This window comes from Polyodon spathula, chromosome 13 (assembly GCF_017654505.1).
Source record: "Polyodon spathula isolate WHYD16114869_AA chromosome 13, ASM1765450v1, whole genome shotgun sequence".
NCBI lineage: Eukaryota > Metazoa > Chordata > Actinopteri > Acipenseriformes > Polyodontidae > Polyodon > Polyodon spathula.
In genome coordinates, this window is record NC_054546.1 from 33292143 (window position 1) to 33354531 (window position 62389).

At 40.1% G+C, this 62389-nt stretch overlaps 3 protein-coding genes across 7 annotated transcripts in view; 1 reads left to right on the forward strand and 2 right to left on the reverse strand.

Annotated features, from left to right (window-relative positions):
• The window catches only part of LOC121326184 (RNA-binding Raly-like protein), a 52227-nt gene extending 52209 nt beyond the window's left edge, over positions 1-18 (reverse strand). For 2 of the 4 annotated variants that reach the window (XM_041269380.1, XM_041269382.1), the window contains exon 1: positions 1-17. This exon is cut by the window's left edge. The gene's annotated coding sequence lies outside the window, so the exon portion shown is untranslated. The other 2 variants (XR_005951432.1, XM_041269379.1) reach the window with 2 other exon arrangements.
• Positions 19-33140: 33122 nt separating this feature from the next.
• il17a/f2 (interleukin 17a/f2) lies at positions 33141-35381 on the forward strand. Its single transcript, XM_041267893.1, has 3 exons — positions 33141-33208; positions 34204-34367; positions 34804-35381. Exons 1-3 carry the CDS (start codon positions 33188-33190, stop codon positions 35051-35053), a joined length of 435 nt encoding a protein of 144 aa, XP_041123827.1. The 5' UTR covers positions 33141-33187; the 3' UTR covers positions 35054-35381.
• Positions 35382-43064: 7683 nt separating this feature from the next.
• On the reverse strand, positions 43065-60404 carry LOC121325125 (C-type lectin domain family 18 member C-like). Of its 2 annotated transcripts, XM_041267414.1 has the most exons (12): positions 60205-60403; positions 59372-59463; positions 51737-51967; positions 51404-51501; positions 49074-49195; positions 48445-48552; positions 48086-48178; positions 46650-46756; positions 45722-45851; positions 45367-45463; positions 44518-44609; positions 43065-44084 (listed from the first exon to the last, which is right to left on the reverse strand). In XM_041267414.1, the coding sequence occupies exons 1-12, from the start codon at positions 60320-60322 to the stop codon at positions 44050-44052; spliced, it is 1323 nt and encodes a 440-aa protein (XP_041123348.1). In that variant the 5' UTR covers positions 60323-60403; the 3' UTR covers positions 43065-44049. The 2 variants fall into 2 exon arrangements, with proteins under 2 accessions (XP_041123348.1, XP_041123350.1); XM_041267416.1 differs by lacking the exon at positions 48086-48178 and having other exon boundaries at positions 60205-60404.
• Positions 60405-62389: the final 1985 nt, after the last annotated feature.

A 62389-nucleotide genomic window follows, 5' to 3' on the forward strand; every position in this document is an offset into this window, starting at 1 on the left:
AATGACAACACTCTAAGAACTGTTCCAGCAGGGCGTACTATTTTTCGCACTGCAGCAGGGGGGACTGGGCCATTCCATTACAAAGACGTAACAAAAAATAAAAAGTGGGGGGAGGTGTTTTGTTCTGCTCTTCAGTATTTAAAGCACTAGCAGGATATTACACAGCTTCCAAATCTGATATAGTTAAAGCTCAGTATACCAGTGGATATCAGAGCCAGGAAAATGCAGACAATTGACAGCTTTTGGAAAGACACATTGAATAGACAGCTAGAGGATTTAGAACTAGTGAGGTAATAAGGCTGAGTGGTTATGGCCAAAGCAGGAGCTGTGACAGGCTATGAATTACAGATGGATGGGCCATAAATCAGGAGCATGGTAATGAAATACCAAAATTTAAAGTTATAACTTTCAAGAACGATACTCTTAACCAAAAGTAAACTAATTTAGTTTGCATTACAATGTTCTTTCGGTCAGTCAGTGATTTATTATACATTTATAAACAGACCCTGATATTTTTTGTGTATCAGATGGAAATCACATCACATTAAAATTAGCTATACAGTTTAATTATTCTTATTTAATTATATGAAACACAGAGTAGGTTGATCTGTAAGATACTACAGACTGATTTTCACGGTCAGAGGGTCATCTTATATTCAAACACAACAACATTGGACACTTTTTGTAATGTCAATAAATATTTCAATGCATAAAATAATTAAGAAAAGATCAATACCTTTTATACTGTATTTAACCATGCATGTTGACTATATCTTCCTATTAAAAAATGCATTTAACATATACAATGCAATATATGTATAGTTCAGTGGGTATATATACACAGTGGGAAAAAAATCATTTTTCAGAAGTAAGTTTTTATAGTATGACATCTAAATGCTCTAATAAACCTAAAGCAGGCCATCTCAGTTTTCGATATATACTCACTGAATGGTCTTTACTTATGACCAAGACTTCTTAATATAAACATCATTATTCATCTTTATTTTTGACTAAATGATACAAATATGTATGTATTGCCATTGAAAGTCAATTTATTATTATTTTCCAACAGCTACATGACAGATTGAGTAGCTGAATCCACACTCTCAATAATATAGACATCACTCAAAGTTTAATGTATTGTCATATACAGTATTTAATATACATGAATCACTGGTTTTGAAAGAACACAACCAGAAACCAAAACTGCAGCAACACATACAAACATGTTCATGTCTGCTATCCTGGCGCATAGCCATCTGCCAACTATAAGGATCTCCCTTCAATCTTCTGGTTCACTGGTCAAAGGGACTACAATATTCAATAGGCATGCATAGAGGGTACTGCATGTCATGAAAAACCATGACTTTGTTATCCTTCCACTGATTACCGCCCATGATATTAAAATCATATGTCATGATTTCTCTTGACATATCTTGTTTATGCTATGCATGTTTACATTTTGCTATAAATAAGATATTAGTAAGAATACAGTACCTATCATAACTCATTCAAATGTACTGTATGGCAATATATTACTTCTCATACAATGAAGTACAGAGCAGGCACGAGAATATCAGCATTTTCTAAACAGAGTTTGTTTTAAACGATATGCAGTGTGCTAAACAGTAGAATATGTTTGCGTTGCAGTTTGTCACAATGAAAAAAAGATGTGGTCACTAATGTTTCATAATAATTAAATAATTGTTTTTCTAGAGGAGTGACAGCAATATATAGGATTTGTTACAACTAGAAACAACTATAATTACTACAGTTTAAAAATTAGTGTAAATTCTTGAAATATCATAATCTTCTTTTTTACTTTTTTTTTTATAAACACCTGTAAACCACAGGGTAGATATGGCTCATAATTAAACCAACACATGTCAATTAGCACAGCATTACAAAGCCCTACTTCATACTTTCAAATGTTTTCCCTTCCTGTAATTAGCTTGTGTGTTAGATGCACAGCGAGGTATAAATAGACACTAGGAACAAAGAGCACTAATCTCTAGGTTTCAGCAAAATTACTGAAAATGTGAATTATACCAAGATGACTGAGTAGCAAGGAGGGGTTTACAGCATTTCAAGACATAAGCTACTTTTTGTGTGTTTATTTTTTTCATTAAAACCCGTAATAAATTGCTCAAATAGTGAAGTATTTATTTCTGAATCGACTCAACATCTTGAAACATTGTGCAGCGGGTTGCAGGGTTTTGCTACTTAATGCGATCATTTATTCTTTACTTCTGACCTGCAGCTCACCACATGTGTCAAGCTAAGAAAAATCAAGGCAAATGAAACCCGGCTTTCCTATTGTTGACTCAGGATACCAGTGTCTTTGCCCCTCTCATTGTTGGTGTGTTATCAGCTCAGCTGGTCAGAAAGGACTCAAAACATGAAAGTGGTAAAAACATGTTGTATAATTAACAGGTTTCATGGTGTTCCATTGAAGAACTCAGTCAAATCAGTACTCAAATAGTTGAGTGATTTATTATGGCATTTTGTGAGCAAGCCTACAAGCAATGCAATAACGTATAAAAGTACACATGGGTACACACTGTTTTCTGCATAATACAGTTAATAATGTAGTTTCATATACAAGACCACATGCCTGTCTCCTAGATTAAATGCCTCAAAGGTTAAAGATGCAAGAAGTGGCGACCTATCTATTTGTTTATCTATAACAATGAAAAGCTGTCAGGCATCATTAGAGATTCCCCTCACAGATCATTACTTTCAGTTCTGACCTGAACACCCACCAGTCCTGGTTCTCTGTCAAGCAGAAACTGCCAAATCATGTCTAATGTCCACTAGGGGCTAAGATTAGGCCAGCAAAGTAATTTAATGTGTGAGCTGCATTTGAACTGAGGCCTCCAGAAGTGAAGGCTAGTGAATTATCCTACTGTGCCATCGAACCCCTAAGTGTTATTCCCCTAATTATTCTTGAGTATGTTTCAAAAGCTGTGGGAAAAAAAAAAAAACAGTGAAAGCTGAGGAAACCAAGTGCTTTACCCTACTGGAAATGTACATGTTTTAAGTGCAATTTACATTATATTAAAATACATCCTTAGACCATATAATTATCACATTATTTTTATATTATAAATCAAATATAAATGGCATCACACTTATATTGCATTTTGATTTCAGTAATTGAGTTATTAATCTACTTCAAAATACATTATAATTAAATATTAATACTATATAAACAAAATGGCATCACACTTATACTGCAGTTTGATTAGCATGTTAATGTATTTAAATTTTAGTAATCGCGTTATGAATATACTTGAAATATATTATAGATCTAATATCAAATCTATATAAACAAAATGGCATCACACTTGCGTTGCAATTTTATTAGTAAGTTTTATTAGTTTCATTTTGATTGCATTATTAATGTATTTCACTATAAATCAAGTGGCAATTCTATATAAACAAAATGTTATTACACTTATATTGCAATTGTATTAGCATGTCAATGCATTTTAATTCCAGTTATCACATTATTCATAGAATATTAATTACATTTTAAATCAAATGGAAATATATTTCTATGTGATTAAAAACAAAGTATTAGTACAATTGCAAATTTGTTTTCATATTATCAGCTATTTATGCTGTATGTGTATGCATATTTGATATCATACATATCTGATCACTATTGCAGGTTTATGTGGATTGAAACCCACAACTCACAACACTATTGCAGTCAAACAGCTTACCATTAATCCAACCAGGAAGTGGTGATCAACACGCTAAATAATATTACATGGTCCATTCCTCCCCTGTGTATGAGTTATAAACAGATTTTGTTTTAAAAATGCTTCCAAACCAAGACAAAACTGCCCATACCAGCCATTAAAAGGGGTAAGGTTTTCATGAAATTAATTATTTTTCCCTCCCCATCAAAAGTAATCATCATTATATCAATTTCCCTGTTTTAAAAATCAATTAATTGTAATTCTTCCAGACCAAAACAACAGCCTACTAATTATCAATTACCTAAGCAGCGTTTCTTGGTGCTGAAAAAACAGCTCCCTGTAACAGTCTAATCAAAAATAGAGGAGCCGGCAGATACAAAATAAGAAACTCGAGTAATGTGAGATAAGGAAGCTTTATTGTCCCTGTGCAATTTAAGTAATCCTTGTAATAATAATAATAATAATAATAATAATAAAGCAGACACAATGGCAGTTGAGTATCAGCTACCCTCCGGTATGGCCTAGCCAGGGCAATTAATTCAATTCACGGGGCGGAGCTATGGCCCCTGATAGTGTTTATTGACAGAGTTAGTAAACATATACACAGAGAGAGGGGTTCCGACTCTTCAAGGCCCAACAATTACTTGATCGTTAGACACGATAAACAGGAGGGGGGCCACCGTCTTTGAGGTGACCCGACCTACGAGAGAGGCACCGTCTCTGAGGTTACCCGACATACGAAGAGGCTCGCGAACCGGAAAGAAAAACATGAATTGGTGTTGTTAACTCAAGAGGTTCCGGCTCTTCCTGACCCAACATATACAGTAGTGGGGTTCCGTCGCTGAGGAGACACTACAAACAAGAGGGGGGCCACCGTGTTTGAGGTGACCCGACATACCAAGAGGGGCACCATCTCTGAGGTTACCCGACATATGAAGAGGCTCGCGAACCGGAAAGAAAACATAAAGTTAGTATTTGTTAAAACATATAATGCATGGTGTTCCGCCTCTTCAAAGCCCAACATAATAGAAGGGGGGTTCCGTCGCTGAGGAGACCCGACAAACAGGAGAGGGGCCACCGCTTGGGGACCCTCACATAGAGGCATCAGACCTGAAAGAAGAATTCCAAAAGATGCAGATGGAAGGGTTTGGCCGGGGGTCCCCTCTGACTCATGGAGAACCCTCCTCTATGAGGTAAATGAAGCAGAGCTTAACAAAGGGTTGGAGAAAGTGGAATCACTAACCCCCCAAAAGATAGATCCCCAATGCATAAGAAAGAAGAAAAGAGAAAACATTTAGACAAAAGAAAACAAACACTTAATGTGACAAAGGGGTTAGTATACTGTACCCTAATGACTATGTGAAGACCCTTTGCACAGTGGAAAGAAAAAACCCCCTTTCTTTTAATTTTATTTCTTAGGGGGAAATCTTTGGTGGCTCAGGCAGAAAGGTCGTCCCCACTCCGGACATACTAGCAATGGACTGATGTGCGGAGGATATTTTGGATGATGAAGAACGAATATACGTTTCAACTGCTGATGAAGTCCAGCGCCCAATATTTTTAATTAAATGCTGGTTAATGTTGGCTTTAGCAGCTGAAGTAGCTGCCCCTATTCTAAATGAATGAGGAGTGTAGAATTGTGAACGAAGACCTGCTCTGGACACCATGATGGAAAGGTGTGTTGAAAACCAATGCCTTGATACAATGGACCGGCTTGAATTGATAAACAAAGGATCGGAGGATGAAATGGCCTTGCATTCTGCAATGTACTTCAACATGGAAGTGAAGGGACACAGAGGAGTGTTGATCTTAGAAAGCTGAATACATTGTCCTTGCCGCAGTTGATCTGTTTTTGAAATGTGAAGAAATAAGATGAAATGAGAATCTGGGATGAGCTTGAGGTCACTGCAGCGGATACCGAGGGTAGGAAAGCTGGCAACAGAAGGAACATCGCAAAAACCCCAAAAATGCAGATAGACATATGACTTCCATAGTTAAATCATCAAATGGAGAAAAACAGCCATGGCGCCGAATTGAAATCAAGTTACTGAGAATGTCTATAGAAATAGGCAGGCGAGCAGAAGAAGGAGCCGGAGAGCACTTGGAAATTCCTCGTAAAAGGAGACGAACCGCTGGAATTGATAATAGAGTTGGGGAATTGATGGACATCAAACGAAATTGATGCCGAATTCCTGACAAATATAGTCTGATTGTAGCTGGTGCCAGATGTAGAAAGTCCTTTGCATGCACTATGAATGCGATGATCCAGTCCTGGTTGAATGGAGTAGGATTAATCCTGCTTTGTAAACAAGAAGTTACATAACATGCCCAACCTGTAGAGTACGAGGATCTAGCTGATGCCATGTAATCTTGAGCTGAATTAAGACGTTTATTAATAGTTGGATTTAGTTGAAAATCAGCTGATTGAACTGTGGCATTGCTGCTGAATATTGCAAAGCTGTGGGCAGCAAACTGTGGAATTTGGAAATCTGTAAACGAGATAGAGCGTCAGCTGCATTATTAAAAATGCCCGGTAGGTGGCGAGCTTGCATTAGGAAATTATTAGAGACTGAAATCCATACTAGCCGCCGCAGCAATTGCATGATAAGAAGGGAAGAGGAATGTCCTTTATTTATACTATGCACTGTAGTTGAATTATCACAGTAAAATAGTATTGATTTCTTAGAACAGAGATGACCCCATAGCTGGGCAGCTGCTATTATTGGGTATATCTCTAGCAGAGCTGTGGATTTTAGATGAGGAGATATGTTTTCGATTTCCTCAGGCCATGTACTGCAAAACCATTGATTGTTAAATAGACCTCCGAATCCCAGAGATGAGGCATCAGTAAATAAAGCCATATCGTGTGGAGCTGAAATGAAATCATCATAAAACATAGAAAGACCATTCCAGTGCTGAATACGCGCAGACCTCATTTTAATGTCTTTCCTAGCTTCTGAGGAGATATTTATATAGGAGTCCAGATTTTTTGCTGTTGCTGCCAGCGCTAGCAGTCGAGATATAAACGTCCTCCCCTGTGGAATGATACTTATTAAAAAGTTAAAATAACACAGCAATGAAAGCAGTGCCCGTTTTTTAATTGTTTTACTGATCTGAAAATCCTCAATGAGCAAACGAATATGGTTAAGTTTAGACTCAGGCTGGCTTCAGACTTTTCTGTATCTAGAATGATTCCAAGGAATTCCAAAGAATGAAGGGGACCGATTGATTTCTCTTCTGAAAGCGGAACGCCAACTTCAGAAAATAAGCTTTTAAGATTGGAAATCGCTTCTGCTGGTGCATCTGAAGGAGGAGAAATTACTAAAAAATCGTCCAGCATGTGTAGCAAGAATGGGCCATGATAGACATTACGAAGAATCCAGCATAGTGCTTCCGACAGGGTATCAAATATCTTCGGGCTGCTGCAGCAACCGAAAGTCAATTGGGTGGAAAAATAAAACTTCCCATCCCAGCATATACCAGCAGGTGACGGAGAGACGGATGGATTGGCATTACTTTAAATGCGTCTGATATATCTGCTTTTGCTAACCAGGAACCACGACCTGCTAATTTAATTGAATGTATTGCGTCTGCAATAGTGATGTAATGCAGGGAAAATTGATCTTGGGGAATTAATGAGTTAATGCTGCTAATGCTTGACCCCCGTGGTGCTGATAAATCAATAATGAGACGTTTTTTTCCCCCTGACATTTTCCTCGTGGCAATGCCGATAGGATTAATTCTATATACTGGAAAAGGAGGAGCTAAAAACGGACCGACTATAAATCCTTTTATAATTTCTTTTTCGATGAGAGATTGCACTAATTGTGGTTCTTCAGTCGTGGAATAAAGATTTTTGCTTTTGAATGAGGAAGAAGGAATTTGAGTCAGACCGGTTGAAAAAACATTTTTTAATCCGTTGATCAGGTAATTGATTAAATTACTGTTGGGATGATTCTGTAATTTACTTGATAATGCCAGGATGTTTATAGGAGTAAAGACTGTGAGCATCGGGGAAAGTGACTTGCGTTTTAAAGGGCAGATGGTATTAGTGTGAGCGTCTCCGCAATTGCTGTACATGTGGATAAGATTGCATTGTCTATTCAAACAGAAGCCAGTATTGAAATTGTTGCAGAATTGTCTTCCTCTTGAAAATCTAATACTGCGCCCGTATTTGTCTTTCCTTGTGGATTGATCGAGGGGAGCTGAAGAATGTATAGGATTAGGTACTGAAGACCTGTATGAATTAGCGGCGAAATCGGGTGCTTTAGAAGTTGATGCAATTGCAGCTTTAGGGCAGAGGGATGAAGTGAGCTGTTGAAGCGCAGATCCCACATGCGTTAGCTCTTAGACCACCAAAACTTCTGTTAAATAGATCTGGGTCAGGTTGTGCCCAATTGATGATGTGATTATCTGCTGCCAATATCACTGCTGCTTTTGCAGAGAATGCTTTATGATACTCAAAAAACATAGTCCCTCCGTATCTGACAGACAGCTCCACGATGTAGTATTCGTAGGAGTCCAATTCAGCTCTGCGGTTAGGATATACCGAGCATAACACATCTCTGAATATGGAGAAAGCAAGGACAAATTCCTCTAATTTAAGCAGTCTGGGATCTCTGGATTTTAGAGTTACTGCCAAATCTCCGCAGTCCACTACTCTATGGTCCAAGAATTCCAAAGTTGTCATTAATAGTGAAACAAGATTAATGTCCTTACCTTCGAGAATGTTACATCTGATTTGTGGAGATATAGTGTGACGTCTAACAGTAGTTGGAGAGGATCTGTATGTAAAGGCAGTAGCAAGGTTATATATTGGACGATCTGCTTCGCTGACTGAAATTAGGGCTGGACCGGAAGAAGCTGTAGGTGACGCTGCAGTATTTGATGCTGGAATTAATGACAGCGCTGTAGATTGTTTTCCCTGTTCCATATTAGACACCCTTTTATCTCGATCCAACAGTTGAGAACTGACCGAAGATAGAGTATCGGCAAAAGACTGCATAAATTATTTTATCTCGTTAAATATTTGCGAATGTTGGATTTCAATGGCTGGCTGCTGGTTAGCGGTGCTAGTTGTGGGGGTGATTTGATCCAGAATAGACTGCCTGCTGTCTGGTTTAGGACGTTGAATGGCTGGGGGCTGCTGATTATGTTTTTTCGGAGGAAAGACTGGTTCTGCTAAGACTAAATTGCAATAGAGAATAAAAAGAGCCTCTCTATCACTCCCTGCTGGAATCGCGTTACCGTTTTTAAGGAGGGTTTTTATCAATTTATTCATGGACCAGTCCTTCCAAAACAATTGATCAGAAGGGGCGTCCTGAGGCCGAAGTCGCGTGGATCGGCGCATTTTCGATGTTTGAGTGGCAGGAACGGTAGGCAACATTTGAACTGGAACCTGGATGAGAGCCTGATCGGGAGCCTGATCAGATGTAACTGAAATAGCAGAAGGGGAGAAAGAACGGAGACTGGATGGACCCTGGATTGAAGCTGGAGGAGAATGATCTGGTAATGGCGGAAAATCCTGGGAATCCTCTAAATCCGATGACAACTGCTGTAAGTACTCCATTATTGAGGTATACGAAAGTCGATGGGTCTTGAAATCGTTTAGGTTTACGCCAAACGAAAAAAACACAAGACAGCTAGGTAGAGGTGACTTTAAATAAGGTAGATTTAATTGATGACAGGAGATGATAGGTTGTTGGTGCCTAGCTCCGCCCCTTGAACCCCACCTATAGGTTAACATTTTAAATAACACCCTTCATATATAACATCCATTTGGCCAATTCAATTTCAAATAAATGAAGTCTCCAGATTTGCGTAGGAAACATACTCTTTTGAGCCTCTTTGTGGTTTTGCAGTTCTAAACCACGCATCGGTACGTTCTTAAGACCATTTGTTGATGAAACTGTAAAATTAGACAATGAAGGGTTTATGTGGATGTAGTAATGTGAATGTTTATGTATATAATGCAGTTCAAGTTATGCCACTAGAGGTCAGTAGCTCCCTACATACTTACCCTCTACCTAGGATACCATGGGGTCGAGGAAGTCCTTAGAGAACACTAATGTGTAGGTTTCAACACAGATGGTTCTAATAAAGACACTGTTATTTAAGTTATACTCTTGCATCTTGGATCTCGGGTTATTACATATGGCGATGAGGAAATCGGACAACTTGTCTTAGGTCGTTGAAAACGGAGACATCGAAGGAGAAAAGACAAGTGTAGCTGCAAAGCTTCGGCCGAACCTGCTAACGTTAGCGAGAGCGCTCACAGACAACGGAACATGGCTGCCATGGTAGGAACAACCGCGCCATTTGATAGTCAGCTACAGACATGGGAGGAATATTGCGAAGTGCTGTCGCATTTTTTTGAAGCAAATGAGATTGACAACGGCAATAAAAAGAGGGCGATTCTCTTAAGTTCGGTAGGAAGCCAAACATATAGTCTGATGAGAAATTTGTTAAGCCCAGATAAGCCAGGGGACAAATCGTTTGACGATTTAGTTGAACTGTTGAAAACGCACTACAACCCAAAGCCCAGCGAAATAGTTCAACGCTTTAAATTTAACTTGAGAAACAAACAGGCGAATGAGAGTGTGACTGAATATGTGGCAGTGCTACGAGAACTGGCTCAACATTGCAAATATGGAGATAGGCTAAAGGAAATGTTACGGGACAGGCTAGTCTGTGGTGTAGACGATGATCGTATTCAGCGCAGGCTGGAAGCAGAAACCAAGTTAACATTTGAAAAAGCACTGAAACTTGCTCAGGCATTGGAGACAGCGAACAAAGACGTTCAGGATTTACAATGGCAAAGCAAAGGAAGCAATGGTGCTAACTGGAAACATGCTAGCCAGGCTACAGTGCAAAAGCTAAAAACGTGGAGGGAACCACGAACTGGCGGAACTATGAGGGCATGTTATAGATGCGGTGGTGAGCACATGGCGAATGACTGTCGTTTTCTTAAGGAAATGTGTCACAGATGCGGAAAAAAGGGGGCACATCAGGAAAGCGTGCAGGGCGAACTCACCTGCGGAGAAAACCAAACCTAGAGGGGGAGGAAAACAAAAGCAGGGAAAAGTGGAAAAAAAACATGGGGCTCATCACATTAGCGAAAATCCTGAAACAGATGCAAGTGACGGTGAAGACGTGTTCATTATGAATAACGTAACAGAGACAAGCATTCCCAAGGTAGCGCCTATCACATTACAGTTAAAAGTGAACAAGTTGGATGTGCAATTTAAGGTTGACACGGGGTCCAGTGTTACAATTATGAATGAAACAGAGTACTCCAAACTAAGGAATGGGGCAAAAGTACCTGAGCTAAAGACATGTTCCCTGCATCTCAGAACCTATACAGGCGAAAGAGTGAAAACAATGGGTACTTCAAACTTAACTGTACAGTACAGAGAGATTGTTAAACAGCTGCCAGTAGTAGTAGTGTCTGGCAAAGGACCAAACCTACTGGGCCGCGGTTGGATTAAGGAGTTGGAATTAAACTGGGGCACTGTAAACCAGATAGGTAGAGACAAAACAACACTCCAGGATGTGTTGAAGAAACATGAGAATGTATTCAAAGAGGAATTGGGGACATTGCGAGGCCCACCGGCTAAAATATATGTTGACAAAGAGGCAACACCAAGGTTCTTTAAGCCAAGACCTGTGCCTTATGCTATGAAACCGAAGGTGGAGGCTGAGCTGGACCGCCTCTTGAGAGACAAAATAATTGAACCAGTGAAATTCTCTGAGTGGGCAGCTCCCATAGTCCCAGTGCTAAAGCCTGATAACTCTGTGAGGATTTGCGGAGATTACAAACTTACTGTAAATCGGGTGTCCAAACTGGAACAGTATCCCATTCCCAGAATTGAAGATCTTTTTGCAAAGCTCTCAGGAGGGGCAAAATTCAGCAAATTGGACATGAGTCATGCCTATCAACAGGTAATATTGGATGAGGAATCAAAAAAGTACGTAACTATAAACACACACAAAGGGTTATTTACTGTAAACCGTCTTCCATTCGGGGTTTCATCCAGTCCAGCTATCTTTCAGAGAATTATGGAGGGTTTGCTGCAGGGAATTCCCCATGTAGCCATTTACCTGGACGACATCATGGTGACGGGCAAGAATGATCAGGAGCACCTGCAGATGCTAAGCGAGGTACTTCAGAGAGTGGAGGAGGCAGGCCTACGGCTAAAGAGAAGGAAGTGTACCTTTCTGGGAAGTGAGGCTGAGTTTCTGGGTCACAAAGTGGATGCCACAGGACTACACCCACTTAAGAACAAGGTACAAGCTATCCAAAATGCACCTGCACCTACCAACATAACAGAGCTTAAGGCTTACTTAGGACTGTTGAACTATTATAACAGGTTTTTACCTAACCTGTCAACACTGTTGGCTCCACTGCACAAATTGTTGAGAAAAGACACAAAATGGCAATGGAAAAAAGAGCAGGAGGCTGCTTTTGAGAAATCTAAAAAGCTAATGCAATCCAGAGATATACTTGTGCATTACGACAGTGAGAAAGAGCTGATTCTGTCCTGTGACGCCTCCCCCTACGGGATAGGCACAGTACTTTCACACCTCATGCCGGATGGGTGGGAGAGACCCATAGGTTTTATGTCAAGAACACTCACATCAGCTGAACGAAACTACTCTCAGCTTGATAAAGAGGGACTGGCTGTGATTTTCGGGGTGCAACGGTTTCACAAGTATCTCTATGGTAGAAAGTTCACCATATGCACAGATCATAAACCGCTTCTTTCACTCTTCAACGAAATGAAGGCTGTTCCACAGATGGTGTCACCGAGGATCCAGAGGTGGGCTGTGACACTGCGGGCGTATGAGTACGTGATAGTCTACAAGGCGGGTAAGGACCACGGCAACGCAGACGCCTTGAGTCGTGTGCCACTGCCGGACACTTCCCAATCCACAGGTCTGGAAGACAGGGTGCTGATGATGGAAGACATAGCGATGGTGACCGCAGAGGAGGTGAGAGTGTGGACAGGTAAAGATTCCATACTGTCTAGGGTGAGAGAGTACGTTTTAAGGGGGTGGCCACAGCAGGGGGAAGGAACAGATTTTACACCTTATTCTGCTAGGAAGACAGAATTGAGTGTGCAAGATGGTTGTGTCTTGTGGGGGGCACGTGTCATCATCCCACAGCGAGGACGACAGGCTGTGTTGGAACAGCTGCATCAGTGCCATCCAGGGGTTTCGCGCATGAAGGCTCTGGCCAGAAGTTATTTCTGGTGGCCCAAACTAGATGAGGAGATAGAGACACGGGTAAAGGCATGTAGCAAGTGTCAGGAACACCGGAAAGCACCAGCCACAGCCCCGCTACATCCCTGGGAGTGGCCAGACAGACCCTGGAAGCGATTACACCTAGATTATGCAGGACCATTTATGGGGCAGATGTTTTTGATACTCATAGATGCTCATTCCAAATGGATGGATGTTTACCCGGTAACTTCAGCAACATCAGCTGTTACAATTGACTGTTTGCGAAAAAGTTTTAGCAATCAGGGATTACCAGAAATGGTAGTTTCTGATAACGGCACCTGTTTTGTCAGCTCAGAGTTCAAGGAATTCATGAACAAAAATGGCATTGTCCATGTTACATCAGCCCCGTTTCATGCGTCTTCCAACGGTCTCGCAGAACGAGCCGTTCAAATATTCAAGACGATGATGAAGAAAGCGGGAGAAGGAAGTATGTCAACTAAAGTGTCAAGGGTACTATTCAGCTATAGGTTAACACCTCAAACTACCACAGGACTCTCCCCAGCAGAGATGTTACTAGGGAGGAAACTTCGGTCTACGCTTGATTTAGTGCATCCCGATTTAAAGAGAAAAGTGGAACTTAAGCAGAATAAACAAAAGGAACACCAGGACAAGCACACAAAGGGGAGGAGTTTTGGAGACGGAGACTCTGTGATGATAAGAAACTTCAGTTACGGTCCCAAGTGGATACCAGGAGTCATTGTAACAGTGACTGGTCCTGTATCTTTCAAGGTAATGCTGGGAGATGGCAGAATAGTACGCAGACACATAGATCAGATCCTGTCTAGACAACAGGACAACACCATTGGGTCAGAGGATATTGTGCAGGACACACCTGCAGAGGTTCTACAACCACCAGCTAGAGTAACCATGCCAGAGGAACTTGTTCCAAACAATGCTGGCACTGTCTCAGAGCAGCTTGCTTTGAAACCAGAGGAACAAACTGGGAGTTCCCCAAAGGTTGGCAGGGACAATCAAAGCATGGCACAAGCTGTGCGTCGTTCCCAAAGAACTGTCAAAAAGCCTGGTTACCTGAAGGACTTTGACTTGTAAATATTTTTTTTTTTTTAAAAAGTTTGAAATTAAATGTTTATGTACAGTTAAGGATGGACTATTATGTGTAGTTGTTGTTACAGCAATAGTTCAGAGACATCTAGTGTATTAGTGTTACATTTTGTTTATAACTGTGTTTAAACTGTTTCCAAATTTTAGAGAAGCTGAAATCTTAAGGGGGGGAGAATGCAGTAATGTGAATGTTTTTGTATATAATGCAGTTCAAGTTACGCCACTAGAGGTCAGTAGCGCCCTACATACTTACCCTCTACCTAGGATACCGTGGGGTCGAGGAAGTCCTTAGAAAACACTAATGTGTAGGTTTCAACAGAGATGGTTCTAATAAAGACACTGTTATTTAAGTTATACTCTTGCATCTTGGATCTCGGGTTATTACAGTGGAAAACCCTTTTAATCAGAATAATTTGGTGAGCAGAGTGTTTCCAGTGACTCGGCCCGTCTTGCAAAATGCTGTTCAGTTAAATGATGAATATGAATGTAGAGCTGGTGTGAGCAAACTGGTAAAATGATTTCCAAGGCGTGCGGTTTTTGTCATGTCTGTCCTGGTGGATTTCCTAATGTACTTCAAACTCGTGACTCTGCTGTTCAAAATGCGGTTGCATGCTTTGCATTTTGATCAGTCAGTTAAGGGAATTAAATCTCTATCACTTTTAATGGTTATTTCTTGTTTTGAGCTAATGGCTTTGTTCCAGATTACATGCATACAGTGTTAAACAACTGGCATTTTTGTGGTTTGACTCATGTTATCATGGGAAACCATGGTATATTGGTAGTAAGATAGCAGATGTGGATGGTTTGCTACTAAATTTCACACCTCCAGACGAACTATCCAGGTACACAAGAACTCAAAGTTAGGAGTTACTAGAAGGCAAATGAGTGGAACATTTTTTTACTTCTGTGTTCTCTGCCTTTTCCATGTGGTAAGTTAAAATGGAAGTATTATTTTCATTGGTCAATGTTGGTTTGCACTCCTTCAAATGGAAATTCAATTTTCAGAACTAGATGCAGCCCAGCAAAATCTCCAGTCTTTTGTAAAATGTTTTCAGATGCTGTATGGAAAGGAACACATGTCCTTTAATGTGGATCCATTGTTGCACACATGTCAAAGTGTCTGTGAATTGGGGACCTGATGGGCACGGTCTACTTTTTCTTTAGAATTCACAATCATCACCAACTGTTGTTCTGTCATGCAGCCAAAGGAGTATATATGCAAATATTTTAACAAATTGCCTGTTGAGAGATGAGCAATATAATAGCCACTTATATTTTCGAAATATCAAGCAACAGTAGTAGATTTATATGCATAAGTTAATGAAGTATTTTATCCCTAAGCACAATTTGGCACATTTTACACAAATGTCTTGGTCGACCTAACCTTGTTCCCATTTCTCATCGGCTAGCAGCTGAATCATTCTCTAACTGTATTTCTCCAGAAATACTTTAAAAGAGTGTTACAGATTGAATCTATGTAAGGAAGATTATTCATCAAGATATGCAAGGCTGACGAAAAAGGCAAATGATGTTTCATGAAAGATTTGCTTTCATTACAGGTATCACCAGCACACTTTCCAGATAGAACATATGTTGTTGTTGTCCTAAAGCTTTTACAGGTTGTAAAGAAATTCAGTGGATGGTGGCAAAATTATTCCATAAAATGTCCATTGTTATGTGATGTGGAAGATACTGATGAGGAGACTGTAGTTTCACCTCTGGATTTAGGTACAAGATGTATCTTAATGAAGATGAATGAAACTATGTATATTTGTCCAAAGCCAAATTCATTAGAGAGTGACTAAGCCTTTTTTTTTTTTTATCACCCTGTGCCACATGCTTTATACATAAGCACACAGTTTATGCAAATGAGCAACTTGCTCTGTGAAAGAAAATGTGAACTTCACAATGTAGCCAACTAGTGTCATTTAAAATATACTACTCAACCTTTTGGTCAAATTAAAAGCTGGCTGGTTACATTCCTGTCTGTGACTGTGTATTCTGAAAGCAGATTGGCATACCCACACAATGTGGTACATGTCAGTGCTTGGTTAAAACTGTCATAGCGTTAAGCTTGATGGCTCAGAGACAAACTAGACATCGGTTATGTAATGAGGACAACATGGACAGGGGCAACGTCGTGTCGCTCAATTATTGAATGTCCCATAAAGTGTGGTCTCCTGTATGTGGGGCCGATACCAAACTAGTGGCACTATTAGGAGGCAACATGGTGCGGGTGCAGAAGAGCCACAACCCATTGAGAAGATCCCCATATTCAAATTGAGTCATGGTGGTGACCTTTCATGAATGCTACCCACTTGAGAAATGACCTTCAAAATGTAATAGGGGTTATAATTTCTACACGGGCGGTTCATAGATGGCTTCTTGGGGCTAGTATTACATCCAGAAGAGCCTTAATCCTTTCTCTGACTGACAAATCCAGGAACGTTTGAGATGTGTTAGGGATCACATCACGTGGAACATCAATGACTGAACACCACTCCTCTTCACTGACAATTCCACATTCTGTCTTGATTATACTCACTGACAGTGTGAGAAACAGCGTTTCTTGCTGCATCATGTTTTCGGAGCACAATGGAAAATGGAGGAGGATCTGTCATGGCTTGAAGAGGAAGCAATTGAGAGGATAAATTGCCCAGTTATCCGAACCCTATTGAGCATGCTTGGGACATGCTAAAGAGAGTAATAGCACACCATCCAGTGCAACCAAGCACTCTGCAGGAGCTCCAGAACACCCTTACCCAAGAATGGGCCCAACTCCAACAACAATTATGTACAGATTCTCATTTGTAGGCATTGTAGGCATTGTTAAAGTGGCATATTGTCTTGTGGCAGGCATACAGAATGATGTGCTCAACAACACAGGCAGCGACTCCTTATGAACTTTTTTTAATATGCATCATTTTTCACAAGTTAAACTGTATATTAACAAAATCAGTCATTCCATACAAATGTTGAGTAGTACATAATATTTTTAGGATGGCTTAACTGGTTTACACAGAGTAAGTTACCAACCTTCAAAAATAACCCCATCTGCGTCTAAAACTGTTCATCTCCACATGCAACTCAAACACTGTTTACATTTAAGAGGTAACATGGTGCTGGGCCTTTATTATTTTTTATTGTATTTACTGATAAAGTTCTGTGCTTATAGATTATTGAACTGCCCCAGCGTGTGCAGTAAAGTGACACATGTTCCATGGGATGACAAAATTAATTTGACTGCAAACTCACTACAAAGCAGTCTAGAAGTACCAATTTTCTTTTTTGGGCAGGGGATCTTCATGCAAAAAATTGCAGATTGTTACTTTTAAACAGTAAACTGTCTTAGTTCTTCACAAACAAAAAAGAACACTTGAATGAAATAAATCAAATTATTTTCTATAAAGGCTGAACTTTACTGTGGCAAGGCTTGCGAAAACCACGTCTAGTAAATAAAGAGATTGATAAGGCCTACTATCTATGAAACATTTGTCTGCTTGACCTTTTTTCTTGCACTTTTACTTCTGATTTACTGTTTAAAGATATCGATAAACAGTTTATATTAAATGTGCAAGTTTTGCTGAATTTACTGTATTCCTGTACCAGTGTTGTATCATCTTGTAATGCTCAATGACATCTGGATGTAAAGTATCTTCTGTAAACCGTGTTTAAAACATCAAGTACCAGGATGTTTCATGGAATTCTTCACTTTAATTTTCTATTGGGCTTTCAAAGAAAGGTACAGTTTACTAGTAAAAGGATGAGTGTTGATACATGGTTTTATAATCAGTTACCAGTATTACATTACTATTCCACTGACTGGATTTAAATTGCAGTTAAAACAGGCACACATTTCCAGTAGGGTAGAACTAACCATGAAGCTTATAGAACAACTCCTAAACTCACTTTAGTATTTATTTACTTTACACAAGTTAATTGTGTGCATCTCGTGCTGTTTGAAGAAAGGACTGTTGAGCGTTCTGACTGCTCAAACTGTACAAAATGATTTTTGTTTTAATAAGAAACACATCCTTTTTTACTACAGTTTTTATTTCCCTGGTTTGTGTTTACCATTTTTTTTATGCTTTACCACACCTCTAGGTTTTGCAGAGTTTAGTACACTGCTATGCTTTTACTATGGGACATTTTTATAATTGTGTTGCTAGGTGTACAAAAATAAGCCAAATTCAAATGTAAACAGCACTGGTTTAGTCTTAGAGCAGACTCTCGTTATCCTTTTTGTTATCATATATTAAATAATATATATATATATATATATATATATATATATATATATATATATATATATATATATATATATATATATATATATATATATATATATACACACACACACACACACACACACACACACACACACACACACATACATACATACACACACACACACAGTGCCTTGCAAAAGTATTCAGATCCCCGACCAATTCTCTCATATTACTGAATTACAAATGAAGTACATTGAAATTTCGTTCTGTTCGACATTTTATTTTAAAACACTTAAAATCTAAATCAATTATAGTAAGGTGACATTGGTTTTATGTTGGGAAAATTAAATAAAAAAACTGAAATATCTTGCTTACATAAGTATTCAACCCCCACACATTAATATTTGGTAGAGCCACCTTTTCATTGCAATAACAGCTTTAAGTCTTTTGGGCCAAGTATGTACCAGCTTTGCACACAGTGTCGGAGTGATTTTGGCCCATTCTTCTTGGCAGATTTGCTCCAGGTTGTTCAGGTTGGTTGGACGACTCTTGTGGACTGCAATTTTCAAATAGTGCCACAGATTCTCAATGGGATTGAGACCAGGACTTTGACTGGGCCACTGTAGGACATTCACCTGTTTGTTCTTGAGCCACTCCAATGTTGCTTTGGCCTTGTGCTTAGTATCATTGTCCTGCTGAAAGTTGAATTTCCACCCAAGCTTCAGTTTTTTTAGTGGACTGAAGCAGATTCTCTTGCAGTATTTTCCTGTATTTTGCTCCATCCATTCTTCCTTCAATTGTAACAAGATGCCCAGTCCTTACTGATGAGAAGCATTCCCACAGCATGATGCTGCCACCACCATACTTCACTGTAGGGATGGTGTGTCTTGAGGCATGGGTAGTGTTAGGTCCACGCCACACATAGCGCTTTGAGATTTGGCCAAAAAGCTCTATCTTGGTCTCATCTGACCACAAAACCTTTTCCCACATCGCAGCTGGGTCACTCTCATGCTTTCAGATGGTACTTTTTGAGTAACAGCTTCTTTCTTGCCACCCTCCCATACAGGCCAGTGTTATGCAGAGCTCTTGATATGGTTGACTGGTGCACCATTACTCCACTCCCAGTCACTGAACTCTGTAGCTCCTTCAAAGTGATTGTTGGCCTCTCTGTGGCTTCTCTCACAAGTCTCCTTGTTTGAGCGCTTAGTTTTTAGGGACAGCCTTTTCTTGGCAGTGCCTGGGAGGTGTGATGCAGCTTCGACTTCCTGATTATTGATCCAACTGTGCTCACTGGGATATCCAAACACTTGAAAGAAAGTTGTTCAATGTTAGAACTCTCAAAATTGCTAGTACTCAGTGAGTAAACAATGTGGTTGTAGGATTACTATTTAGTAAAGGTAATTGTTATCCTATTAAAAAAATAATAATATTCGCTATAGAAGTAGTGAGTAATTGCTATATAATGTGTCCCATTACTAATCCAATCCCAATTTAATCAACATCTAAACAGTCTAAAAAATGACTTCCTTTTAATATATATTATGTACACCTCGGGTATAGCACACATGTCTTGTATACACCCCTTTCAAAATCACTATAATGTACTATATAAAATAGAGAATGCTACATTCAGAAAACATGTTAGTGTTGCCCCTGTTTAATGCCACCCTCTGCTTATTATCACTTAGAGAAACAAAAGCCTACGATTAGCTACGGCAGCACAATAGAGCATTCTTATTTTATTATTCCCATATATTGCACAGTGGCAAGCTGTATCATTGTTTTAATGAAAAAAATTGCTATAAAGTGATATGTAATACGCATTTCCAGTTCCAAGGTTCAACTACCATTGTTTTTTAATGCTTATTTTGTCAGGTTATCTGGTGAATTTCTGAAAGTCAAACTCTGCTTATTGTCAGCATTTTTGCTCAGTCTCTGAAGTAAAATGAAATGGGTTTGTTTATTTGATTATCATCATAGTTATTCTTTATCGCTGAATTGGCACAATCTGCACATATGCTAACGAGCCCATAAAGAAAAGACTACTGGAATAGGATTAGAGACTGCAGCGTGTTACGCTGAAGAACCTAGTAGGGTATACAACAAGAGTAACCGATACAGAATGAACTGTTTCACCCCAACAAATGAATCTTTATTTCACCATCTATTATAAAATCAACAGAATTTAAAAGACTGCCAGTGGTGCAAACTGTATGCTAAACTAATATAAAATGTGAAGAGCATACAGTCTTGCTTGTACTTTCCCAGTAACAATTGCATTGTTTTTTTATGAAGGTTACTGGAGATACATTTTATTCAAGAAAGAAAAAGGTGAAAAAAAAAATAGAACTATGGAGCCGAGCAAGGGAGAAAATTAGAGTCAGTGAAGTCTGTAAAGGCAGGGTATCACCCACCTGAGCAGGGAACATCCATCCTCATCAGCCAGGAAATCAGTTCCAATCCAGAGGCCTGTCAGCACACAGTCAGCCAACCCCTTTCCTGGCAGACAGTGGGGCTCAGGGCTGACAGAGCCGGGGACACGCCTGCATCATGTTCACAAAGGTATTACACAAGCTTGACATATTAATCTTCTCCTTAACTGCACTGCTGCTCAATATTGCACATGCTTTCCTGCTAACTCCAGGCTTGTCCATTATCATTCCCCCTTCCTGGCTGACAGATACAGAGAGAAGGGACGATTACAGTGCTTCTACCCAGCACAGGGGTATATGTTGGGGTATTTACATTGATTCAAGACACTGCGACCATATTGAAAAGATACAGCTGTCTATTCATTTGATCTAAACAGCAGAGCTACAGTAAATACCACCTCATTAGTGCAGACTAGCTCCTGCATGAAAAAAAAAACAAATGCAATACACCAGTGAGGGTTGTATTTGAATTGTAAAAGATGATTTAAACTATGGAAATTAACTATGGGGAAAAAAAAGAAACATGGCCAACCAACGTAACCTGTGGCAAATACATAACAAAACCACTCGGCAGATTTATGGTGTTAAGCTTAAAAGGGTTTTTCTGCTTGACAGATTTTGGTGCTATTCTAGCCATATGCTAGGAGCCTTACAGCAACTTCGCAAAATAACGACAGTTACAATAGCTGACTGGTAATTTATGAAGCAGTAGCATTAAATAATTATACACTCTTATCACAGTGGGGTTCATTTTAAACACAGCTAGCGGTGCCATAATTCTTCTTGGATCCTAGGACTAGAACAAATAAACGACACATAGACTATCAATGGAGTGTAAATGAAGACAGGAATGCTTTTAATCATTCTGCTAGAGCCATGGTGTTAGCTATTACACATAGTGCTGCATGTCTGTCTGAGAAGTTCTAAAACAGTTATACAAATGACCCAAGGGTTTCCCAACGGTGTTTGGTTTGCTATAGCCTTGTTTAATGTTTGAAATGCATTCTTAAAGTTCAATAGAAATACAGGAAATATTAACTAATATTCCTTATTAAAAGATGGTCTCCCTCATGATGAATTTGTAAGGGAGAAGAAAGAGATAGTCCATTTTAGTTATGTCAGCTAGTTAGAATCAATTCCTAACCTTAAGGCAACATGTGGAAATCCCTTTAAAAAAAAAAAAAAAAAAAAAAGCTCTACTTGTCTAACAAAAGGTAGTAAGGAATTCCAAAGGCTTGAGGTGAGAATAATGTCCTTCTATCCCTGGTACACATTTTAAACCTTGGAAGTCACAGGAAACTGGCATCCTGAAGAGTAATGCACAGCCAGGGAGGTATGAAGATAATTCAGTGAGATATAAATGGAGCAAGGCCCTCTAACATTTTATAAAGCAGCAACGTCTTCAAATGAGCTCTAAATCATACAACTTCAAATAGATGACTATATAATAACTTGATTTATATACAGTAGAACGAAGTGTTTTAAAAACTAAATGTTACTGTTGTCCCCTAAAACCACTGCTGGAGTTCTTGCTTTATGAAAGGGAGTTCCCCATTTGATGCAACTTATGGCAGGATAAACATTATAAAAGGTTCCCTAGTGTGTTCTAAGAAAATGGTAATTAGTTATTGTAATTAAGCTTCCTAATGGCAGTTGGAAGGTTGCTTATTTAAAAAGGCAGCAATTAAATCGCCTGACTGTATATGTGTTTCATTAAGGAGGCTGTAACCTAGGAGCCACTATAAACTTGGCGTATAAATCTAGGTATGATTTCCAGAACTCCAGTACACAAATAGTACTCAAGAAACACAAAAGTTTAAAAAACAGAATACATCCAAATCATAAAATACGAGTGCCAACAAATCTAAATCGTGAATAACCACAAAACACCTGCCGTCAGTGTGATCGGAGGGAGTACTGTAGCGTCAGAGTTGAAGCTTTTGTTTCTTTACCACAAAGGGTAAAACTCAGATTTGTTAACATACAATGTATTAAACAGTATTCACTAAACACTTAGTACCAGGTATACGCACGATAATGTTTGATCAGGCGAATCAAAGCAAAAAAAAAAAAAAAAAACCCCCACACCCAACAACAACTCTAAAGCACAGGGGCAATTATAAAATTACACACAAACAATAACCAAACTTGAAGTACAAACAAAACTGGCCAACGCGAGAGAAACTAACATATGCGTGGACCACAAACAATTCAGTCAGTTTTTATTAAAAAAATAAAATGCACACAAAAAAACCTTCCTACGCTCGTTTTATTATACATAAGAAAAGAGAACTGCCTAAACTCATTTGAAAGAGAAGAAAAAACAAACAATACATTACCTCGGATGAACCAAGACGATCAGTCTCCTTTCCCGACTGTTCACCCTACTAAAAACCAATAAAACAAAAGAAATGATAAAAGCATTTAGTAACAGGGGAGACCAACACACAAGAGAAAAAAAATCTTTCTTACCGTTCACAGTAGAAGCAGGGAGACCAAAAAGAATCAACCACAACAATTTAATTAACTAAATGAAACTGCCTTGTGTTATATAAAAATGCGCAAATTGTTAGAAACGCCGCGACAATAATTTGGTTATTGATAACAATTAATAAATTGGTCTCACTTGCTACATTCTGATTAGAGGAGAAACCTCAGAATGGAGTGAGGTAACCAATGGAATACTACAGGGATCAATATTAGGTCCTCTGCTATTCCTGATCTATATTAATGACTTAGCTTTTGGCTGTAAAGGTCATTCAAAATGATCTAGACAGCATTGAGAGCTGTGCATACACTTGCAAATTACATTTAATATAGAAAAGTGTAAGGTACTGCACGCAGGCAATCAAAATGTCCATTAGATAAAGGGGCATTCAGAACAGAAAATAGGAGGCACTTTTTTACGCAGAGAATTATGGGAGTCCAGAACCAACTCCCCAGTAATGTTGTTGAAGGTGATACCCTGGGATTCTTCAAGAAGCTGCTTGATGAAATTCTGGGATCAATAAGCTACTAACAACCAAACGAGCAAGATAGGCTGAATGGTCTTCTCTCATTTGTAACCTTTCTTATGTTCTTAATCCGATTCAAGCAACTTATTTGACGAATTGATTGATTTCTGCGCAAAGCAAAGAGACCAGTAGAATGCTCCAGTTACATGTGCTGTAAACCCAGATAATCACAATTAGATAAGTACAATTTGAATATATTTCTGTAATATAATTCTAAAATCTTACAAAATCATTGTAAAGACTAATTTTAATCCAATGCGCGTACAGGGTATAGTATATTCTTATGAGATGTGAGATCTGAAATATTAGCATAAAATAACACGTACTGATGCAACAAAATAAAAAAGGATAGGGTCAAGGAAATCAGGAATAATAGCTCTACTATCATCATAGCGTGCCATCTCTATTTTCATTGTAAATGTAACCATTGTTTAAATATGTCAAAGTGGAATTCCCTGATAAATAAATTCAAAAAGCATCCCACTTTCATCTTGTTGAAAATTTGCATCACTTTCCATACTATTATAACAAATACAATTATAAACAAAAATAAACACAGCACTGTTGTTGTGAGACTCCTTCGTGTGCGCTTCAGAGTTCTTGGGGTTCTGTGTTTTGAGGTCTGTGTTCTGAGGTCTGTGTTCTGTGTTCTGCGGTCTGTGTTCTGTGTTCTGTGTTCTGAGGTCTGTGATCTGTGTTCTGAGGTCTGTGTTCTGTGTTCTGGGGTCTGTGTTCTGTGTTCTGAGGTCTGTGTTCTGTGTTCTGAGGTCTGTGTTCTGTGTTCTGAGGTCTGTGTTCTGTGTTCTGTGTTCTGAGGTCTGTGTTCTGTGTTCTGAGGTCTGTGTTCTGTGTTTTGAGGTCTGTGTTCTGTGTTTTGAGGTCTGTGTTCGGTGTTCTGTGTTCTGAGGTCTGTGTTCTGTGTTTTGAGGTCTGTGTTCTGTGTTTTGAGGTCTGTGTTCTGTGTTCTGAGGTCTGTGTTCTGTGTTCTGTGTTCTGTGTTCTGTGTTCTGTGTTCTGTGTTCTGAGGTCTGTGTTCTGTGTTCTGAGGTCTGTGTTCTGTGTTCTGAGGTCTGTGTTCTGTGTTCTGAGGTCTGTGTTCTGTGTTCTGTGGTCTGTGTTCTGTGTTCTGTGTTCTGTGTTCTGAGGTCTGTGTTCTGTGTTTTGAGGTCTGTGTTCTGTGTTCTGAGGTCTGTGTTCTGTGTTCTGAGGTCTGTGTTCTGTGTTTTGAGGTCTGTGTTCTGTGTTCTGAGGTCTGTGTTCTGTGTTCTGAGGTCTGTGTTCTGTGTTTTGAGGTCTGTGTTCTGTGTTTTGAGGTCTGTGTTCTGTGTTCTGAGGTCTGTGTTCTGAGGTCTGTGTTCTGTGTTCTGTGGTCTGTGTTCTGTGTTCTGTGTTCTGTGTTCTGAGGTCTGTGTTCTGTGTTCTGAGGTCTGTGTTCTGTGTTTTGAGGTCTGTGTTCTGTGTTCTGAGGTCTGTGTTCTGTGTTCTGAGGTCTGTGTTCTGTGTTCTGAGGTCTGTGTTCTGTGTTCTGAGGTCTGTGTTCTGTGTTCTGAGGTCTGTGTTCTGTGTTCTGAGGTCTGTGTTCTGTGTTCTGAGGTCTGTGTTCTGTGTTCTGAGGTCTGTGTTCTGTGTTTTGAGGTCTGTGTTCTGTGTTCTGAGGTCTGTGTTCTGAGGTCTGTGTTCTGTGTTCTGAGGTCTGTGTTCTGTGTTTTGAGGTCTGTGTTCTGTATGTGACTGCCTGAATAAACCACGCTGATTTTGTACAGCTCTTTGTTTGGGCTCACTTATTTCCGGACCCAAAATACATAACATGTGGTTTTTCCCCAGGGCTAGCTTGATAAATGAACTTTAAAGTAATTTATTCATAGCAGGCATCTCATGCCCTTCGTAAAAATAAGAATGTTATGATTGAGTAAAGCTCTCTTCTGTAACACTGCGTGTCGGTACAATGCCCTCCATAGTATCATTGTGTGGACGACTGTTAGAATAGGACAAGCTTAAAAAAAAAAAAATTTGTGTCTACCTTTCCCATACAATGTAAGTTCCAAGTACAATGCTATGGAAACGAGAAGCATCAAGTGACCATTCTCAAGGAACTTATTATGTCTTGTGGGTCCAGAAATAAGATAGCCCAGACAAAGAGAACCTTACAAAATCAAACAACGTTTATTAAGGCAGTTAATAAACAAAGAACACACCAACACAGAACCCCAGGAACCCCCTTTTATACTGCTCCAAACACACAGATCTTACATGTGCTGACATACAATCTAACCATTTCTGTGCGTGCTGTGCACGTGAACATGCTCTGCACTTGCAGAGCAAACAAAGCAGAAGTTTTCTAGAAATTTCAGTCAGTCATAGGTGAAAAATAATCTTTAGGAAACTCACTAATTCAACAGGACTGGAAAAGTGCTGTATTCTTTTTGAAAATAATGAATTTATAAGGGAGTTCACCGGTGGTGGCGGGGGTGTGGTTGTCTCATGGAAGAGAAGACAAGAGACAGGTACAGCACAAGGGGACAGAGGAAATTAATGCTCATGTTACTGACCATTTCTATGATGCAACACCAGGATGCCTAGAGTTTAACAAGGCTATGAAATGAAATGAAATTCAGTCATTTGGAAAAAATGAAGTTAGAGCTATAGAAAAACACCCTGTTTGCTATGAAAGAAGCTGGAAAGAGACTGTGTCTCTCCTTCCCCCTAGGGACTCAGAGGTTAGTCTATTGGACAAAGGCTCTTTCTTAGCAAAGTCACTATCCCATTGCTACATAGACAAAAACTACCAGCGAAAATATTCTTGGCAATTGTCTCATGGAGCACACAACATGCTTAGGGTTAAACATGCTTCGCCTCCGACACATCATAATCACAGTGATCATTGGTAACTAATGAACCGCTTAAAATGGGTAGATTCCAGGGGGAGGGCAAGCAAATGAATATGAAATTAACTTGAGAAACTGAACGCATACAAAAAAAACACAAGTATGCCAGTAACATACAGTGCATGCGCTGCCATGGCTATAAATTCAACATTTGAGCTATCAGTATTATAACAACATTGATTACCATGACACGCTAAGACTTATAAATGATCAAAATTCTTGTTCATTAAATGTTAAAGCACTGGCTGGCCACTCTGAGTGAATATTAGTGCCAGAAATGCATATTAACGAATAATAGGTCCTGTAATATGTGGCTTACATACATGTACCTGAAGTCATGTGATGGTTTTGCCAAGCTAAATCAGGTGATGTATCACGAATATTGCATTAAGGCTGTTTATATAATAATCTTTAAATAAATAAAGTAGTGTTATTTGGGATTTTATTTTACTTCTATCTTTTATAATTATAAAATAGACTGAATTAAACCAGTTTAACAAGCCACCACAAGTCCAGGTGAAAACCGACACAGTTCTGACCAGATTAAGCCAGTGCTGGTTATTGCTGGAACTCCCAAGAGAGAGACCACCTGGGAGACCAGAAAAGAATCTTAGCCCAGCTCACCAGCAGGTGTTCAGCTGGGAGGTAGTTTACCGATCAGCCTTTGAAACTCTCCTTTTGAGTCGAGTGATTTATGTGACTCCTTGTTCCTGATTCTACTGAGCAAGCTGAAAACTACAGGGGTCATTTGAAGACGCTAAAAAAAATAATCAGTCTAAGCAAACCAAACCACACCCAAGGAAACAAAATTAATGTATAGACCTTATTAATGAAACTGTTTGGTGTTAAAAACCAACCCTTTGTTGCAGGCTCATTCTGCTTCTGTTTGTGTTACTTTAACTGAGTAGGAAAGAGTCCAGAGAACAGAGCTTCGACATGAGGCTGGAGTGCTTTGTGTGGATCAGAGACAGGGAAGCCCTTTGAAAGCAGCTGTCCCTGGAGGGGGTATTGTTTGAACATGGCTAGCTTCCCGGACATGGGTTGATGTTTAATCAGAGTGCTGCACCCACCTAACCCCCTGTGAGTCAACAGTTGCTTCGGGATTTCCCCAGAGCTCTCTGCTTAGCTGTCTGATATCCCCTTGAGGATATTGGATGGCTTTTGAATAACCAATCAAGTGTTATTCCTTTCATTTTTTTATGTTTATAGGTGTATCAGCTAAGACTATAAAGTGCCAACAAAGCCAAGGATAGAGGCTCCATAAAGAAAAGGCAATATGAGGGATAAACTAACTAAAAGGAAATGACATGATCATTCTTACATATGTGATGTTTTTCTCATAATCATGTGATCTTTTTCACATATGTACGTGATCGCAGTTTCAGTGCAATGCAATTTGCAGATTCCTCAGTTTTCAGTTGGGGAGTCCTATTCAAAGTAGCTACTATATATAAGAGGGGACCCTAGCCAGTCTTGAATAATCACGAGGCACTTGCCCATGCACCACACCCCCTCTATACTGCAGCTTACAAGCCACTTCAACTAACGGTTTAGAATTGGAATATTAGTAAGTTGGGTTCACTGAACTGTGGACTACCAAAGGACTACAAAATCAACTGTAGTGGTTTTCATCATATCTATAAATGGTTCTGTACATACCCAGTGGTGACCTGTTAAACAAATATGATGTGATAAGATAGGGACTGTAAACAAAGTAGGGCTCTCAGGCCTCTGGTATTATCTTGTTTTGTGGTTTGACAAGAATTCCACCGTTAAACTGAGCTGGCAGAGAGGGGAACAATGTATTAATAAAATACATATTTTACATACTTTTTTCCCCTTGTTCCTTAGAAACCAAAGGGACACCCAACAATGTTTTTTTTTTTTTTTGGGGGGGGGGGGGGGGGGGGGTGTTCTGTTTTTGTTTTGAATATTGTGGATTGTATGACGAGTGGAATCTCTCTACCAGTCACTTCAATTGTCATTGAAAGATACTGAGCGTACAGTATAATTGTGACTATATGAGCTGAATTATATTAATCTTCATACATTTCATATATAGACCTACATAATCATTGTCATTAAATGCATGTAATAGTTGACTAGCCGAATAGTAAAGTGACATTCGACATAAGAAACTGGTAGTAGACCAATCACATCTCATGTGATTGTGAAATAATTGTGAAGCGTGCGCTTTCGTATGGGCTGAAGTGCAGTTGTGGTTACAACCCAATTATATAAAGGTATGGCCACATGAATGACATTTCAGAACATTAAAAAACAATTTTAAAAAATCCCAAGCATTTTTTTAAAGTGCAGAAACAGCAGAGTTTAAAAGGTGTCCATTGCATAAATAGAGCGCCAGAACTGATTTATTAATATGTATTTTTTTTAAAGTGACGACTTGTCAACCTATTTAACTCTGTCTATTTAATAGTCATGTCACCTTGACTGTGGTACCATGGTCAGTATGCATCTCATTCTAAAAGTTTACTGTGCTATCCAGAATAAAAAAGTATATTACAACACAAAGAACATAAAGAACCACCACCTATGGTAATGGAACAGCAAAGTGCAATATAGCAGAGTGAGACAAGTAAAGCAAGAGCCTGTTGTAAAACACAGAGAAGATAACAAACCATTATCTTCTAAAAGTATACTGATGTTTCCAATGATTAAAGCACAGCAAAGTTTAGTAAAGCACAGTGCAAGAAACAAAGCGCAGTAAAACACAAGGAGAGATAAAGAGCCATCCTCTTCTAAAAGTTTACAGTGAGGGAGGGTAGGTTAATAATGAGAGCAGTTTTATTACCCTACATCCCTATATATTTAAAATGACACTTTCACTCAGTCATGTGGATTGTAAATGCAACCGATTTGTAGGCTGAAACTGTCTGTTGCTCTGGCAAACCAGGTGGTAACGGGGAAAATTATAAAGAGCAGTAGTGTCCATTTTACCTGGAGCTGAGCGGGAAGGGGGTGGGAGGGGGATTCCAGGGGTAGCCCATGGGGTGGACAAGGCTCTGCATGTCAGTATTTTAGGGTAACTTAGTCACCTGTATTATCTTTTGTTTATGATAAACAAAGCAGGCCTCCGTTGGCGATTCTTCATTTGATATGGAAATACTGTGTGGTGCTGTAACAAAGTGCCCGCCCCTGTGTATATTATCTGTTATGTGTTGCGTGTGGTGTGTTAAATGTTGGTGTATAGACATGTGGTACACGGGATATAAACGGGTCTGTGTAACACGAGTGTTTAAAAATGTATATGTGTATTTAGGCACGAGGATTGCACAGCACTTCACGTGCAAGTAAAATGTAGTAATATGTGAGCACGGGGAATTGCACTTTATTAATTCACGTGCTGGGATTCAAGTGAATAATTAATTGGTAATTGAATCCCAGCACAATAGTATATATAGATGCACGTTGGCACATACTGGGGTTGGGTGTTCGGTGAGCGGAGAACGGGATTGGAGAAGTAAAGTAATAATAAAACAAAGTTATCTGCTCAGTCAGTATGTCTGTGCACCGTTTTGTTAAGTTTAGTCCGTTTTTGTTTTGTATCCGGCGCTCAGGCGTGTTTGTCATTTGTCTGTCCTGTGTGTGTATTGCATTACTTTTCCTGGTTCGGACGCCGCCCACTTCGGCCGTCCCTGTGACTTGGTCCTTGCCTGTGGGGAGTGGCTGCCAGGACCTGGAGGAGTTCCTCGGTGGTCTGACCAGGGCTGGTGCCTGCCTGTGGGGAGTTTGGGCACCCGGTGGTGCGCTGCCCCTACCAGGAAGGAGAGGAGGAACTGCCGCAGGAGAGGAAGGTGAGGAGGTGGCAGAGAAGGGGAAAGGGGAAGAGGAAGGCAGAGGTCCCACCGCTGTCTCCACAGCCGCACCAGTCTCCTGCAAGGGAGGAAGAGCCGCACCAGTCCCCTGCAAGTGAGGGAGAGCCGCACCAGTCCCCTGTATCAAGGGGAGACTACACACCGCTCCCACCTCCACCACCAGGAGACTACACGCCGCTCCTACCTCCATGGGCAGGAGCAGAGCAGCAGGAGCTGCCTCTGCCTCCGCCACCTCCACCGGCAGGCGCAGAGCAGCAGGAGCTGCCTCTGCCTCCGCCACCTCCACCGGCAGGGGCAGAGCAGCAGGAGCTGCCTCTGCCTCCGCCACCTCCACCGGCAGGGGGAGAGCAGCAGGAGCTGCCTCTGCCTCCGCCACCTCCACCGGCAGGGGCAGAGCAGCAGGAGCTGCCTCTGCCTCCGCCACCTCCACCGGCAGGCGCAGAGCAGCAGGAGCTGCCTCTGCCTCCGCCACCGGCAGCAGGAGCTGGCCTCCGCCACCTCCAACGGCAGGAGCAGAGCAGCAGGAGCTGCCTCTGCCTCCGCCACCTCCACCGGCAGAGCAGCAGGAGCTGCCTCTGCCTCCGCCACCTCCACCGGCAGGGGGAGAGCAGCAGGAGCTGCCTCTGCCTCCGCCACCTCCACCTCCAGCAGGAGAGCAGCAGGAGCTGCCTCTGCCTCCGCCACCTCCACCCGGCAGAGCAGCAGGAGCTGCCTCTGGGTCCTCCTCCACCAGCAGAGGGTGAAGTCCACCAGCAGAGGGTGAATGCCTGCTGGTATCACTTCCCCCACCAGCAGAGGGTGAATGCCTGCTCCCCACCACCGAGCAGAGGGGTCCCTCAGGGGGCCTGAGATATGTCCACCAGCAGAGGGTGAATGCCTGCTGGTATCACTTCCCCCACCAGCAGAGGGGATGCCTGCCTCGCTTCGCCCCAGCACCAGAGGATGGATGCCAGCCTCGCTTCCCCCATAGGGAGGCCAGCCTCGCTTCGCCCAAGGATGCCAGCCTCGCTTCGCCCAAGGATGCCAGCCCAAGGATGCCTGCCTCGCTTCGCCCAAGGATGCCAGCCTCGCTTCGCCCAAGGATGCCAGCCTCGCTTCGCCCAAGGATGCCAGCCTCGCTTCGCCCAAGGATGCCAGCCTCGCTTCGCCCAAGGATGCCAGCCTCGCTTCGCCCAAGGATGCCAGCCTCGCTTCGCCCAAGGATGCCAGCCTCGCTTCGCCCAAGGATGCCTCTGCATCGCCTGGGGTTGCCCGCCGCTCTGCATCGCCTGGGGTTGCCCGCCGCTCTGCATCGCCTGGGGTTGCCCGCCGCTCTGCATCGCCTGGGGTTGCCCGCCGCTCTGCATCGCCTGGGGTTGCCCGCCGCTCTGCATCGCCTGGGGTTGCCCGCCGCTCTGCATCGCCCGGGGTTGCCCGCCGCTCTGCATCGCCTGGGGTTGCCCGCCGCTCCGCATCACAGCCGGAAGTACTGTGGCCGGAACCCCACGAAGGGGAGCTGCCGGCCACGAAGAAGGGGGAGGAGGTCTGGAGACCGCCAACCCCAGCAGCAGTTTCGCTGCCGGAGGAGGGGGAGGAGGTCTGGAGACCGCCAACCCCAGCAGCAGTTTCGCTGCCGGAGGAGGGGGAGGAGGTCTGGAGACCGCCAACCCCAGCAGCAGTTTCTCCGCCGGAGATCGTGGGGGAGGTCCGGAGACCTGCTCCCTCTGCAGTTTCTTCCCTGCAGGAAGAACGGTGGTTGAAGCCCCACCAAGGGGAGCTGCCGGCGCCGAAGGAGGGGGAAGGTCAGGAGACCACACCCCAAGCAGCCTTTCCGCTGCTAGGACTACCCTGGCAGGAGAATGCTACCCTGCTGACAGCATTACGACCTGTGGGCCCCTGGAAGCCTCTGGTCCTGGCCAAGGACTTTGGGCGGGACTTTTGGGCTTTTAAGGGGGGAGGTGGCCATTGAGGCCATGTGTGCTTTGCACAGGAGGGGGTATATGTAACAAAGTGCCCGCCCCTGTGTATATTATCTGTTATGTGTTGCGTGTGGTGTGTTTAAATGTTGGTGTATAGACATTGGTACACGGGATATAAACGGGTCTGTGTAACACGAGTGTTTAAAAATGTATATGTGTATTTAGGCACGAGGATTGCACAGCACTTCACGTGCAAGTAAAATGTAGTAATATGTGAGCACGGGGAATTGCACTTTATTAATTCACGTGCTGGGATTCAAGTGAATAATTAATTGGTAATTGAATCCCAGCACAATAGTATATATAGATGCACGTTGGCACATACTGGGGTTGGGTGTTCGGTGAGCGGAGAACGGGATTGGAGACGGAGGAAATAAGTAAAGTAATAATAATAACAAAGTATCTGCTCACCGTGTTTGTCAGTGTCTGTCCGTGCACCGTTTTGTTAAGTTTAGTCTGTTTTTGTTTGTCTATTTATTTTGGCGTAGAGTGCCGTGTCCTGTGTTTTTCGTGTTTGTGTAAACCTTTTATTTTGTATTAAACCGGCGCCAACAGGCGTCTTCATCACTTCATTTCATCCGTCCTGTGTTTTGTGTATTGCATTACCTTTCCTGGTTCTGACGCCGCCCACTTCGGCCGTCCCTGTGACAGGTGCTTTAGCCTTAGCTGTGATGACACAGATCGAATGATCGAGTATAAAACCTCAGTGAGCATTTAACTTCCAATGAGAGACGAGAAGACCTCCATACCTGATCCATCATAACTGGTAATTAACTTGGGAGATGCATGTGAGAAAATTATTGGTAGGTACTAAACTACATATGTTATGTTTTTTTTATTATTATTATTATTATTATTTTATTGATGTATTTAGGCTACATTCAATGGTTCAGTCTGTTTAGTTTGAAACAATGTATATCAATTTGCTTGCTCTTAACATCGATCTGTGAGCAAAGGGACTGAGTTCATTTGGAAAGACCGTTTTTTTTTTTGGTCCTTTTCCATTTTTTTTCAGGACTGAGTTTGTTTTTCTTTGTTTTCAACATGCAAGTGCACTGGGTTGGTTATGGTCTGTGAACTGGATGTTTACAATATCCTGCAAGGCATGTTGGTGTGGAATAAAGCATGGGAACTAGGGGGGAGCACTTTGCTAACTTTAATTAATGCATTTGTATACTTTGTTTTTGATAATAAATGGGAGTGCATGTGAGGAATTATATTTTTATATTATATAAAAATTATATTTTTAGTTGTTAGTATTTCCCCTAATGGTTTGGCGATCAGTTCATTATTTAAGTATTGGAAGACTGTGAGGGGATAGATGCTGAATTTATCTGTTAGAATTGGTCAACAAGACATAGAGCAAACTCCCCCTAGTCCATCAGTAAACCTTAGTTTGAGCACAGGTGTCCTTTATTAGTGTCATCTTTATCCGTTACTGAGTTACAGCTTAATGGCTGCCAATAGAAAACAATAGGATAGCAGTGTGCGGTTGCTGTATAATTTAAATTAACGGACTGCATAGGAGTCATTTCTGAATACCAAATGTCTGTTAGAAAAAAAATTGAAAAATCTTACGTTATCCATAGACCCAATGCTATAGGCAGGTTGACTGGCAAAATACAATGCTACTACAAGAACCAAATTATAGTAGAAAACACAAGATTGTTGCCAACTATCAGTTGATGTATTTATTTTGTTTTCATGACAATTTTATTTCCCTTTAGTTTTTTTTTTTTTTTTTTGATTTGATGTCTCTTATGTGGAATAGTCGTTAACAGTATATTTTGTCTCTCAGGCTGTGTTCATCTTGGCTACTGTCTCCCATACCATCCACACCCGCAGCCTCCCTCTCTGTAAAAAGGAACATGATCTAAGTAACTCAAAAAAGTTGAAACATACCCTCATATTGTCTGACCTTGGAAGTATTGCCAATAGGTCGCTGTCACCCTGGGATTACGTGTGAGCGTCTTTCTTTTACTAAGTTTATACGCTGGATAGCTGCTGTAGCTTTAGCAGCTTTTATAGTGTTATAGTTTTGTACAGGACAGTAGAGCCAGACTCAGCTGAGCACACATTATGCAATGCCAGCGTAAGACATAAGAGTCTAAGTTTATAAAGACAAGTTGAGTAGCTGCTGTAGTTCTACCATGTTTTATAGTGAAATATAATGTTGTTACCCAAGCTTTGCCCTGTGGAATGGAAAATAAAGCAAGGCTCCACCGAGCACAAAGCAGGAAATGCAGCATAAGACACTAGATTATAACTTTGTATACGTATATGTGTAGCTGTAGTGTTATCATAGTGTTGTCACACAGGCTTTTCCGTCAATAGGACTTTCTTTTACAGAGCTTTTGGTCATAATTCAGTTGCAATGTTTATTTTCTTGTGCTTGCAGGATTTACGAGAACAAAAACATATTCCCCAGTACATTCTTAATGGCGAAGTGTAGAGAAGACCGATGCATTGACCCAGGAAATTTCAACAGACACAACCACCTGCTGAACTCCGTTCCCATAAACTACACCATCTCAGTTTACCATCGCGAGGGGGGAGAGACAGACCTCTACTGCCTCAGGAAGAAGTCCTTTCAAATAACAGTGGGCTGTACCTGTGTCATGGCTAAAAACAAAGTCACACACAAATAACACAATGCAACACAAAATTGTTACAGTTGTAACAAAAAATTACCCAACAAATAGTATATTTTATATGGTAGTCTGGCACCAGGCAGAGTGCTCACTAAGGGTTAAAGGTAGCATGGGTAGCATTTTTTGAGTTGGTTGTAATTTTGTTTTATTTATCTCTTTTGTCGTAGACAGATTTACACCCTATTTGATGTGAATTCCGATTTTGATCACATTTGAATGTATTTATTTTAAATAAAAAGTCTGTATAATCTTATGGCTTGATAATGTTTGAAAACTGCTAAGCAGTTGCAATGTTATGTATACATTTACTGTTACTCTTTGTAAAAGTGGGGGCTCTTCTATCTCATATGGTTTAAATTGTTTAAATGAAATAATCTCCAGGCCCCTTATTGAATTAGTTTAGCCTTATAAATACTTTGCAATATTATATAATTGTTTATTATGGCTCATATTGAATGGCTTTATCTTGTTGTTGCTGCTATGCAGGTTTAAATAAACTTGTATTTATTTCAGCAAAACCGAACTAGTTTATCTTTTGTTGGTTTCTGTTTTAACATCATAGTTTTCTGGTGGAGCTGAGAGTCAGGGAGGTTCCTATATATATATTAGGTGCTAAATATTTCCTGTTCACTTGGAAACTATGTGCTAGATCATAAAGTGGTAATAAATTGGTAGCTGACCCTGGTTAATGTAAATGTGTGGGTTACCTCCTTAATCCAATGTCTGTTTGGCTTTTGGTGAGATGGTAACAAAGATATTTCCAGGTAAATTAAGAGTTACCTGCCTGAAACTTTGTATAGATTTACATTCTCAACAGCAGATTCCCGTAATTAACATTAAGCTGCAGAGCTGCAAGAATGTGACGGCTAGAACGTTTGCCAGTGTCTGGCTGCAAAGCATGTCCGTAATTAGGGGAGAAGCTGATTGGGTATTAGCAGGAAGGAAGGTGGGTGCATTGGGACCTATTCACACAATTCACTACATATGTGTGTTTTCAAACGTGAGGTTTTGAAAGAAGCATGTGTCATAGGTCAAATCTATTTTCATTTTAAAACATGATATATTGACTACTCTAGGTTAAAGAAATCTCTGTTTGCAGTCAGTGTTGTCCAGGAAGCCTTTAACTGCTTTACTGCCGTTGTCTCACCCTTGCAGTGTCTTCTGGGTCAAAGCATGTTCCAGGCTGAAAGCATGTCAGTCAATAAGGGAAGCAGCTGATTGGTTATTGAGAGGAAAGAAGCCAGTGAAGGGGTGGGGATGATTTCCCCCTCCAGGCGAAATGACCCAGGAAGTGCAAGAATCTGAAAACATGGTTTGCAAACTGAGACTAGAGCTGTATCATTTTTTTTTTTTTTTAATTAAAATACATATTTGCAAAACTGATTTGATTTGAGACCGGATATAACACATGTAGGTGCATGACAGAGAAAATTGATGCAACTTTTTTTGCTGTCTATAATTACTTTCAGAAATGTTTTGTAAGGAACTCTTGAAGCTTGCAGTTCACAAAACCTTTGTGGTAGAAGTGATTTCTGATTTTTCAAAGCCCATTAAAAGTTAGGACAAAAGGGTACAAAATGTAATAATTCTTTCACCCACATGTCCTTGAAAATTCATGTTTAAGCCATTTGAGCTCAGCATGAGTCAGAGTAGAGCTACCATCTAACCTCATGTACACAAGGACAGTCCAGGCATTTCAACTCACATCCCAATGCAGTGCATCACAAATGTCAACAGGTAAGGTAATACAGGTGTAGAAGATGAAACTAACAGTCATAGATTGGCTATTCCTTACACAATTTAGTGATTTAGCAATTTGGTGAAAGAAATAAGGACAGGGTTTTTTTTAATCAACCAATGTTGGTTAATAAAAAACAGACTAGCTAACATTTGCATAAGAAAAATAGTGCATTAAATGAATATTTATACAATAAATGTTGAAAGATCTAGCATTGTTTTTATGTAATCTTCACTGCTGTAATAGGACTGTGTGTATCCGTTGGCAGACAGGAGAGACACAGAGGTTGCATTTACAAGGTTCAGGTTTTATTTACAAATAGTTCAGATTTGTACTAGAGTACCAGCAATGGTAAGACACATCGAATAGTCTGAACCAGCATTCCAGTTGATGAAACTTGGGACCTATGCATTTACTTTCAGTGCAAGGGTTAATTTCTTGTTTATGATTTGCCTGTTACTCAGTTTTTCAAAAGGGGTCCCCGCTAACATGTTGAGAACTGATGCACAACATATTTAGGATTGAGTATTTAAAATGAATGAGAATGATTTATGTACTACAACTGCTTTCTTTTAAAAAAAATAAAAAATAAAATAAAATAATTAATCGTTCATTCAAAGCAATTTGCTTATTTTGTTTCTCTGGCATTTTGAATATCAAAAGTCTGGCACCTATTTCAAATGAAATTTGAATACAAAAAGAAAGCTGTCTTGAATGAATGATTTTTGGAATCACAAGACTTTTGCTCCAGGCTATGAAAGGGACTTAGAAAGAACATGAATAGGTTTATGCTGCTGTAACCAAGCTATTTTGACAAATAATTCTACCATGAAATACATGAAGCCACCTTTTAATAATAGTAAATGTAATGTAATGTTAATAAATGAAAAATGTGACATGCTGGTCACAAGAATATGGGATTCAAATACCCAGTAGGTGGTATTGAACTAGAACAGGCTCATCAAGAGAAAGACCTTGGTGTGGAAATAGTCTCATCACTGTCTGCGTTCACAACTGAAAAGGCAAACAGGATGTTTGGTTAGATTGTCAAAAGAGTATAGTATAGGTGCTCCAGAGTGGCGTATCCAGTAAAGGCGCACCACGTGGAGTGCAGGATGCGTCCTGTAGGCTGGAGATCTCCGGTTTGGGTTCCCAGGGGGCAGCATACATTTAGCCAAGCGCCACCCGTCCTTGCTGGGGAAGGCTTAGGTCCGCCAGGGTGTCCGTGGCTCACAGCGCACCAGCAACCCCTGTAGACTGTCCAGATGCCTGCAGGCCTGCCTGTAACTGTCCCAGAACTGCATGGTCCCCCGACACTGTAACTCTGAAGGTAGCTGCGTGGGGGGCCTGCAGAGTGAAAAGAAGTGGGCGGCTGACAGCACACGTTTTGACATGTGCTCATCTTCGTCTCTCCGGAGTCAGGAGTTGCAGCAGTGAGGCTTAAAAACAGGGCATTTCAAATTGGGGAGAAAAAACAATTGGCGATTCCAAAAAAAAAAAGTACAAAGGAAGTTATGATGATATGGTTTAATGCACCAAGAATACTGGGTTCAGTTCTGGTCACCACATCACTAAAAGAACATTGTGGCCAATGAAGAGCAGCCAGACTGGTCCCTTGGTTTACAGGAATAAGCTATGAAGTAAATGCATTTATGTAGTAAAGAAGAAGACTTCCAAATTTGAAATTCAGGCCTTGTGTGTTCCAAACTTAGAAATTTCTGCTGGAAGAAAAACTCTGTCTTCACTTTCTTTAACCAAGAGAGAAGTCCTCTCCACTACATTTTCCTTGTAGATAACACTGGCAGCCTGGGTCTTATGCTCTTTGAAGTTAATGAGACAAACTATCAGCTGCCTCCATTTTAATTAGAAAATGAATAAAATGATTACATTTTAATTAAAGCTGTCATTTCTAATTAAGATATGACGTCCTTGAGAGGCTCTTTCTTGCCTTGCTTATCGGGACGGCAGGATGCAAAGCTGAGAAACACTGTTAGCGCTGTTCAGCTTAACATTGTTTGTTTGTATTTAATTTTGTTTTAATTCTTCCCTGCATCACTGTAGTGCTGACATTAAACAAACCTCAAAACAGAGTAGAACTGAAGCCTGTTGAGTCCTATGGTGTTCCAGCACAGCCTGGATAAACGCCTCGTTTTCAAGCCTTTTACTTGGTGAACAAAGGAGAATTCATTATACAGACCTCACTCGGTATTTCATGAATTTGGTTAATTCGCGGTCAGGTCATTGTAATGAATCTCTTCCTAGCAGCTAATCAGTCAATGATACTGACATCAGACACTTACTACTGGACTGCTGAGCTTGCTCTTTTTAGTTGAATGGTAAGTTGTTCGTCTTTGAACTGTGTGGCTGGCAGTTCTCATCCAGCCCATTCAATTAATCCAGCTTTACATGATCATGAAACCTTGACAATGGTCTGGAATAATGGCAGTGTTCCAGATTACATAGAATACAGATTCAGACAATAAGGACCAGTCAGGAAATCTATTTGTATTAGATTACATTTTGCTGTAAAGAGATTGTTAAATCTAATCCTCATTTTTTCATCACAAGCTGGTTTTTGACTGTTTTTATGTTTTTCCATGCCTTTATGGGCATAACAGTGCTTACCTGGGCTTTACCATGCTTCCACTATGCTTTATCACACACTGCAAGGACATCACATTTTTAAAGCACCTTTCACAAAGAACTGGTCTGTCAACTACAGTGTAAATTTATATTGCATGGAAATAATTCTAATATGAAAAAAATGGTTTATTGGAGCATGGGTGATTATTAGTTAATGGACTGTACAGGTTTTTCTATTTAATTGTTATCACAGGAACAATCAATGCTGTTTCACATCATATCCAGTGGCCTTGCTCTTATACAGAAGGACAGCCCTCTTCACCACACTGCACACATTAATTGCTTCTCTCTCTGCCTGAATAGAAAGTCATTTAGAGACCTTGGTTTTCAAAGAGGTCCTAATTATCACACAAATGTAAAAATTGCATTCCCTTCCAACATAATACGCGCTTGTGTCGAATGAAAGTGAAAAATATGGCGGCATTAGCATGACAATGGCAGCTAATTCCACTGTCACTCCTTTTACTCTGCAATCTCTAATCCTCAATGTACAAGCCCTTATCAAGCCAGTGCCACAGAAATGACAGTCGACTGCTGTGACTTCCACAGCTCTTACTGCGGCTAAGAAGCAGCGAGCTGAAAGTGTTCCAGCTGATCTGCTGGCAAAGTTTTTTTTTTTTTTTTTTAAATTCTGTTGTTGCTTCACTGCAGAGGAGTCTGTGTGGTTAGTTGCCATAGCAAACAGAGCACAGAATACCTGAATAGTGGCGTCTCTCAATAGTGTACAACAAGAGCTGTAATTGCCATGCAAACACAGGTGCTTCCTAATAATACAGCGTGGATACACATCAGTACGGGACTTTTAGGTGCCACAAGTCGCAGAATAAAACACACCCACTGTGTAGAACACACACCCTATTTATAAACTGCAGCCCTGGGTTACACACATCTATTATAGTTGGATATGTAGGCCAATGCCTATATATATTGTGCAGAAATTCTCCTCAAATGTGTAAAAGTGCACAATATACTATAAAGATTATGGTAATGCACATCCCAGGTAAAAATCATTTTTTATAGCAGTTGCAACTTCACCTGGTAAACTGTTCCATGCTTTTTTCCTTTCTTTCAACAAGTATTGGCAAGTAATAAGATCTACTTAAAAAAAAAAAGAAAGAAAAAGGAAAATGAGTTCCAGAAAAAATGAACGGGTTCTTGCTCTAACTATGTCACATAATTACTGATTGCGTCAGTTATCAAACAGTTGAGACTCATTTAGGTAACATTGATAATACAATAACTACATTAGTTGCAGTGACTTCTTTACATATAAGTGGTCTGTGATAGGGTAGCCAAAGTGAGGAGACTGAAAGTGCAGCAAATAAAATACTTAAATAATAATCAACACACAAAACAAAAGGGCACAATGGCCAAATAAAGGCACAAAACAGTCTAAACAATAACTAATAAACAACTTGCAACAACACTGCTTATACACACACACACACACACACACACACATACACGTCCTCTCACTCTCACAAACACTCACCAACTAACACTCCCAAACACTCCCTTTTATACAGGTGCTGCAGCTAATTGGGCAATTCATACCTCATCAACTGTAGCACCTTTCGCACATTCTTCACACAAACACATCCTCTCAGATCCACACAGCAGACTCACATTCACTGTCAACACCACAAACACACAAAGACAGGCTGCACTCTGTCACATGGTCTCAAACTGGATTCGTAATGGTGGCTTACTGGTTTGAGCTAGAATTTAGATATTCCCCTAGCATTCACCTAAAGCCTCTGCTAAAAGGCCTATGCATTCAAATCCAGTGACAGAGTAGGAACCTTTTTTACCATTTGCATGACAATGGCAGCTAATTCCACTGTCACTTCTCCCCTGTAACAATCTGTAATTCCCGACGAGTAGTCTCCTTATGAAGCGAACCCGGGAGCAGAGCAAGCAGCCAGGCACAGAAATTTACCGGAATCAGCACTACTATTGTGCGGGCGGAGACCGTGCTCTGACAAGGAACCTGGCCGCTCAATTGTCACATTTAGCCCCATTGAATTTTCCTCACTGAAAAAATTGCCCACACATTTGCAAGTAGATGATAGGTGGCTAGTGTGTGAGTAGCAGAGGCGGTAACCTACTACACACAGTATTCAGTATGTCCAGGCTTAGGTAGTCATTACTTTCCCATGATTGTTGCAGAATAGTTGCTCACACCTCTCACAGAGATTGATGTCTAGTGAATCAGTCTAGAACATACACTACAGGCTTTAATATATTGACTAGTCCGTTTATATTATGAGCTGCTGTACAGTGTGAACTTCATAAAGCTTTAAAAAAAAAGAAAAAAAAAACCCAGACAATTCCAACTTAGTGTAATAAAAAATGTCTAATTTGAGTGTTATCTACAGCCTTTAATCTGCCAGTATCTTCAGTGAGATAGATAAGAGTTTCAAATAAACTGCTATTTAAGATTATAATTGATTTTGGAAGAGCATTAAAATGTTGCTAAGGTTTTTTTTCTTCTTTTTGTACAGCAGAATCAGAACGCTTTGTGTAGAAAAGGGTTTTACGTTATTTATTTGGTAATGTTAGATTGTAATACATGATGAGAATGGAGGAAACAAAATACTTACAGTGCATCAAACTTGAAGCAGGAGCAAAAGCAACAGAAAGAAACAACTTGGGTTCAAGAAAAAGCAATTCATCTAGAAATGTGGGAATGATTATCTATTAATAGCCAGTTGGGGGTGTTTGAGGAATGAGTTGTCATGCAGGTTATGAACGGTATACATAAGAGGTAAGAGTCACAAGCCCACATAGACGCAAACACCCAAACATCCAAGATAACTGATAAAAACAGTATAATCTAACGCCCTTACTTTATGTTACATGTCAAAGATAGTGAGTGTGACGAGATGAGTTTAATACATTTTTCTTACATTTTCTCCTACAGTATTGTTAGTTATTTTTAATGTACACCTTGCAGGTACTGTACGGTACTTTTTAACAATACCAAATGTCCTGGTTTGCTAAAACCGCCCTTTTTCAATCATGTTAAAACTTGTGAGTAACGTGACGAAGTTGACATATAAATATCCCTTCATTACTTCACACTCCCTATTCTGTTTTTAGTTTTCTATCCAGTCATTTTCCAAACTGCCTCTCTGTCAAATCTCCCATTTCTGTGTGCCTTTGAGCAGAAACTTTCAAGAGTTCATATAATGCCTCTAATCATCCAGGAAAATAAGAACATAACACATTTCACAACATATTTGCATTGTCAGTTGATGGTCTCTGTAAGGCAGAAAGGAATTGGCTTTTAAATCGTTCGATGCAGAACTGAATTGCCATTGATTGGTAATTGGAAAGGTTGATGAAAGGCAGCTTTTCTTGTTGTGAAATTAACATAGTCATTAATAGGCTTGTTTGCTTTCCTTTCCTGCTGACAAAACATCTTAAATTGCATGGTAAATAATGATCTAGTAAGCATAAAACAGTTATACATAGCCAACATGATAGGATATTAAACAGGGAAGACATCTTCCTAAATTATAGATGATCCCTTCAAATTATTTTCTTATTGTATTATTGTGGTGAGTAATTATGATACAAAATAAATAGAATTTTCTGCAAGTGATAGATAGAGAAACTTCTGCACCGTGTCATTGTTTATTTAATTAACTTTAAAAAAAAGTCTAGAAAAGTTCAAACTCGCGGTACAAATCAGTGCATTGGTGTTAACAGCGTTAGTAGAAATGTTACATGAGAGTTAAGAGCTTTGCTCGCAATTATTCAGAAGCTATTGCTCAAATACAATATTTAACATTAGGCTGCCCACAGAGCCAAGAGTTTATTCCTTTCCTGCATGCATCAATGGGTCTGCAGTCAGACAGTGCCATCTAGTGCACAGCTACTGCGAATCAACTTTCTTTTAATACATGGCTGGCAATACACAGTAGTCATGCACAAGATGGTTCTGGCTCTGACCACTGGTGACTCTACTAGAAAAGGAAGCCCTGAACTCAGCTAACAGCTTCCCTAATACAGGCTATATACAAAACAGACATCAGCACCTCGATTGAAGTGATGCTACAAGTACATTATAGTACACAAGTATATAACACATGTTCCATTCTCTGTATTTACTGTAGTTTCTATTAAAATTGAATTGTTGTGAAATAATATATATTTTGACATGCCTTATGTTAAACAGCAGGCATTTGACATTTTGCATCTTTACCTGTAAAAAAGGGGAAAAGTAACCCTCAGTGTCAAACAGTTTTCAGATGAACTGAAAAGAAACTGTTACTGTAGCACATTGCCACCATATACGTATTTTACCAAACCATGGTTTACCCCAGGCAACTATAGTGATTCAAGTAGCACTTCTAGCACACTACGTTTTTCTACAGTAGATAGGTCAGAGATAATGGCAGTGTCACTCATCTCAGCCAGAGTTACAGGAACTGAAGTACGGGTATATCATTGCGGCTGATTTTAAAGCTGCAGAGTTCTGGAACATTCCACAGTGGTGTGTCTTTCCTAGAAGTGGTTAACATCATCAGTGTGTAGTTCATTCAGCTGCATTGTGAAACCTGCCCCCTCGGGTCTCCAAGCTTCATCTGAACTCGTGCATGTCTCATCACGCAATCTCCCACAGGGCTATGTGCTCCAGTGCTGTGGGGAGAAGAAAGATACCGTAATGATATTCTTTTCCCCGCCCCTCTCAAGAGGTGAAAGGCATGAGAAACAAGTTCATCAGCCACTGCACTACCAGCCTCCTTCATAATACAATGGACTAATGGTTCAGCATTCTGTCTTATTCAGTACCATGTTTAGTTTTATAACAATGATGGTACACGGTGTGCTATTATGAATTGTATAATCTTCCAGGAATGGGAATGAAAAAAACATTGCATAGCATTTTGATCCATTTCAGCTTGTGAGATGACATTTTAATCTTAAATATCCAAACCATAGAGGAAAAGCCTGGGTCAGCCACATCCAGCTCGAACTGCTATCAAGTGGGGGACTTATTACCATCTTTGAATTCTGAGAGGGTATTTTTTTAAGGGCCAGAATTGTTATCCTGAGTGGATTCCAGACGCACCAAATTGGCAGATGTATCTGTTGCGTGTTTTACAGCGCTGGTCGTTCCAGTTAAAAGCACTGGCCGCCTGCAGTTCCACACAGTTCCCAAACCTGGAGCAGAGGAGAGAAATAGCGACATCTTGTGGTGAATGAGGGGAACAACATGCACAACAGGTCACGGCATCATTACTCAAACAGTTTGCATCAGTCGGTCACAGCTCACAAGCCACCAAACCTGTCTTTCAATAATAGACACTGTCAGAGGTACTTTATCGTCAAAAAAAAACTGCCACAGAAAAGCATGACAGAAAGCAAGCGGCAAACACCCACACAAACAAAACATTTCAAAGGACTAGCTTTCGAATGAGAATGGAACTAGGCTTTTCTAAACAAATATTTTAAAAGTATAACGCTTTTTTTTTTTTTTTTTTACTACATGGTCACTTTTTATTACTCTAGTACAGACACACACAAGCACATCAGACACGTATTCGTTCTCATAATAACTCCACCAATACACCAGACTACTAGACTCATTTTAGACATATTCTCACCAAGAATGGTAAAAAAGGTTCCTACTCTGTCACTGGATTTGAATGCATAGGCTTTTTATCAGAGGCTTTAGGTGAACGCTAGGGGAATATCTAAATTCTAGCTCAAACCAATAAGCCACCATTATGAATCCAGTTTGAGACCATGTAACAGAGTGCAGCCTGTCTTTGATTACTGGATCTACAGGATGTGGCCACAGCATTTGAAAATCCATCCCATGTTACACAATGTTCTAGTCGATAGAGCTTCATTCAGAGTCTCACCAGGATCCCTGTCCCTCTCCCTGGCCACCCCACCCCACCCACTGCCCCCTCACCCCTGGTTGTCCGGCTGTCCGAAGGCGAAGCTGGTGAAGGCGGGGCTGTCTCCAGTGTCCCAGCGGAACGAATCCTTTGACATTTTATATGTCAGACCTGGGTGAGAGAAACCAGGGATAACAAACCTTCTCAAAAACCTCCTCCATATAAAAAAATGTGATGGGCTATAAGGTATTGCCTGTTAATTAGACCACCAGAAATGAATGCCGATGGAGGCTTTGTCATGCTCTTTACAATTTGCACCATTTTTTTTCTTTAAACTGAGCTAATGATAATGTTGAGTTTAAAACCTAACAGAACAGAATTAAAGCCAATGAAATGTACACATGATGTTAAAGCAAACAGATTCCTCACCAATCCAGAAGTTCTTTGTTTCAAAGTCGGGGTCTGTGACCTCATTTGTGGTTTCTAATTGGCCGAGATAAAAAGCCAGGATGTCCTGAACCTTCTGATTGTTTATCTGTGCTAAAACCCCTCCTTTCTCCTGAAACAGAAGCAGTGGGTTACAGACAGTAAGATTCTACCACTAAGCACCTCTAGCAGCTTTAGGTACATCTGTGACATTTTCAATGGTGCTGGACAATAATGACAGTTCAGTTCTTGTCCAGAAACTAGCTGGTATAGTCACATGGTTCAACCTGCCTGACCCCACCCTAGGAGTTACCATTTTGGTACCCTAGCGGCATCTACCTGCAACTGATTTTCACTGCAGATACTGTAACCGAGGCGCCTGTCTGTCATTATGAGCCGCAATCCCTGTCTCTCCCAGTCACTTGCAGTGGATTCCCACACCTATTTTACAATGCCTTTCTTCTTCTTTCTGCTTTTCAAACACCTGCTTTTTAAAATAAAGCCACAGCACTCCCACAATAGAGGGGAGGACTACTGTAATTTCCCTTTGACTAATTAAACCACATGAAACTCATTTAACAGTCGGCTGTATGTTAATTGTAGTGTACTGTATACAGTTTTATGATCCCTACAGGTCACGAACAGCTGACAAAAGCCAGACATGGACTAGGCAAGCCGAAAAACGACTTCCAGCTCCAGTTTTGTTGCTTAGGTTTGATGGGGTGAAAAGAGGGAATTGACTTCACAGCGAGAATTTATGTCAACTGTTAATCGTTAAGTAGGTTGCAACACTGAGGCAGCATTTAAAAAGGACATTTGAAACAAAGGAGCTAAAACTATTCATCAATAAATATGTATCTTGCGTGATTTGTTCCACCCTTCTGAAGTGCCTCAGGGTTGTCTCTGCCCATCCCAGACCCCGGCTCCTCACCTGGCACTTCATCTTTGCCCCGTAGTAGTTCTCAGCCCCCGGAGACACCATGAAGCACTCCCCGTCGATCCGGACATCGCAGCTGTGAAATGGGAACTCCAGCTTCTCTGAGGCGGGACACACAAGCCAGGCATTATCAATCAGGCATGGGTGACAACTGCAGTTTAACTGGCAATAACATACCCATATTTAAAAACAGATTGAAATGATACTGCAACGAATCTGTACCAGGAGTGGGACTATATTGACTTATTTTGTTTCATTTATTTTCATACCAGCCCCGATAAAGATCTTGTTTTCAATGAGCTTCCAGTTACACATCACATAGACAACATAATTAACATAATCCATATCAATGCATCTTTTCAATTTCAGTGTAAAGGAACAAGGACATTGGTAAGATGCAATTAAGTGCAATTTAGCACTGTTTATCAGGGATGTAGCTATTTTTTAAAACATGGAGGGCATTCCAGATGTCAAGTGCTGTTCATTATTATTTAGTCATTTAGCAGATGCTTTTATTTAAAGGAACTTACAGAGACTTGGGGATGAACTATTCATTACAACTGCTGCTGCAGAGTCACTTACAACAGGACCTCAGTTTTATGGCTCATCCAAAGTTCATATAATCATATGATCTCTAAATATTCATATTCAATCACTGTGGAGGTCATTATACTTAGAGTAGAAGAAGCTATAGTATCTCAAATCCAGCAAGTGCTGGTGTGTGTGTGTGTGTGTGTGTGTGTGTGTGTGTGTGTGTGTGTGTGTGTGTGTGTGTGTGTGTGAGAGAGAGTGAGTGACAGATCCTGCCTGAGCGGAAGCTCATTCTATTGTGATTGAGATCAGTCAGAGAGGGCTGAATTGCACCCTCAATTTTCAAAGCTCAGGGTGTCAACCTCATATTGAAACAATGACCCACCAACCAGCAACCTAGACACACCATCATTGTAACTCTTTCTGTTGCAATCAACTGAATTTCAAAGTACATAAACCAACAATATACATTTAAAAAAAATAGTATATTTAGATTTTTGCATCCTTTTTAATAGGAAAATAAAACTGTTGCAAAAAACAGCGAAGGTTGTTAGTTAATAGTTTTGAGAAATAGTTTTCTTTTTTTATTCTTTTTTATTTGTATTTAACCATTATAAAGCAGATAGTAGTTGAACAAATCAAATCATTTGGACAAAATACTATTTAAGAAAAAAGAACATTTTAAAATAAAAATAACGAACTAAACCAAATTAAACAACAAAGCTACTGTATAGAGTTTCCAACGTTAGACTACGATGACACAATGATCCCCTCAGCTGGTGATATTGACTGCCTCCTTCTTGTTTGCACAGGGAGTCATTCTTCAGCCCAGTTTTACAGCTCCCCAGATGTTTCAGACTGAGCTGGAAGCCACACCCAGGTTTTCGAGACCCTCTTACCTGCACACTCCGCCCCCCCATATCCCACGTCACACACGCATGAACACTCGTCCTCCCTGTACCGTCCGTGCACACACTGCACGCTGCACCTCACTGTAACACAAATAGGGGTCACTGTAGTACACACACACGCAGTTCTGTCCCTACACCCTGTGACATACTGCACCCCAAGCATTCTTTGCCGCTCAAGACAGCTGTTTTATTCAGGGTGTCTCTGTCATTAACTTGTATTGAAACAGAAAACTGTGCTGGCTGTTAAGAGCAGGGGATTGCTTGTATCAGATGACCATGAATGCATGTTTTATATCTGAGTATAGCAAATACAGTTCATGATGAATTGTATATGGCTTGTTTCTTACCCTGGCAGAAGCGGCCAGTGAATCCAGGAGCACACTCGCAGTGACAGGAGGAGATGTTCAGCCGGCCATGGAGCCCACAGCTCATCCTGCACGGGTTCCGAGGGATCTCTGAGCGACACACACAGCACACATCACTGTCAGCTATAGAGCACGGGGGACGACGACAACTGCAGTACAGGCTGATCTGAGTTTTTAGAGTTCTCATCATTTGAGGGGGTAATAGGGTTTAATTTAACCCTATTTTATTTTAATAGGGAGTTAATTTAAAACAAATCCAAACAAATTAGAACAACATTAGAATAACACTCGCACAGTGGAAAAAAACAAAACATCTGAAAAATATCTCTGTATCAAATGCAACGTAGCATGCAAACACGTTTCTGTGAGGTAAGCCATCTCTAAGTTACATCTCTATGTAATGTATTAAACACATAAATAAATAAATAAATAAATAAATAAAAATGTATTATTTTATAGATTGGCACTGCAATAAAGTGATATATTACAAACAAATACAAATCAGAATATTAAACGTGCAGGAATATTGAAGTTTTCATCTGATTTTTAAAAGTGGCTTTTGCACAAGAGACGCGTGTTCCTCTCATGTAGGAATGGGATGAAGGTCTCACCGCAGAGCCCCCCGACGTGGTCCCACAGTTTGAAGCAGCCAGACATTCCCGAGGTGCAGAGAGAGCAGTAGGGGCCTTTCTTATAGGGCAGGACCAGCCTGCCGTTCACCTCCCAGTTTCCCCTGAAACAGCATAACAGAGACAGGGTGGCACCCTTAAATTGCCAACAGTGACCCAAACAGAACACATGTTTGGAATGATGTCATCGAAAATGTGGCTCCTAGTGCACCGATCACGTCCTTTCACTCTCCGCACAATCACTGCGTTGCATTTTCTAGAATCTTCTCTATAGGTAGTTCATCCCTAAACTTCACTCAAACAAAAACTCAGGTAGAAACAGAATAAAGTCAAGTTAACAATCGCTTTGGCTTGTGTCTTTATCAGTTTACTGATCCAGTGGTATCCTTCTTAGGGCTGGCCCCTCCCTGTGAGTTGTGAACCTCATCAATCATTCCCCATTTTGTCTCTGTCTGTCTGTCTGTCACACTCTACAGTACATGGAGTTTTAGTAGATTTCTTCTCAATGCTTTTACAATACATCCTTTTAAAATTTCCAAATAGACGAAAAAGATGGGGACCGTGGACTGTTCAAAACATTCCCAGGTCAGATGGGGAAATAATGATATGGATCTTAGACTGAAAAATTACGCTCACAAACTCTTTGGTGTTACTGAGAATGCCTACTGTTTCACGTTTATAATATTTGAAATTCAGGAGCAACCTTTAGAGGCCCCTCAGGACATGGGGATAACCATATGCTATAAACAAGTTCAATAATAAAAGGAATTAAAATAATTGAAACCGACTAGTAAGTACTGAGTAGCAGAATGAACAGAATTGCAAGTGCATTAAACAGTACTTACTCTAGTGTCTATTTCACTGCTTGTGCTCTATCGGAACTCAAAAATCCTTTTCAGCTATTACTCAAGACAAATGTATTTATAAGATCATCTTTTATTTACAATGTAATAGAAAAGCCATGAATTTCATGCACATCTACTATTAAATGTCATAAGATGGTTTTGGTAACAGTTTATCGTTCAAAGTATATGATACAGTAGCTAAAATCTATGATTTTCCCAGTCCCTGGTAAATTATTTTCTTTTTACTTTCCCAGGGTATTTTGTTGACTTTTCACATAGCTAGAGCACCTTGATTTGTTCAGCCTTGAGGACTGAAAAATAGTAAATTAATTCTGTAGCATGTACCTCAAATACAGGGCCATTTGATATTCTTGGCTCATGCTTTGTTTTTTTTGCTCATGCATGGAATTTGTTATAGAAAGCTGCTTCACATGTTTTCCTGGTTATAGGAAGCATTAGAGCCATTACATTCTAATAAGACTCATAACAGACTCTGCAATTACCTGATGCTCCCCAAGAATTCCTAAGAACTGCAGGTCACATTTATTAGGTGTTTGCTCCTATGAAGGCCCCCACCTTTTTTGTGAACTGTGTATTTAAGTAGTTAGAAACAACTCATATATTTCCAATTGGTGTGTATCATTGCTTTACCTGTTTTTTTTTAAAGACAAGCAGAGCAATAGTATTGTATTTGAGGAAAGATTGCCACAATAAGTCACTAGCTTTCCGCTTGCTGTCTACTGAGAAGAGTCAGTTGATGCTGACATCTGGTGATCACCCCATGTACACAATCCTACAGCGAAGTGAACCAAACACCTCATTACTCTCTCTCCAGTGTTGCAGGAGTGGTGCCAGCCAGTAACTGGGTTTAAGGAATGCTGCTAACTCTATCAACAGGTAGTGTTTCCTATAACTGGAATGAAAATGATGCTACTGTACAGTCAACCCCTTTTACTATCACTTCAAATGGACAAAGCAAAAACAGTTGCAACAAGAGAAGGCAGCTTTATCAGGAGAGCACTAATAACCTGGCAAAATAAACATTGAAATACAGAGAAAGTGCTGAATCAACAAATATTCCTGTTTCGCTAAGTATTCAGAACACTTCAATACTGCACAGGAACAAACCTTGATGTCAACCTTCTAATTTTGTTACTATTTCCAATTTCATATTAATTAGAGTGGAAATCCATTGTTAAACGACGCTGACAACACCCAATGAGCTTGTCCCCATTGTCTCCCATTGTATTCTGTCCAGGACATTTCAATGTGGGGACATTAGGGTGACATTAACAAAAGTGTTACCATGCGCTTTGACTGTACAGTACATGGACAAAGAACACAGTTCTTATTAAAGTTAACTATGGCACACCATGGCAAAAGCATAGCAAATTAGTTAGGGCTGAAACGTGATCTTCAAAGCAGGTAACCTGGTACCTGTACAGTGATTGGTTCACTGTCACTTACCCTGGTGAGTACGCACATGCAAACACCTCCCTGCTGGCATCGCCCTTCTCGCACAAGTGCCGCGCACAACCCAGCCGACTGGAGGTGGCCCACACCAGCTGCAGATAGAGAGTAAGAAAAGCATTAGCACGCTGGTAAATGATTGTCATATAGCTTTTGTCTAGTAATGTTATAATATGCCGTGCCTTTTCCCTGATTATGCATTTACTCTGCTTTTAGTGGCTTTGTCTGTTATTTACAACACTTTGCTATGCTCTTGCAATGGCACTATGGAGAAGGGAGTAGTTATAATGCTGTTACTGGGGTTAGCTGTTTTCCGCTCACAGTGCTCACCTGTGTGTAGTGTTGGCAGGTGCTGTTCTGCCTGCACTGGCCGCTGTTGTAGTTGTAGTCCTGCCCTTCGCGGAACCACAGATCGATCACCTCAGCAAAGGAGGCAGCCCCAGGGGTGAAGTCATAGATGTTCCAGCCCATGTGGTCAGAGTGTCCCTCTTCTAGGGTGGGGTTTAGGGGACAGGAGGATGCTCTCTGCTGGGCCAGCACAGCCAGCTTCTCACTCCAGTCCTGTGAAAAAAGGAACCAGAACACTTACAGACATGGTATCAAGAGCAGTGTAGAGCAGTCCAGGTATTTGTTCCAACCACATCCTTAATTATGAAACCCTCAGTCTTAAAGCACTTAATCATTTAATTATAAACTGGTAAATGAACATCACTCCAGGATCGGTCTACAGGGTAACAAAATGTAGTATATCGTGTCCCACAAATGTGTACTAAAATAATTCCTTGAGTTGTGTTTTGTGTTTTTTTTTATCCCTCTTTTTCTCTACAAATATGTTCCCTCAACACAGCAACACCTGAAAGGTCCTGAAAGTGTCTGCTGGAGCTCACCAGTATGACTCACCCTGCAAACCACATCCGGTGAGCCACTTGGTACTCCTGTCAATTGCATTTTACCATAGTATAGATTTTAGCGCACTCCACTGTATGAGAAATCCACACCAGTCCATGTTTTTTATATGGTACCAAGGTACGTTTAACACTACGGACTCAAGCTTCCCTACTTGCATGTCACTATGTTACTCCACTACTCAGTGGTAAGAGGTCATCAATGCATTACACCCATACCTACATAGCACCTTATCATTGATTGTAACATTAACTTCTGTATTTGACAATGTTGCTCATTCTCAGTGTCCCTTATGTCTTACCAAGATGAACAAAATGGCTCTATCCATGTCCCTGTAAATTAAAATCGGTGTAACAAAAAATGCATTTCTAGCTCTCAGAGACAAGGCAGCAAGAATTTAAGGCAGTTGATGTTGTAGAAAATGTAAGCAAACCAGAAACCAAAGGTATGGTTTCTAAGTTTCTAAATAAAAAATGTTAACTGTTACCTATGAATATTTGTTTGTATGAAATTCAACATGGTCATGAGATACACAATTTACACCCTGTATAACTGGAAAGAGACAGCATCTCCCCATCGCTCTCTGATTTCACAGCTTTCCTGAATACAGACTCTTCGCTGGCGGGCCTGTTGAAATGAAAAAGCTGCCAGGCCCTGCAGGGAGAGATCGCTGTCTGATTTGTAAGATCCTGTTATAGCTGTATTAATCTATGACCTCATCCAGGCTAATGGGTTGGTGTCTCTGGTTTGAAATCATTTCATACACAGAAGAAGCCCTTAAGTATGAGAAAAAAAAAAAAACAAGCGCTGCAAATTAGTACAAAAAATGTAGCAGCAAAGTGTCATTAGAAGTTTCAGTTTAACAGTGCTGCAGTTGCCATGGGGGGAGGGGGGGGGGGCTTAAATAGAACCAATATGGTTTAAAAGTTAAATCTATTAATCATAGATTTACAGCCCTTACAAACTACCAAACACATTTTACACTTGTATAAACAAACCGTCTCCCTCCCTACAGATGACTTGAGCTTTCGTTTCCCAGCTTACAGCCTCCTGTTGTCTTATTTTTGTTTCCGCTCCTCGATTTAGCTGTTAGGGAAGGGGATGCTGCCTGCAAGGCCCTTGCCTCAGCTGTTGGCAGCTCTGAGGACTGAGAATCTTGAACCCCAGCCAAATACCCTGACCAGCCTTAAGCAGCTGTCTGCGTGAGGAAGGAAGAGATTTCTCTAGGACAACAACACAGACTGACATCAATGTGACTGCAGGGAAATGCATTTAGTGAGACAGATCACTAGACTGGAAGAGCATTCTATGCAGTCAAAATACAATGTAATTAGGGTGAAGTACGGTGGTCTTGATTTACAGTTACAATGTCAGTGATGTGTCCTGGGGCTCTTTTGGTAAAAAGCACTATCACTGGGATAAATCACTGGGATAGAGTGCTGTAAATGATGCAGGCTGGGTAAAATCCTGTTTGTGCCAAGTTGCCGATCTTGGCTTCGGTCCATCTAGAGTACTGATTTTGCCTTACTTTAAGTCCTGATTTCAGTAACGTCCCACAGCTAGAGTAAATAAGAAATAAGAAAGGTCCTCTTGGCAGAGGAGACATTGCCAGCAATTGAGAACACCCACTGTTTTGTATTGGAATATACATTAGAACAAGGGGTACAAAGGCAGAGGTGATGAACACAGACACAGTGAAAGGTACTGGTAGACTTCATTCATAATTCCAAGCATTCTTAAGTTCTACATAACAAAGATAAAGATTCAAGATAATTCTACGGTAAACATCTGTAGTTATGTGGGCATATAGAGTTAATAAAACAATTGTAACTGTAAATGTAAATGTGATATACAGACAATAACCTGTGCTAAAAAGAGGTCTTAGAAAGGTTAATCACAGTTGTACAGTGCCTATAGAAAGTCTACACCCCCGTGAACTTTTTTCACATTTTGTTGTGTCAGTGCCTCAGAGTTTCATGCATTTAAATGAGGATTTTCCACTTATTTACACACCATACTCCACACTGTTAAGGGGAAAAAAGTTTTTATTGAGAAAATATATATATATTAAAAATACAAAACTGAAAGATCATAATTGGATAAGTCTCCACCCCCCTCCTGAGTGTTTTTTTGTATACTTCAAAAGGGATTCAAGGTGGGCTTTCTTGAGTAATGGCTTCCTTCTTGCCACCCTACCATACAGGCCTGATCTGTGGAGTGCTTGGGATATTGTTGTCACATGCACACTTTGACCAGTCGTGGCCATAAAAGCCTGTAGCTCTTATAAAGTTGCCATTGGCCTCTTGGTAGCCTCTCTGATCAGTCTCCTTCTTGCTCGGTCATCCAGTTTGGAGGGACGGCCTGATCTAGGCAGGGTTTTGGTGGTGCCATATACCTTCCACTTCTTAATAATCGTCTTGACCATGCTCCAAAGGATATTCAAGGCCTTTGATATTTTTTAATACCCATCCCCTCATCTGTGCCTTTCAACAACTTTGTCCCGGAGTTCTTTTGAAAGCACCTTGGTGCTCATGGTTGAGTCCTTGCTTTGAAATGCACTACCCGGCAGAGGGAACCTACAGGTACTGCTGAATTTATCCTGAAATCAAGTAAATCACTACAATTTAACACAGGTGGAGGCCACTTAACTTGGTGTGTGATTTTTGAAGGCGATTGGTTACACCTGAGCTAATTTAGGAATTCTATTACAAGGGGGGTGGACACTTATCCAACCAAGCTATTTCAGTTTTTATTTTTAATTAATTTTAATTAAATAATTGTGGGGTAGAATGTGTAGATAAATGAAAAAATATATATTTTAATGCATTTTAATTCTAGGCTATGAGGCAACAAAAGGTGAAAATTTTGAAAGGGGGTGTAGACTTTCTATAGGCACTGTATACACTTCTTTAAATACCAGTACATGCTAAAATGTACAGAAATGTACAGAAATATGGACAGACTGTCCCCTTATATCACCAGCTTCTGATAAGCAATAACTTAAGCAAAAGAATGTCCTGAACAAGTTTCACTTCATCCCTGTTTAATTTGCGGTTCTCTAGATTTAGGTAAAGCTGTAAGGTGTGCAATACATACAGGTGCAGCCCCCTGCACTGCATCCCCAGCTGTTACATTAACATTCTGAGTAGCTCAGTGCTAGTTTTATACTGCAATAAAAAAAGCATTTTCTTCAACTATTTACTGTTGCATGTCCCAAGATAATCTCTTCAACTAGAAACACATGCAGCCTAGACAATACAAATTGCTTTTAAAATCTAGCTCTGTTGCTGTGTGATTAGAGTTCAATTGCAGTTCAGCTACATTACCCTTGGTTACTCGTCCCAAAGTAACAGTTTTCCTCAATGGCCTGTGCCCAATCTGTGCAAACACAATCCGCTGTATTGTCCAATTTTAACATCCTAGCTATGAAAAAAACAAGTGTATGAAGAGCTGAGAATGAGGAAACACGTGTTGTCGAATTCATTAGCAGCTGACTTAAATAATGCCTTGATTCAAAGCTTAAATTACAAGTCCACCTGCTTTCAATACAACTGCAGTTTAGCTGTTGTGGAGGTACTGCAATTATAACTGGGGCAGGTGAATGTGAAATTCACTGCAGTTGATGATTAACTGCAGCACTGTAGCTTAGGATCTTTATAACGGTAATGTACGCCACTGGAAATGCACTGGGTGTACATTGACTGACATTCGATATAGATCACTTTACAGTCAATCAAAGCCTTGGTGACAGTCAAGCCCAAACCACATTAAAGATCTCTGTGTTGTCATAGCCGACTAGTTCGTAGATTATGGAACGCACTCATTGTACTGCCTCAGCTCTCCACAAAGACAGCTGCTATTGAGAAATGACATGGAAGTGTGGTGAAAATAAATAAATGAATACATATAAAAACAGAATTAACGTATGAATAATTAAATGGCAAAACAATGTGTCAGTGAAAAGGTTCATTTTTACAGCTAATAATGTATCTAACTGAGAAAAATGATACCAACGGTGTACCAAATAAGAAGACAGTAAAGTAACTTAAAGTGTACTGTCTGTGCACAACAAAACAAAATGGCACTTGACCTCAATATGAAGCGCCAGATATATTCGTGCTAAAGAGGCAGAGAGCGTCTCATTTCTGAATGCAGCGTGAAGTGTGAAAAAGCAGGATTTTCAGATCCCGTTTCACAGCTTGAAGAAGCCCGAGTGCTTCATATTTGGAATTCAAACAAGGCTGGGAAAGTATGGGCTCCAGGCAGCAGTTATTGTAAACAAATCCAAAGAGATGCAGACTTTCCCACTTTGAGTTACCTGCACAGTTCTGCAACCCTGTACCTATATTACAGAATATATGCAAATCCCTGGCAGTAAACACATGAAAAATTATCCATGGTAGGGGTAGAACGACTACTAATTTGATAGAGTAGCTGAGGTAAGAAATAGTTGAACAGGTTGACTAGTCGCCACTTTAAAATAGTATTAATAAGACAAGTATTTTATAATGACTATTATACAACTTATGAATATACTGTTTTGTTTGTGCACTATATGGATTTGTTATTTTAATACTATTTAATATTGTTCTAAAATGTCACTTATATGTTAATGCACTGCACCAGCACTTCCGTCCATCTCAAACCGCACACTTTAGAACTACTTCACAATCATTCGATGTGCCATTAGCCAAATACAAGTTTCCTAGATCAACTGCCACTTTACTATTTGACTAGTTGGTGCCTCACCAATCTACATTATGTAAAACATATGTAGATAAGAACACACGGACAGACAGAGTTCTCCATACTTTCTCCATACTGTATAGCCCCAGATACTGATACTTTCAATAACTAGTATTAAAATCAATTAGATAAGTGGTTTTCTAGATTTAGGTATAACTCACTCAGCTCTCCAGCACTGTCACCCTGATCTGAATAATGAACACGAGTACACTTTATTCTTAGCTCTCCAGTGCTGTGTCACCCGGCACCTTCACAAAGAACACTGAAGCTCTGTCTCTCTTTGCCTTGTTTAGTTTTGTTACACCGAACAAAAAAGCCCTACAGTAATTAAATACCAGCAGCCAGGTCCAGTACCATGAATGCTGGCACTCAAAAACATCTCTAACGGGCCATTAAGTGGTTAATCATTCTCAACACTCACAGATTGCAATTCTGAACATTTCATAAGGCTCTGATACCAGACTGCAAAAGTTTTCTATAAAGTTCTTACCCAATACCTTGTGACCTTGTAAAAGTTTGTTTTATTGTGCATAACATGCTTGCATTATGTTTCCCCCCCCCCATTACTGCATACTACCATACATTGTAAGCATTTTTGTGTTCACCCGATTAATACATGTGAAATAGCTTCTCTACTACCAGGTTTTATCTGTAATGTATTAACAGGCTTCTGAAATTAATGAAACCTATTCTGCTGTGCGGAAGTGTGTCTCTCCTTCGTTTTGTGGGTAGTTTGCTGGCGCAGGTTTAGATCAATAGACTGCACTCCAACACCTTCCATACTGATCTGGTATATTTATTGTGTGTCCCCTGTATGATTACCCATTGTTGTTTCTGATCCTGATTTTCAGGAGAATTTTTGATGGAATAGTTAGTAAGCATGACACATAATGATCTATTAGCAGAAATAGCAATAGAGAATCATCAAGAACACAGGTCAGGTCAGTTATCAAATACCAGTAACAATGTAGAAGGCATTTTGAGTCCATGTCTATAACAGAATGTTTCCATTGGACACACATCCATGTGACCCCTGTGACACACTCCGAATTCTTACATACGACAAACATATGACAAAAGCCACTTTCAAGAGCACTACATAGACATGGTCACCGATAAAACAGCAGAAGAGTTTTTGTATAACATACTGTTGTGCATACCATATAGAGAATAATGCGTGGGGTAGTGTGTGATATGAGAAGCTAATGCCCATCTCAGGGGTGGAGTGCTGCATAGCATCCCACCCCAAGGGTAACCACTACATTCTCATTTATTACACACAACCCCAGGCAGTATTTTTTATAATCTCTGGTGAGCGATCTTTTCCTGCCAGTTTTAAAGTTCCATGTTGCTTCTTGTGGGGTGCTTACTCTACTTAGTCTTTTTTTCATTGCGCTGTGGTTTATTTATTTATTAATTAAAGCCTTCAATTTGCAGGTACTTACTGTATGTCAAAGTCTGTCCATAATTACCAGTCTCAGTTCATTTGCACAACATTTGCAAAGGAAAGTGGTGTGGTGAAAGGAGTTTCTACATCTTGTTGTGAATCCTTTGATCTCTGAATGTGTCAGTGTGAACAGGAGCAGGCCCACACATATTGTATGCACAGCACAATTACAAAGAGTTACTTTACTAAATTCCCCTTGAAGAAGCCCACGCAACACTCACTTTGGAAGAATGTATCTGCTTAGACACTGTTTGTTTAATTAAAAAGCAGGTTTATTCTAAACTTCTGTGATTTGGGATTTTGCTTTTGTTGAATACTAGATAGAATCACAGACATGCTATGATGAAAAGACACTTATTAGTAATAGCTGAAGTAGCCTGTTTTCATTCCCAAAAGTGTTTGAAACTAGTCTTTTGAAATACATTTTTTACACACACAGACATTTTATGTTCTGTATATGTATTTCTTTTGAAATTGTCTACATACTAAGAACTGGGTTACAAAATACTTTTCAAAACCTGACTAGGTCACCAGCAAAACTAATTCCAAAGCATGGGTGGTCTGTTGTCAGTTCATGACCATTATCTTGTGCCCCATGTTGTTTTGGAAATAGATTTTACTCAGCTACCTTAGCTAATCTGAAGAAACTAAATTGTTATCAAAGGGAATGCACAGAAAGACAAACTACATAATATTTCAAACAGACACCAAGATATTGCACTTCGCAGTTGTAAATTTCGACAGGATTGGAACACACTGTGGCCATAATAATTGCACGTGTGTCTATGGGATTATTAACCAGCTCTAATAAAAACACAGTTCTAAACGTGCTTACAAAATTAAGGGAAAATAGTTAAACAACAAACCATTTTCTGCATGTTCGCAGACGGCGGGTGGACTCTACTCCGGAGTCTGTTGTGCTGGGAGACGATCTGAAAATGTTCTTTGACTCCAAGACCTGGGGAAAACAAGGGGAAAAAACACTTAAAAAGGAGAGCCAAGTAAACTACAATACTAAGTTGAAGCGAGCAGCGAGGGGCATCGCTATGGTTACGGAATGCAGAGGATTAAAAAATTCATTTGAGAAAGAAAAGAACCATTTCCCCTCGTTTTTAATGCAGTCGTTTTTAAAGTCTTGTACGGTACCAATAATACGCAACAGCAGGATATTTAAAGTTTTAATCAACTACATTTTTTTTTTTTTACAAAACAGAATGTCACATTATTCTTGAATATCTTTTTACTGACGTACTAAATAAACTTGGGGGGTTTATTTTCTTTACAGTACCGTATGTAGACAAAAAAACTTTTTTTAACGACCAATAAAATATATTTGAAATATACCAATATCAATACCAGTTTAATTAAAAGTCTTCCAAACACCGCTACTGTATGTTATCATACAGTGCTAACATAAACACAACAACCTGAGTTGAAATATGTACAATATATTTTAAACAATATACTTGCCAAGTAGGGTATTGAATTGTTTAGCGATTTTCCAGTGAAATAAAATAAACTGCTTTAATGCATTCCCCTTTAAGAAACGAGACTTAGTGTCCAAACTTGCAAAAATAAATTAAAAACTAGTTACATTTACGAGCTTTTTCCACGCTCATGGAAATTGTGCTTTGATTCCTCCTCAAACAGCCCCGCTGTTACGCAGAGTGGTGCTGAAAATATAAGTGTTTTTTCTTACCAGTTGCAGGTGGAATTGAATTTCCTTGTTTCCCATGGTATATGCCCTGCGAGTCAGAAATGGCATAAGCCGAAAAAAAGAAGATGGACCACAACGCATGTTTCTTTATAACCCCCATATCTTAATAACGTCTCCAACAAATCCTCAAACACCTATCTGTTAGAGGCCTTTGCAGAACTGAACTCTCTCTCTCTCTCTCTCTCTCTCTCTCTCTCTCTCTCTCTCTCTCTCTCTCTCTCTCTCTCTCTCTCTCTCTCTCTCTCTCTCTCTCTCACTCTCTCGCTTTAAATGGTTTCTGCCCCGTTTTCAGACAGCGTGTGGAAGGGGAATGAGCGGTTAGAATGTCAACAGCATGCACAGCCTATGACTGTACTTTCCTATTATGTGTCTCATTGTAATTCCTGCAAAATAATGATGGTCTCTGTAGGACAACTACCACTTTGTTTGAAGTTCTATTTGCGTCGGCCGCCGGTCCATGAAAACCTAGAAGAAGGAAATCTGTTAAGTGCTTTTGAAGAAATGTTCTGTACGCTACTGTAGCTGACAGCTCTACTCTAAATAGAGTCTAAATATAGGTCTACTGTATATTGATAGCCTATAGTTTAAATTCCTTATATGCAAATACATAGCAATGTGTTTGATTTTTAATCAAAGTATATAGTTAGGCTATATACCTGGTATTTTTGGATGAGTAGTCTAAACACATAGGACTTCGCAGATAAGAAAACACGTCTTACAGCTATTTCACATTTGAGTGCTTGATGTTTCTAGCAGATAAACGGTTATTTATGTCTGTGAGACATTGATTAAAAAACGTGCACATCCCTTCAGTTACAGGGGTATTTGAAGTGGCAGGGTATTGTAATCATTGTTTACTATTTGGTCTATTTCAGTCTGACGTGTTGATGGTCCAGTTTGTTTACATTCCCCAAAGTGTTCATGTAAAGCAGTCGTTCCCAGCCCTTGTCCTGTGGATCCACTGTGTCTGCTGTTTCATTCCAGCTGAGCTCTCAATTACTTAACTAGACCTTAATTGAACTGACAATTTGCTAAATTATACCTATTTGATTGTTTTCAGCTCTTAAACAGCTGCAGAGTTCAAGTTGCTTATAAAATGTTATAGCTAACGTAAATGTGTAATTAAGCATATTATCAGTTCACTTCAGGGTCTAGTTAAGTAACTGAGAGCTCAGTTTGAATGTAAATATAGAGGGTCCCCAGGACCAGGGTTGGGAGACAATGATTTAAAGACCTACAATTCAAGATGGAAATACAAATCCCTTCTATTATTTATCTAATATATTTTTGTCCCATGATGGCAAAGATGAAACAGAAAAAAGCAAACTTCACCACACCTGGTTGATCAGGAGCCAGGAATCTGATGTTACATGAATTGTTCCTCTCTTCTTGCTCAAGCTCTGCCCTTTATTAATATAGTGACCATATGCTAGCTCAGTTATTCAGTGGTCATAACCAATCGGTTGAATGCTTCATTGTATTTTACATTAAAAATGAAAAGATGAAAGTTTTCAATTTCAACACTTGAGAATAAGAAGTTTATTAGGGAGTTCAATTTTAATCTTCAAATTACAGACAATAGTAATTTTTTAAGACTATTATGTTTAGAAAAAAAAGTACAACTTTTTATTTTTTTTTTATTTTTATTTTTTTTAAGTATAATACTGTAGCGTGCAAGTGCGAAGGCAGCAGCAGGGCTGGCAGGTGACATAATCACACTCGCTCCTTCTGTACAGCGGTATCGGCGCTATACTTTAGTGGGAAAAGTCCCGGGTTTGCGTATGCTACCTCCGCCTGTGTGATGCGCCTGCCTGCGTTAACCGAGATCGTTACAATATTATATATCAGTATCTTACCCTTTTTAATATTGTGTAATTACATTCATAAACATGAAAAGAACGAGAAAAAACCGTACCCTGATATAATGGCAAGAGCTATTAATTCAGACTGCAATGCAAAATAGAACCGGTCATATTTATTTGTATTTCAGTACATAAATAAAGTTCATTGTGGAATAGTATTGTTTTAATAAAAAAAAATTTAAAAGCCTGTGTGGTGTTTTGTTTTGTTTTTTTTTTTTTTTTTTTTTTTTTTTTTTTTTGTTTGTTTTTTTTTTTTGTTTTGTTTTGTTTTTTTAACATTATACGTGTCCACCAACATTATTTAC

Coding starts and splice junctions, on each gene's coding strand:
- LOC121325125 (XM_041267414.1), bottom strand. CDS start 60,322: ATGGGGGTTATAAAGAAACATGCGTTGTGGTCCATCTTCTTTTTTTCG. Junction 48,179..48,444: donor CACTGGCCGCTTCTGCCAGG/GTAAGAAACAAG, acceptor TTTGTGTTACAG/TGAGGTGCAGCGTGCAGTGT. Junction 45,852..46,649: donor GGGCAAAGATGAAGTGCCAG/GTGAGGAGCCGG, acceptor CTTCTGTTTCAG/GAGAAAGGAGGGGTTTTAGC.
- il17a/f2 (XM_041267893.1), top strand. CDS start 33,188: ATGCATGTGAGAAAATTATTG. Junction 33,209..34,203: donor TGCATGTGAGAAAATTATTG/GTAGGTACTAAA, acceptor TTTGTCTCTCAG/GCTGTGTTCATCTTGGCTAC. Junction 34,368..34,803: donor CTGTCACCCTGGGATTACGT/GTGAGCGTCTTT, acceptor TTGTGCTTGCAG/GATTTACGAGAACAAAAACA.